General features: G+C 43.7%; 2 protein-coding genes across 3 annotated transcripts; both read right to left on the bottom strand.

Annotated features, from left to right (window-relative positions):
- Positions 1-22,939: 22,939 nt before the first annotated feature.
- On the bottom strand, positions 22,940-39,511 carry Pttg1ip2 (PTTG1IP family member 2). Its single transcript, XM_050139768.1, has 6 exons — positions 39,367-39,511; positions 37,481-37,527; positions 29,359-29,452; positions 27,987-28,080; positions 24,283-24,347; positions 22,940-23,142 (listed from the first exon to the last, which is right to left on the bottom strand). The coding sequence occupies exons 1-6, from the start codon at positions 39,509-39,511 to the stop codon at positions 22,940-22,942; spliced, it is 648 nt and encodes a 215-aa protein (XP_049995725.1).
- An 18,728-nt stretch (positions 39,512-58,239) lies between these two features.
- Cldn12 (claudin 12) lies at positions 58,240-68,280 on the bottom strand. 2 transcript variants are annotated; one of them, XM_050139823.1, is made up of 4 exons: positions 68,138-68,280; positions 66,406-66,480; positions 64,186-64,236; positions 58,240-61,569 (listed from the first exon to the last, which is right to left on the bottom strand). In XM_050139823.1, exon 4 carries the CDS (start codon positions 61,538-61,540, stop codon positions 60,806-60,808), a length of 735 nt encoding a protein of 244 aa, XP_049995780.1. In that variant the 5' UTR covers positions 61,541-61,569; positions 64,186-64,236; positions 66,406-66,480; positions 68,138-68,280; the 3' UTR covers positions 58,240-60,805. The 2 variants fall into 2 exon arrangements, with proteins under 2 accessions (XP_049995780.1, XP_049995779.1); XM_050139822.1 differs by having other exon boundaries at positions 68,002-68,149.
- Positions 68,281-72,089: the final 3,809 nt, after the last annotated feature.

Here is a 72,089-nt window from a genome sequence, read left to right as displayed (position 1 = left end):
GTCTGTCTATCGTTTTTCTCCATATGAACACTGAATTGCTTCAGCTCGGGCTGATGAAAAGGTTTTGTTCTAGTTTCACTTCAGTAAATTGTGTCAAGAAACAGGAAACTTTCGAAATGTTACAAAGGGAAACTGGAGTGAAATGAGTACTTGACTCATGCCTGAGTCATTCTTGGAACTAAGACAGCAAACGGGCTTGAGCCTTTTTTTTTTTTTTTTTTTTTTTTTTTTTTTTAAAAGCCAGCCGTTACACATAGGGATTTCTGACAGGAAGATCAATTTTCTGAATGAACAAAACTATTTGATGTGGGGGGGGGGGGCTCCATCTGCTGATAATTGGTTTTATGGAGAGGGGACTCTATCTACTGATAATTGGTTTTATGGGGGGTGGGCTCTATCTGCTGATAATTGGTTTTATGGAGAGGGGGCTCTATCTACTGATAATTGGTTTTATGGGGGGTGGGCTCTATCTACTGATAATTGGTTTTATGGAGAGAGGGCTCTATCTGCTGATAATTGGTTTTAACTTGCAGCATTTTTCTCTGTAACTGAATCCCTTTAAACAAGAAAGATGTACTTAAAGAGACATGGGCTGGGTGGAAATCTCCAGGGGACCGTTCAGTTATGCAAAGATCAAGCCAACTTTCTTTTAGACGGAGAGTTTTGAGCTCTTCAAAGAGTTAAGGACGAACGCTGATGCACACTGGGCCGGCAGGCTGTGCCCACTGCTCTCAGAGGGAGAGCTAAACATTTTCGGAATTTTTCTGCTGAGATGGTTTGCGTTCTGGGTAGGCAAGAATGTGGCGGGAAGGAATAGGGTCAAAGGTGGACAGATGGGCTGCATTTTTCTAACCTATCAAGGAATAAAGACAAAGGTCAGAACCTTCTTGGAAAGCTATGGCTTTGAACTCTTTTTTTGTCCACATTTCTAGTCCGTGGAACCTAAGCCTTCAGCAAGGCAGAAACAGGACTTGGTTTGCTAATTAAGAGGGACAGGGAACCATACATCAGTTTGTGGTGAAACAGGAGGAATGAAGAAGGCAACTTTTAAAATTTAGCCTTCAAAAGCTTAAACAATAAACTGGAAAAACTGCAAGCAAAATGTATGACAGAGAATATCAGTGTGTTTTAAGGTTATGATCTGATTTATAGGAAGCATTATGTATTTATTAGGATTTCCGTTTCCAAGAAGCTTAGGCTCCATGACATGATTTGACTCTTTCAAAAACCATCTTGAAGCACAGAAGCTAAAAATAAATGCACCAATTGTTTTATAGAAGAAAAAATAAAAAAGCTGTACGAATGAGGGTTATATGGGCTTGCCGGACTGCTAAAGAAATCATTTCAGTGTTCCTCAGACTTTAATGTTCACCCGAATACACAGAAGAATTTGTTAAAATGTAGATTCTGATCTGTTAAGTGAGGTAGGCCCAAGTTCTCTCTCTCTCTCTCCATATATATTATATATGGGTACATGTGGTGTAGTGTGTGTGTATGTGTGTGTGTGTGTGTGTGTGTGTGAGAGAGAGAGAGAGAGAGAGAGAGAGAGAGAGAGAGAGATTAACTTGTCACAGCATGTGCCTATGGAAGGCATAACTCTCTACTGTATTTGTTTGTTTTGGGGACAGGGCTTCACCATGCAGTCCTGGCTGACTCAGAACTCAGTATATAGACCAGGCTAGCCTTGAACCCAATGAGATCCACTTGCCNATTTGTTCCTTTTTTTTTTTTTTTTTTTTTTTTTTTTTTTTTTTTTTTTTTTTTTTTTTTTTTTTTTTTTTTTTTTTTTTTTTGGATTTTCGAGACAGGGTTTCTCTGTAGCTTTTGGTTCCTGTTCTGGAACTAGCTCTTGTAGACCAGGCTGGCCTCGAACTCACAGAGATCCGCCTTCCTCTGCCTCCCGAGTGCTGGGATTAAAGGCGTGCGCCACCGCCGCCCGGCTTCTACCTTTCATTCTTAGAGACAGACAGGATCTTTCACTGAGCCTGAAGCTCATCCATTTGACTCGGCTGGCTGACCCAGGAGTTGAAAGGGTTCACTGTCCTCATTCCCTGCGCTGGAGTTACTGGCACACATCACCACATCCAGCTGTGCAACCGGGTTCTGGGATCCAAACTGAGGTCCTCAAGCTTGGGCAGTGAACACTGTAACCATGGAGTCGTCTCCCCAACCCGTGCTATTAAGTAGTCCAGAGCAGTAGTTCTCAGAGTGTGGTCCCTCAACAAGCACCATCGCATCCCACTCGGAACACGTTAGAGCGTAAATCCTGGCTCTACTGCAGAAGCGCCGTATTGGAAACCCCACGAGGAAAGGGGAAGCCTTAGCAATCTGTGGCTTGGGCCCTTCTGGTCATTCTGATGGAATATGAGAGCCACTGCTCAGGATCTGTATGTCAAAGGCCCTCATCACAGGTGCCATTTACCTTAAATCTGTGTAAGTTAACACATATAGAAATCCATTTCTAAACTAGTCACGTTTATTTTTCCTTCTCAACTTTTATTGATTCTCTGTGGATTTTACACCAATCACCCTGTACCTCCCCACCCCCTCACTTCTACCCTCTGCCCATGCAACCCCACCAAAACAAAACAAAATATTAAAGAAAAACCAAAAAACCACCCCCACCCCCCAAAGGATCTCATCGTGAATGCTGTAGTGTGGCCCATTGAGTCACACAGTTTACCCTTTACTCCATTCGTCTTTACTTGGAAGAGTTTGTTGCCAAGAGTCATCATCGGTCTGGTTCAAGGCCTCTGCTTTCTGCTAAGCCACTGAATGAGCTCGCTTGGATATCCTGTGTCACGGAGATCCCGCAGTTTTGGATCTGCAGGTTTGTTCCCTTCACATGCTCCAGTAGTTCACAGAAGCAATGGATGTAGGGGCGGGCAAACTCATACCCTGGTCTGGGCCTGCGTGGTAGCTGGGTTGGTCAGCCTGCCAGCTTTCCCTCATCATCGCTACCCAGACGAGCTCTCCAGCGCCACCTCAGCTAAGTCACTCGGCCTGCAGCAAGGAGCAGGGTCCTCAGATCCAGGTCACCCACATTCACATCGCCAGGGCCAGCTCTACTTTTCTCGTGCCCTCGGGTCTGGCATACCTGTACACCCAAACACACAATGGAGTCAGCTCTAGTGTGCTGCCCAGAAGTGGCCCAGAGCCCACTCTCCTTTGCACAGCAGCTGGTGAGGGGCGGGGCTAGTTCTCCCACTTTTGTGACCCCAGGACCAGCTCCACAAGTGGCAGTAGGTGAGCGAGGGAGAGGGCATCTTTCTCTCTCCCCTGCCACCACATGGCAGATGAGGGGGCGCTGGGTCAGCTCTCTTCTCAGGCCCTCAGAGTGGGTTCACCTGCATCCTGGAACACAGGGTCAGCTCAAATGTGCCGAGTTGCACACCTGTGGAGGTGAGGGTGGGGCCATTTTTCCCAAGTGCAGGTGGTGGGGGAGGCAACTCTCTCCCAAGAGGTGGGGCCAGCTCTCCTGCCTCAGTATCCATAAATAGGCAGGGTCATCCATCCCAGGGCCAGCGAAGGTTGGGACTGGCTCAGTGCAGTTCTCAGATTTCCCAAGGTGGTTTCTATGACCCACTTTGCTAACACCAGCTATGAACATCATTGCATACCCCAGCTGCAATAGGGCCACGGATGACCCACACATGACCTTCAGAGGCAGCCATTGGTCATTAATATTCCTTAATATAAATGGACTCGACTCACCTATAAAAAGACACAGGCTAACAGATTGGATACCAAAACAGAATCCATCCTTCTGCTGCATACAAGAAAGATACCTCAACCTCAAAGACAGACTAAAGGGCTGGGAAAAAATTTTCTAATCAAATGGACCTAAGAAACAAACTGGTGTAGCTGTCCTCTTATCTGACCAAATAGAGTTCAAACTAAAGTCAATCAAAAGAGACAAAGAAGGACATTTCATATTTGTCGCAGGAGAAATACATCAGGAGGAAATCTCAGTATCGAACATATATGACCTAAATACAAGGGCACCCTCATGTATAAAAGAAATACTACTAAAGCTTAAATCACACATTAAACCACACACACTCTCAACAATGGACAGGTCAACCAGACAAAAAAATTAACAGAGAAATAAAGGAACTAACAGATGTTGTGGCTCAAATGGACTTGACAGATATCTATAGAACATTCCATCCAAACATAAAATAATATACTTCTTCTTAGCATTTCATGGAACCTTCTCAAAAAATTGACCACATACTAGGTAACAAAGCAAACCTCAACAAATACAAAAAAAGTTAGAATAACCCCATGTATCTTATTGGATCACCATGGCTTAAATTCAACAGCAACACTAATTTCAGAAAGCCCACACACACATGGAAATTAAACAATACTCACCTGAATCACCAATGGATCAAGGAAGAAGAAATTAAAGACTTCCTAAAATTCAATGAAATGACCACACAATATATCCAAATATATGGGAGACAATGAAAGTAGTGTTAAGAGGAAAGTTTATAGCACAAATGCCTACATAAAGAAGCTAAAAAAAAAAAACCATATTAATGAACTAACATAACACCTCAAAACTCTAAAAACAAAACAAAGAAAACTCACTCAGGATGACTAGACAGCAGGAAATGATCAAACTGAGAGCTGAAATCAGTAAAATAGAAACAAAGAAAAGAATACAAAGAATTAATGAGACAAAGAGTTGGTTCTTGAAGAAAATCAAAAAATTATCCAAACTAACCAAAACGCAGAAAAAGAACATCCAAATTAACAAAATCAGAAATGAAAAGGGGGACATAACAACAGACAGGGAGAAAACCATCAAAGTAACACTTTGAAAACCTATAGTCCACAAAATTGGAAAACTTAAAGGAAATGGACAACTTTCTTGGTAAATATCACTTACCAAAATTAAATCAAGAACAGGTAAGCAAATTAAATAGATCTATAACTGAGAAAGAAATATAAACAGTCATCAAAAGTCTTCCAACCAAAGAAGCCCAGGACCAGACGGTTTCAATGCAGAATTCTACAAGATTTTCAAAGAACTAATACCAATACTCCTCAAATTGTTCCACACAATAGAAACAGAAGGAACATTGCCAAACTCCTTTTATGAAGACACAATTACCCTGGTACCCAAACCACACAAAGACATTACTAAGAAAGAGGGTTGGAGAGATGGCTCAGAGGTTAGGAGCATTGTCTGCTCTTCCAAAGGTCCTGAGTTCAATTCCTAGCAACCACATGGTGGCTCACAATCATTTGTAATGAGGTCTGGTGCCCTCTTCTGGCCTGCAGGCATACACACAGACAGAATATTGTATACATAATAAATAAATAAAATAAAATATTTNCTGGCCTGCAGGCATACACACAGACAGAATATTGTATACATAATAAATAAATAAAATAAAATATTTTTTTTAAAAAGAAAGAGAATTACAGACCAATCTCACTCATCAACATTGATGCAAAAATACTCAATAAAATGCTGGCAAATCCAAGAACACATCACAAAAATCATCCACCATGATCAAGTAGGCTTTATCCTAGAGACGCAAGGCAAGGATGGTTCAACGCACAAAAATCTGTCAATGTAACTGAAAAAAAACCCACATGATCATCTCATCGACAAAATGCAGTATGATAAAAGTTTTAGAGAGAGCAAAGACACAAGGAACATACCTAAACATAATACAGCAAGCCAGCAGTCCACATCAAACTAAATGGAGAGAGACTCAAAGCAATCCCACTTGAAATCAGGAACAAGACAAAGTTGCCATTTTCTCCATATCTATTCAATATAGTACTTGAGGTTCTAGCTAGAGCAATAAGACAACGAAAGGAGATCCCAAGTACTGGGATTAAAGGCTTGTGCCCCATGTCTGGCTCCATTTCGTATTCTTTATGGCAATTTGAAATGTTATAGTTTATCTTTACCAACATTTTTACCACATCTTTACCAACAATTGATACAGTCAGTGTTTTCAGTGTTCACTTCCTGGTGAATATAGTAGTTTGGCTATGGGTTCCATTTTCCTAATGAGTAATAGTGGTGAAGATGCATTGACTTGTAACTGTGGCTTTACCTATCAACAAGCATAAACTGAGATATTCTTGGGCAAAGCAGAATAAAAGAGAGTGAAGGGAGGGTAAGGTCTTGTCTTACTGGGTTAGAATGCTGTGTGTGACATTTTGTTAGCATGAGGTTACATAATATCTTTTCCTTGCTACCGTATAAACTAAAAACTCTAATGTAAATTGACTTGTTTTACCCTCAGAAGGAAAAAAATAGGAAAGGGATCTGAGGGTTAACATTTTTGTAAAAGGTGGCAGAATACATTTAAAATTAATATACGTGAAATACATTTGTCTTTAAAATGGTGTATACTACAAAGCTTCAAAAAGTATACATGAAAGAGCACAACGCTGTAACTGTTTGATAACGTATTCAATATGTCTCAGTTTTAGAGAAATTGAAAGTGGTTCCACTATCTAGGCAACCCTAGCCTTCATTTTTCTCTCACTGCACGGATGAGAACGTGTAAGGTCACAGACCGCTGTGGGCTCTTTTGGAGATGCTGTGCCAGGCCTGTGAGGAGTCAGAGGATGAGACACCTGACTGAGCATTGGGAACCACAGATGTTTGTCCTTCTGCTCTATTTTCATAAAAGGGGACCCTGTCAATCAGAGATGTTTATGGGGAGCCCGTGGGTCCTTTTCTATTTTCACTATCTTTTAAAGTCAGACAGCGCCAGTCTGTCTCCTGCAGGCTAGAGCAGCAAATAGAACAGGGTTGGGAGGAAACTCTGCCTTCTCTGAGTCAGTCTGGGTGTCTAGAGAACACAATGTCCACTGGAATGTTACAATATTTTATGTGCAATGTATATTGCAATTGATCTCAGCAGCACAATGTTTTATACACAATATAGCCATTTTTAGGATTAAACATCAGACACAAAGTCTCCTACAAGCGGAACTGGAGTCTCCAGGGCTTTAGCACCTGACTAGAAGTTAATCTTTAAAATAATCAACTATGTTCACTGGATTTTCTGTGATGAACAATATAAGCATTTGCTCTGCCAACCACTGGAAGAATTTGAGCCCAACAAAAGACTAATATGAGATAAAAGTCTCCTTAACTTTCATAACAAGCATAGATTTTTCCTGTTAACCAGACACAGTTGTGGTAGAAGCATTTGTTTCACTGACATGGGAGCCTTTTCTATCAGGATAATTTTCTAGAATGATTCTTTTTCAAATTTAAAAGAAATTTTGGGCACTTAGCTCACAAAGTGACAGGGGAAAATAAAACTGTGTGATCCTAGCTCCACATCTTAACTATATGACCTTGGGCAATTCATATTGTCTTCACTGGCTTGAGTCTTTAAAATTCTGTGCAGAACAGAAGCTCTGAATGATTCATTTAGGAAATGAGAAAGCCACCATTTTCTCAAAGTCGTTTGTCAAGATCACCAATAAATTTGTCATTGCTGAACCAGGGTGAAGCCTAATATGTCAGCCCCTTGATTTTCTATTTCTGCTGTTAGCCTCTTGAGTTGAGCCGTGAAATGTGGAGTTGGTATGTAGCTTCAGCCAGCGGCCGGGATTAAATGGGCAGTTTTGATCCCTCACCAGACTGTATCTTCCTACCATGAAAACTGTCCAGACTTCCAGTTCATCTGAAGCTGGGCGCCATCTTGGTGGAGTATTATCTATGTAGCACAGGGATGCACAACAGGTCAACAAAGCCACGCTGTCTCCCCTCACAGAATCAGCAAAGTGAGGCCGACCCTTTGGGAGAAACCGGAGCTAAGCGGATGGCAGGGGCTTAGGAAAAACTAATCAGATTCAGGTTCAATTTACTGTAAGTCCCAACGTGGATTCGTTTACTGGACGTGGAAACAGAATGAACGTTTATAAAATCTCAGTGTTTCGTGGGCTGTCAGGAGATAACTGCCGCTGTAAAATCCTCACTTTTCCCACAGTCGCTGAGGCCATTCGGATTTCTCTTTGCCAGCTGCTGTCATAGAGTTCTCTTCCATTTCCTCCTCGCCATTCATTCCAATTTTCCTCTCACAAACACGTGACTTAGCCCAACTCAACCAAAAATGGATTATCTGAAACAACCACTTTACCTGTTCATGTTTTACGGTTCTAAATGCCTTTCCACACACTTCAAAAGCAAACCCTTCACCCTTGTTTCTCAGCCATGCATGCGGACTGATGACTCACGCTGCGGAATAGTTACAGGCTGTGAGTGTCCCTCAGGTTGCTAAGGGCATTCCAAAGGGAGCCAGCTGAAGACATTTCAGAGATCAGTAGCAATGAAATAAGTGGAGAATTCCCAACAGTGAATGCTCTCAGGGAAGAACATCATTTGGATACTTCCTCTTAAAATGTTTGTTAAATGGTGAGTCAGGTTAAGCTAGACAGCTGTCTTTCGGATGTGCAGATGCTCGGTGTATGTGCTTGGGCGTTTACAGTCTCAAGGTCTCTTGCACATCTTAAAAGGAAAGCTCAAATTAAAAGAGAAAGGCAGATAAAAATTAGCATGTAAAATGCTATGGGAAGAAGCACGTGCTGGGAAAATATAGAGAAATTTGACAGGTTTCCTAACACAGAAACATCAATTTCCAGTAAAGAAAATGTTGTGAAAAGGTGGTTATATTTCAGTATTTCTAAAGCATGAAAAGGCACAGCGAGAAGTCACACGTCAGGAATCTGATCACTTTAAGAGGTCTTTTGTCTTATAATCTCAAAATATATTTTATAATAATTTTAGTTTGCAGGAAATTTAGGGTTCAGTTTCAACTTTATCAACTTTAAACTTTATGTCTTGTGAAATAGGCCTAAAACTACACTTATGCCCCATCTGGACGCTTTATTTTGCTGTATGTCACTGAAAATTCAGGAATCATAAATGCACCAGCCTTTTGTCCTGCAGCGTAAGGGCAGGCACTCTTTAATAATTCAGTGGCCTTCTGGAATGATGAAGTCATTCCGATGAGTTCAACAGAAAACATTCAAACACCAAGCCAAACCTAAAGAGACTGGTAAGCATAACAGAGCAATAAAAATAAATTCTAACTGCTCAAAATGTTTTTGCTTTTTCTTACATTTATGCATATTTCTTAAATCATGGTGACAGCTTTTCGTTTCTTTGTTGCAATACATGACAGCTAGTCATATTCTGGAGCAGGTGCAAGACATAAATGCTTTCGTATTCAAGTCGAGACTATCAGTATTCCATGTGCGGTGATGGGCAGGCCTCCATCAGTTTGCATAAGTTATCTCCTGGGACAGCTATCGCCATATCCTGTGACTGTACTATCAATTTATCCTCACCTCAAGCAGATACTCCTCAAAGGCCGTGGTAAAAGGCACTTCACTCTTTAGATGCTCTGATAAGGAATAAAAGAAAAAAAAGTCCCAACATAACAGAGAACAAAGTCACTGGTAAGCTTAACATAAAAAATAAAATCTAATACTTTTGAAATGGTATTTTGTACTTCTGAATAATGATAAATTGATAAATATGACTATGTAGAAGAACTCATTGAAAAGCTGGAGAGATAAAAAAGAAAAGCTGGAGAGAGAGTAACAAGTGCTTTTCACAAATTAATAGGTATGGCAGATTATAAACTGTATTACGATGAGACATAGAGAGGTTCATTCCAAAACCTATACTATAATCAGAATAAAATAAAAGTTCCCACTGTGGTTTCATATCATTTATTTCTCTTGCTGTTTTGTTTCTCAGATAATAATGAATCAAAGTCATGTTCGGGGTGCATAATTAGAGAACAATTCTGACAGTTTATTGACGGTGGCATGAATTACAGCACAGTTGTTTTGAACCGAGATACTTGGAATTTTTTTTAAAATGAAAGGACAAAAACCATTAAATTTCTCCAAAGACATCAATTACTGAGACTTTCAAAGGAGTGTGAAATGGCCATTATGTAGAGAATCACTCTTAGCAATTGGCTGTTAGCATTCTCGCCGCTAACAGAGTTTGTGATAAGAGTTCTTTAAAAACAACATATTCAAACCTGGCAATTATAATCTTATAAGTGGTCAAAGCTGAATATCCTTTCAGTTATTCTTGTTTTCTACATTAAATAATCTTGCCATTGCCTAGGATTTTGAGAATAAAGCATTCATGTGTGGCAAATTGTATGATTCACTGGATTCCAGTTATGATATTTCCTAATGAGGAATGAGGCCAATTGATTTATACAGCTGGTGTAAACCCCCAAGAGAATTCCTACTAAGAGAATCCCCCCACTGACACTAAAAAGACTAACCAAGAACCCTATAACATCCTTCTCTGCTGGTGGGGTTTGGGACTCACTCTGTGACTTCAGACACCAGAACACGACTCAAGTCTGAGAAAGTGAGGCAATAGAGAAATGGCCTTTGCTGACTAGATGGCTTCCTCTTCAAAAGGACAGAGAAAGTCCCAGGGTTCTGGTTGAACAAACAAGATGACTAATTTCCAAATGACTGTTTCAGTCCATCAACTAATGTTCAAGTTTCTGCCTGTGAGCACTATAACTTGGATCTTGAATATTTCCCAAAGACACTTGTTGTGGAATATTAGTTAAAGATGTGTTACATTCTCTTTATGCTGTGGAATATTTGTTCAATAATGCAAAGATGTGTTGTGTTCTTTTATGTTGCGTTTATTTCACTCTGTGAAGCTTTGATTCCTGCCTATCTAAAACACCTGATTGGTCTGATAAAGAGTTGAACGGCCAATAGCTAGTTAGGAGAGGGAATAGGCAGGGCTGCCAGGCAGAAAGAATAAACAGAAGGAGAAAAAGAGAAGAGGAAGGAGAGAGATAAGGAAGACGCCAGAGGCCAGTCACCCAGTCACACAGCCAGACATGGCGTAAGAGGGAAAGAAGAGACATTTATAAAAAGAGAAAGGTCGAGGTCTCTCAGCTTCCCGAATGCTGGGGGACCCTGTCATGACAGAATTAATAAAATCCTCATGCTTTTGCATCAGCAAAAAATAAATAAATAAATAAATAAATAAAATAAAAAATAAAAAATAAAAAGAGAAAGTTAAAAGCCCAGAGGATAATATAAGAAAAGCTGGCTAGAAACAAGCCAAGCTAAGGCCGGGTAAGAATAAGTCTCCGTGTATTTATCTGGGAACTAGGTGGCAGGCCCCCAAATAGCAAGAGTTAAAAACAACCAACTCCGGACATTAGTGTGTTCAAAGGTGGGGGTCACCAGACTGTATAGCAACTGGGAGGCGGTGGAGTCTGCAGAAGGTGGTCTTTATAGGACTCTATAGAAGTATCTTCTGAGCTATTGGGACATCGCACCTTATCCAGTGGGATGTGAGCAGCTTTCCTCTGACACAAATTTCCACCTTGATGTCCCAAAAGCAAAGGAGTCAAGTGACCCTTGGCTAATGGCTTCAAACTGTGCACTAAAGTAAACCTTTTCTACATTTAAGTCAGTTTGTATTTGAGGTAACTTGCGACAGCAACAATGTTGATGCAAAAGGAAGTTGGTAAAGCCATGCTGGTGGCACACACCTTTATTCCCAGCCCCTGGGAGGCAGAGACGGGAGGATCTCTGTGAGTTTGAGACCAGTCTGTTCTACGCAGTGAGTTTCAGGACAGCCAGGGCTACTTAGAAAAACCCTGTCTCTGAAAAAAAAAACAAAAACCAACCAAACAACCAAACAAGCAAAAAAACAAAAAAGAAAAAAGAAAAAAGGAAAAGAAATTCCTAAAAGAATGACGCATGATAAAAAGATCAGTTTTGATCCATTGCAAGACACGTCCTGTTTCGCACGCACATATCCAGGTTTTCCTAGCTTAAAAAGTCTGGCTTTGTCATGTTGGATCAAAACTTTAAATATATACAGAATCAAGCTTCATTTAACCATCTTCTACAGTAGATACTTTTTCAATTCTTGATGCTGCATTCTCTTGATCCTGGAGCTGAAGACTGTGAGAATTTTATATTGAAGCAATACTGCTGCTAGCAGAAAGAATTTTAAATCTTTGCACATTTTGCCTAACAAGTGGAAATTTTAAAAACCACAAGAACAGTTGTTACTTTTAGTCACAGATTTGCTCTTCTTGTCACAGGCATCCAGGGCCCGAAGGATAATCTGTCACCGGGGGCTGTGGAAATTTTGGCAGCAGAATGTTAGCTATCAGGGTATGAGCGTATGGGGTGTTGTGAAGACTGGAAGCTACACTTTCCCCAGTTAGGTCCGTGTCATTGCTACCTTGCACTTTTGCTGACAATATGGTGTGTGTCAGCATCTATCTGCCAAGAGGAAGGCCCTGAGGACAAAGAGAGGACCTCCGGAAGCAGCTTATCAAGACACGAGAGCTTCATGTAGATAACAGGGCCTCCATGACTAGCGGTAGTTGTGGGAACAGCTGTGTTCTTTGAGGGACTCACTGTCCAGCTGGGATCCAGGAGGCTCGAGCCACACACAGTGACAAAGGGTGGGTGGCCATGCAGATCAAAGGGATGTACCATGTGGTCAGCTACATCTCAGATTCTCTGCCCAGAGGAATTCAGGGGAGGATTCAGGGAAGTTGCTCATTCAACTGTTACTTCACAAAACTCAGTGCATTTCCTGGAAACCATCATGTCAAATATCACCAGTCAACGGGGAACAGTTCATAAAACAATTGTGAATAGATTTAACTTATTATTATCAAATGTTAATGAAGAAACTATTTAGCATTGACACTAATGTAGTTTGTTTTTATTATATTAAAATCATCTAATATGCTGAACTGTAAGAGCCTTCATATTTTGTATTTTGGGAAAAGAAATATGTACATGTATTTTAAACCTATCATTGATTTGATCAAAATTTCATCAAATTCTAATAATATTAATCATTTCAAATTTAATACTGGAGTGAAACTTTGAATAGAGCTCTTTTATAAAAATGAATGTGAATAAAATTATGAATAAAATATTTATTGTCATTGCCACAATGGGAAAATAGTATCTGACATGATCATAAGGTAAGCCAATAAAGCTGAGTATGGATATTGATGTGTCAAATGCATCAATATGTAATATCTATAACACTTTGTGCCCAAAAGCAAGAGTAAAAAGGTTATCAAAGTAGTTCGGATGAATATTACTCAAAATTTAAAAACAAACGAAAAAGAAAACCCAAATCTTAACTAATAACAAAATTTTTTTCAACCCCCTACAATCTCAAATTAGTAGACAAGTCTAAGTAATAAAATACTCTACAAAAATGTTCAATAGAATTAAAAACTTTTAACTTAAAGGAATTTTGATGTTCAATCAATCTCAAAGAGTCCGTAGACATCAATAAAATCCCAATGGAGGCCTGAAAGAAAAAGGATATGATAATTACTGGATGTTAACTCTTACACTGCATGTTCTGACTAGAAGTCTTAAAAGTTCAAGGTAACACATCACTCGCAGTGTTTGTAGAAAGGCAATATTTTCCAAGCCAGAGGTCGTTACTTGAAAACCTTGTATATGGTCACAATGATTATAAACTCAAACAGTCCTTCACCCTGGAGTGAACTGAATGGAAGGTTCTACAACTACCCAAGTGAACACCGGTGATTTGTCTTCCTTCTGCTGACAGGAAAGAGAACAAGCTGAGCGATCGTGAGGATGGCGTTTCCCAAGCCCGCACTGAAGTCTGAGTGCACACCCACTGTAAAGATTCTGGAGAAAAAAATATCTCTAGAATGTGGCAGAAGAGAAACCTTGTACTCTGAGTGGACGCGATGAGAAAATTCAGGAATGAGCAGGCAACAGTGAAGCAGCCATGGCGGCCACTGGGCACAGGGCCCCCCATTCCAGGTGCAGCTCCTCAGCTCCCTGTCACTGCTCTAAACCACAACCCTCTGACTTCCCCTTTCCACCTGAAATGTCTGCTTCCAAATAGTCCTCAGTGCAAGTCCAGCTGAAAAAAATTCACTCCCCCTGTAATGTGTAGGGCAACCTTTGTTTTTTTTTATTATTATTATTTAATTAGTGCTTTTTCATTTATTTTATATACTGGCCACATTTTCCCCTCCCTCCTCTCCTCCAGTTCCCTCCCCTTCACTTCCCCCCTTCCAGCCTCCCATCTACCCACTTCCCCATCCACCACCCTCAGTCTCCACGCAGAAAGGGACAGGCCTCCCATGGACTTGAACAAAGCCAGGCACATCAAGACCCGGCAAGGTAATCCAGATGAAGAACACACCTTTGCTTCTCATAGTGACCTGTAAACCCCTACCCATTCAGATGGCTGTCTGCCCGGGGTACACACCCTCTGGGCATCGTCTTCCCAACTCCTCTCCTGGATGACTCTCATATCACAGTTATGGGTATTTTTATTGTTGTTATACATAACAATACATTTAGTTACGAGATTTTTTTCATACACATATCCAACACCCTTTGATCACATTTTCCCCATTCTTTGTCCTCTCCTCTCTCCCACTGTTCCCCAAGAAGTCCCATTTCTACTCTGATACCTTTCTAAAAGTCTAGACTCTGTACCTGTGAGGAAATGCAAGGGGTATGGTATTTTGGGCTCTGATTAAGTCTCACCCCTTCAGGGATGCCATTCTATTTATCCCAACCAGGCCACCTTCCCGGAGTCCCTGCTTTCTGTTCCTTTCGATCTTCCGGTGGTGCCGCAGTTTTCAGGTATTTTTCTTTGCACCTTACTCTTTTTGTAGCCACGCTAGAAAATATCTGCTCCCTACAGTTAGAGAGCTCTGCCTGTCTTGTCTAAGTTGCGTTCCCAGTGCTTGGCACACAGAAAAAAAAATCAATAAAATATTCAATCAGTTCCCTCCCACTCTGATCTAGCCCACTCCAGCTCCCTTTAGTCTTATCAATTCCACAGCGAGAGAAACTCACTATCTACTCCGTTTTCTCATTGTCAATCCAATCGACATGCAGAGCCCACAGGGCAGGGTCTGTGAGGTGCTGTGTCGCAGCTACTGTGTGCTCCGAGCCTCTGGTGTGCGCGGTAGTTATCAGATAACACCTCAACCATGTGGACATAGAACCATCCTAATCCCGATCTCACAGGCAAGGGAGGAGGTATAGAAAGGCTAATACTGTCTCCAAGACATCACAAGCGGTGAGGGTTCCACACTCCACAGGGTAAAGTGAAGTATCTGCCCTACAGTAAGTACGAGGAGAGAGGGGACAATAACATGAGCTGGGTATTCAAGAGGGAAAAAATACATACATACATACATACATACATACATACGTACGTACGTATGTACGTACGTACGTACATGGGTTAGGTCAGGGGTTAAGGTTAGGGTTAGGGTGTGTATGTATGTATGTATGTTTGTATGTATGTATGTATGTTTCAGGGAGGCCAGGATCATCGTATGAAGATGAACATTGAGTAAAACTTTGAGGGTAAAAACATTGGGGTTTTTAATGAATGAACACCAAGAACCAGTGTAAGAGCCCTTATCAGAAAGTGAATAGCGAGAATAAACCTACAGAGGAAGAAATACTAAAAGAGAACAAGAAATTTAAAAAATAAAGAAAAATGAATAAAAATTGAATTAAGGTTTGAAGATTATTGTGATGATTACTGTAGGCCCTTTTTCTAATAATACTACTGGCTTTATTATCTGCTTCTGGTGACTACTTCAGCGATTTTAGATTTTCTGATGATAGGCATGACCAAAGTCTTACACTGTCATAAGCAACACTGTGAAAGAGATCTCTGACAATGTCAGCAGGCAGGGAGAAAGAGCAGCCAAGGAGACACAGAGAGGCCAGGCAGGGACCAGTCCTCTGTGGACTATAGAGATAGAACACTATCCCTTGCCTGCAAGGGGCTTATATCCGGACACAGAGATGATGACCACTGTACACTCCCGCAGTGGAGTAAATACAAAAGCTTACAGCTCCCAAATTCTACAGAACAGAATTATTTTAAAAAGATATTACTGGGGCTGCGAAGATGGCTCGGCTGGTTATATTGCTTGCTGTTCATGAATGAAGAACTGGTGCTGGTGGTGGAGGGCATGGAGACAGATCCTCAAGGCTCCAAAGGCCAGCACTCCAGCTGAAATGGTGAGCTCCAGGTTCACCGGGAAACCCTGTGCAAAGCTAATGTAGTAAACAACAGAGGAAGTCGCCCAGCTGATGTGGGAGTCCCCTCTGTATGCTGTGGTTACCACTAATGAATAAAGATACTACTTTGGTCCTATAGCAGGACAGAACTTAGGTAGGTGGGGAAAGCTAAACTGAATGCTGGGAGAAAGGAGGCAGAGTCAGGGAGAAGCTATGGAGCCGCCACTGGAGACAGATGTGCTGAAACTTTGCTGGTAGGCCACGACCTTGTGATTAATGAAGCTGGGTTAAATTAAGATGTAAGAGTTAGCCAGTAAGAAGCTAGAGCTAATGGGCCAAGCAGTGATTTAAATAATATAGTTTCTGTGTGATTATTTTGGGGGTCTGGGCAGCTGGGAAACAAACAAGTGGCCTCCTTACTACAACACCCAACATTGACCTCTAAATATGACACACAGGCAAGTACACACATGTTCATACAGCACACACACACACACACACACACACACACACACACATACACACACAGTGTTTAAAATAAAAATTCAGGACTGAAAGGATGGCTCAGCCATTAAAGGGTAGACTCAATTAGTTTCAATAGTTATTTAATTCAGACGTATTTATGCAGAAATGTCGATACTAAAACAGGTACATTCTATGATAGATGAAAATAAAATAAAAAATAAAAGCTGCATGTACTTATTTATAACATCTCCTTCTGAACCTGTTCCCCCAGTAAATCTTCTAACGCTGCTCTCGCCTTCTCTGGCCCCTGCCTGCGGTTGATTAATGGATTTTCTTGAGCTGAAAGAACACTTCTCCTCCTCCTCTTTCAGTAGGAAACAATTACCTTAATTCTCCTTCCACATCCCTACCATCTTCCTGTAGAGTATTTCCCTCACTTCTGAAATAACTAAAGGAGCGCAGAGAGAGGAGAGAGAGAGAGAGAGAGAGAGAGAGAGAGAGAGAGAGAGAGAGAGAGAGAGATTCAGAAGAGACCCCAGTGTGCAGTTTTCCTGTGTTTACCCAGCCAGACACAACGGTTTTCCCCGGTACTTTAGGAAGCTCGCCATCACCCTGTTTATGGGAAATGAGCCCTGGAAAACTTCGCTCCTGTGAAATTAGGGAGACTTGTCTGCTGCTCTCCCTCTGTCTCCTTGTGTGGCTGTCTGTCCCCCCCCCTAATAATCATACAACTGTGGAGAGCTAACAGTGCCGTGGGAAACATCAAAGGGTGGAGGGCTCCCCTTTCTACCACCCTTGGGCAGAAGATGCCAGACCACAGTATTCTTTCCCATAGAGCCTAGGCGTTGCTTAGAATCCCTTACTCTCTGCCCGATGCTTCACGTGGCCAATGTCTTTTTAGATAAAACATTTATTGTGTATGACTGACCATTCTCTTAGTGCACAGAATGCATCCTGTAACTCAAGACACTCCGGGAGAAACTACAGTCTATTTTCAGCTGCCGTAGAACCTATTATTTGGCAAAGTGCTTCTTAGTAGCTTGAAACACTAATAGTTTAAAAGCATTATTGTAGTTTACAGAAAAGAGTGTATAGACAGCTTTAGCCTGTGCCGTCCACTCCCTTGCTCTTCAGCGCTGTGCTCACTCGCTCTAGGAACCCCCCTCCCAGGCCCTCAGAGAACTTCACAGCCTCTCTCTGCGCTTGTAGATTGGGGACCCTGAACTATGCGCTCCCATCCCCTGTTCTCTCTGTAGTCCGCAAGCATCCCTACCTCCATCCAGGGCTTCACGCGCTGTTTCCTCACTTTGGGCCACAGACCAAACATCCCCGGTTCCAGCCCCACCCCTCTGGCTCCTCGTTGGTGCTCTTCGTTCTGTTATCACAGCTTCAATGTAAGAATTTTATTCTTTTGTCTTTTTCGCCGGGACCGCCACCACGGGCGGGGGACTGTGAAGAAAACAGTTTGGGTCACCCTCCAGAAGTAGTACACGTGCAGGGTGTGTGTGTGTGTGTGTGTGTGTGTGTGTGCGCGTGTGCAGGGGATAGCAGGCTATGTCACGACTGAGGACACAGACCTAGGGAGATCCTGCCGCTGGTATTTCTTTCAACTTGCAGGAAGAGGAAAGAGGCGAGATAGTTATGTCCCTGAGGTCTCAGTCCCAGCTCCCTGAGGTAGACCGCGACGCAGCCAAGGAAATGCTGAGGCCTCTGGACTAACACAGTCTCTCCAACCTACATGTCACTCAGCTGGGATGGATTTCAAACCACCAGCGGCAGCCTTTTGAATCTGTCCTGTAGTATTTTTAATAAGCCTGGGGACAATTCAGAAAATCCACTCTTTTCATGGAAACGTCCTCATCATCCCTGACTTTTCTTCGTATTCACAGCATCCTTATCTTCCAGCAGGCAAGCTAGAAGCGTTTCTCCATAGCTCCCTTGATCAACCCTTGCTACTCCATGACTGATCAAGTGGGCTTGCCTCTTCTGACCCCAAACGTAATCACATCTTTCTTATTTGGGCTTTATTTCTTATTCACACCCTTATCTGGGCCTTCTCCGGTGCTCATTTTAACGGCTGGCAGGCTCCTTTTAATTATTCTTTCTGCCTCAACCTCTCCTCTTTACTCCTAACCTAAAACCCCTAACCCTTCCGGAACACCCTCAAAGTGCACTCACTTACAAATGTGGTTGCTTCCTCTTACCCACTGAAACTTCACATTCCCTCACATTCAAGATTGTGTATGGCCGTCACCTATGAAACAATGCTTAAGTCCCTAGGTGTAGATTTCGAGGTTTACTGCAGATCAGGACCAAGTGCCTTTCTCAAACCACAGTACCATGAATGACAGCTCAGGTCCCGGGAAGCAATGTGTGTGGCAATGAGCAGGGCCCCGTGCCCACAGGTATTGGCGGAGGTGTCCTTTCTGCCTGAGAGGTAGGCATCTAGAAGCAGGTCCCTGAGTCACGTCCATGCTGAATCCCGATTAGCTGGGCTGCCATGGTTACCTGCTCTAAGCGGTACCCAACCCCACTTGCATACATTCTCTACCCTTTAACCCAACCCTTGGGCACCTATAAACCTCGTCATGGAACTTTACCAGAATGCAGTTGGTATTGTATGAGCTTGTCTTAAAGTTTTATGTTCCTTGAAGGATTGAAGTGTCTTTTAATGTTTCTTCTAAATGTTCTCCCAGAATTACAGTGGCATAATAGGCTCACATAGCTAAAATAGCGTCATTTATAGAGTACCCGATGTATCAGTTCCAAACGGTAGTTTACACATAGTATTTATTCCTCAGACAACTTTCTCAACATTGTCTCCTCTAATTCAGGGAGAATTCAATGGTGTGCTAAATTCTCCTAAACGGCAAAACAGACAGAAAAAAAAAAAAACTAACTGAAGCAAAGATAACCCGAGTTCTTCCCAGCTCAGACTACGTCCTTCCCTGACCGGAGCCACCCTTTACTGCTTGTGAGTTAGAGTCGAGGGCCGTTTCCTTTAACGTTACTCCCCACTTTCCTAGCGAAGTTGTTCTTCTACCTTCCCCGCAGGTAAGAACTCAAGATCCAGCAATCAGAACAATCGCCTTAGATGTCTCAGAATTAGTAAATTCCACGTAACACTAAGAAACCTGATTCTAGAGCAGCGCCATCCACCCCTCACCCCTCCCTCCTCAGACAGCGCTTGTCACTCAAAGCTATTCATAAAGTCTGCCTATGCGATTTCATTTCATTCACTTAGGAGCTGTTTCTACAGGACTAATATTTACATTTATATAAAAATTTATTCCTATCCAATATTTGATTAACTTTGGTCTTTATACGGAATAAAATAAGAAGTGATTCCAATTACTTCAATATAAATAATGTGGCCAGTTGCTGTTTCTCACAAGAATTTGATGCGGGCTTGGAGAGATGGCTCAGAGGTTAAGAATGCTTATTGCTCTTGCAGAGAACCAAGTGGTTTCCAACACCAGCACACACACACACACTAAATATATAAATAAATAAAAATAAATCCAAAATATGCATCTCTTTCAAGAAAGAAAAGAATTTGAAGGATTTTTGCATGAAAATAAGCTTAACGTTAATGTTTATATAAATAAGTTGTTATATAAACAATTGACCAAGAACATATGAGGGATTTGCAGTTAATGTTTATCATTATTAACTTCATTAAATCATTAAGTTTTATTTTATCCTCTATTGTATTCAAATGACTTGGAAGAGTCAGGACAAAATGCAACCCACAGAAATAAGTAGGCACCAGTCTGATCCCCCAAAGGAATCTTGAACTAAACATTATTCACAAAGAACAGAGGGGAGAAAGGAAGCTACAGAGTCAGAACTAACCGCCAGGTTTTAATTTAGTATAAGAATATAATTTCAGGGACTGGAGAGATGGCTCAGAGGTTAAGAGCATAGCCTGCTTTTCCAAAGGTCCTGAGTTCAATTCCCAGCAACCACATGGTGGCTCACAACCATCTGTAATGGGGTCTGGTGCCCTCTTCTGGCCTGCAGGTATACAGACAGAATATTGTGTACGTGATAAATAAATATTAAAAAGGTTTTTTTTTAAAAAAAAAAAAGAATATAATTTCAGAAAAGTGGAAAACTGGGGAAAGTTTTAACGAAAATAAGTATGGCTAACATATATGTATGTTAGGAGCTACTGAGACAATGAAAAAGTCCTTAAAATACACATCATTTTACCTGACATGACTTGATCAAAACTGCTATTCAGTTTTGCCAGTGTCTATTACTTGATTAGATAAGTTCTACTGCTTTTTAAGATTGTGTGTGTATGTATGTATGTATATATATATATGAATTCCAAATAAATTACCCCAAAAATCGCACTGCTGGTTAAGACAGTGCTGGTTTCCAGAGCTCCCCAGTGAGGAGAGCCAGCCTGCGATGCGTTATAAATGGGTAACTAACATCCACGTGGAGGAAGAACGCTGGGGAGTGAAGGAAGGGCGAACCGTTTCATCACAGCTACCATAATGCCAGCATTTCAGACAATGATAATCGAATTTGCGGAGTCCTGTTAACGAAGCTATTGTCATTCTGCGGCTCACCCAGTGTCTTTAACTGGTACCAACTACCAGAGCAAACAAGAGCTTGGGTCGCTCTTCGTGATTTCCAACCACAGTGTGTTCATTAGGCTCAGGCATGCTCAGTGTATAATTCCACAGCATCCGTTTATCTACGGACAGCCAAGGCCTGGACAAGTTTCTCTTTAATTCTACTTTTCAGTGAAAATATCGTTATAAGATTACATTGAAATGATCATTTTTGATCATCTGAACAATGTGTCCACACATCGTGGCTCATGCACCAAAAGCATGCACTCGGTTGGAACACGGACTCGTATTTCCATCTCTGATTGTGTGTGGATGCTTTCTCAGTACGATCAGAAAGCTCCCACAGGCTGATGCAAAGTTTGCCGATTCTCTCTTGTTTTTCTAGGTGAAAACTTCACCTTCTGGGCTTCATCTTCTCTTCTCCATTCTGAGCCACCACATCCGCTTTCAATCTTTTCCCAAAATATCCCAGCTGAAAATTTTTGCTTCCTGGTAAATCCCCCATCTTATATTGCTGCATAAATTTACTTTTCAGTAACTACCCCAATAACTCCATTCTACAATGTACTAAACTTCAATATTACAAAGGTCAAATGTGGCCCAGCTTGTGCATGGAATCAATTCAAAGAAAAATCAACTCAATAATGACAAAAAAAAAAAAATTGGAAGATGGGGCTGGAGAGATGGCTCAGTGGTTAAGAGCATTGCCTGCTCTTCCAAAGGTCCTGAGTTCAATTCCCGGCAACCACATGGTGGCTCACAACTGGTGCCCTCTTCTGGCCTGCAGACAGACAGACAGACAGAATATTGTATACATAATAAATAAATAAATATTTTTAAAAAATTGGAAGAAATTTAAAGCTTTACTTAGTGTCTTAACTAGGGTTTTTATACTGGGATGAAACACCATGACCAAAACAACTTGGGAGGAAAGGGTTTATTCGGCTCACACTTCCACAGCATTGTTCATCGTTGAAGGAAGTATGGACAAGAACTCAAGCAGGGCAGGAACCTGGAGGCACATGCTTAGTAATGGAGGAGTACTGCTCACTGGCTTGCTCCCCTTGGCTTGCTCAGCCACCAGCCCAGAGTGGCCCACCCACAATGCACTGGGTCCTCCCCCATCAATCACGAAGTAAGAAAATAGATCTTATGGGGCATTTTCTCAATTGAGAATCCCTCCTCTCCAGTGACTCTAGCTTATGCCAAGCTGATCAAAAACTAGTCAGCACACTTAGGCTTTAAAGAAAATACTGAAAGGGGAAGGAAGCGTGTGCCTTCATGGATGGTACAAAAGCACTACCATCACGCCCTCACCCTTCCTAATGCTGCGACCCTTCAATACAGTTCCTTATGTGGTGGTGACCCCCAACCACAAAATTGTTTTTGTTGCTACTTCATAACTCTAATTTTGCTATTGTTGTGAATCATAATGTAAATCTCTTGTGTTTTCTGATGATCCTTGGCCATCCTGGAAAGGGGTAGCGACCTACAGGATGAGGACCTCTGGCCTAGATCAATGCCAGCTGCTGCGGTGCGGACCCCCGCACACCACTCCTGTGTCTTCCTTCTCCAGGGACAAGGCGTTCATTCTTCCAGACGCCAGGTCCTTTTTGCAAACTGACCTCATTTGTGCTTTGCATCGGGCATCTAATGATTGACACCGCTGTCTCTCCATGGGCCAGGTCAGTCCCCGAAGGCCTGGCTGGTTCCAGAGCTCCTTCTACGATTTGCTGTGCTCTCTCTCCGGCGTCTCTGTGTCAGTTCGACTCTTGCCTCCGCCCAAGACTGTTTCTGCCTGCCCCTTACACGCGGGACTCCTGCCAACGCCGCTGCTGAAATCCAGCAGGCCTGTGGGCCTCTTTCAGGGAGCGGCACCCCACGTGGCTGTTCTCCTTCTCTTTTCCTGTTCCTCTGGACCTGGACTCTTTACCTCCTGTTTCTGCCATTGCTAGATCAATGCTTTGTTTTTCCTCAATAGCGTTTATTGTCTTTCCTTTAAATTTATCTACAAATATAAAAAGAGACTCGCATAGCTCCTTCTTCCCTTGCCTTGGGGTTTAATGCCCTTCAATGCGGGGACTGAAATTTGTCTATGGAACTCACAGAGTCAGTGTTCCTTTCTCGATAATTCTAATGATGCATTCCTGAAAAGCTGTTTCCTACAAATGGGCCAGGTAAAGACATTCTCTGCAGTATTGCTAAGAAGCTTACCATTGAAGAACGTTCACCTTCTCTCTCCGAAAGAGCTGTCTGTTCAGTTATTTATTCTTAATATGCTATGGAAAAGGAAATAAATTTACCTTCTCAAAGATCTTTAACAAAATCCAGAAACGGTTTTAATCTTTAAATACATCAACCATAAAACGTCCATGGACGCCATAAACACTACTGTGATCTTAATGCTACTGCTATTGAATATTTAGGAGTCAAGGAACATAGGGTAGCATTAGCCTGGTGAGAATCTGACAAAGCGGGAAAAGGCCAAGGGTTTGAGGAAACCACCGGACTCGTTGTCCTCAGTGACAGAAAATCAGTGGTGCTCAGTGACTCCCTAAGCCAGGAAATCATCCAGATACATTTTCCAAGAACTCAGTGTGGGCCAGGACTGCTCTTTCTCCCCCACGCTTTGTTAAATAACATTGTATAAACCCCATGTTTTCTTACTCCTCAGACCTGTTTATTCTCTGCCTTGTGTAGATGAAGGTGACCAGCCAGAGGAAGCCACACTTGAGGGAGGAGCTAAGGGAAGTTTGAAGAACCCAGAAAAGAGTTGCACAATGGGTAACCTGGAGGACTGGGTGAGAGGAAGGGGGAAATCCCCAAGAATTCCTGAAGACAAAGGTCTCCTTGGGTTTCCTCAGTTAAGTGGTAAAGAAGGGAAAGGGGAAGTAATTAAATCCCCAAATAGTTTAAAATTTTTAGCACTCCCCTGCCAGTACTCTGATGGTCATTTCTATTACTATTTTGCAAATCCTAGTCTAACTATTGAATTATTAATATGTTTTTCAAAATGAGGATAATGACATCTGTTGTCACGTTTCCCACAAGGACCTTAGCTCTGTGGGTCTACAGTAAGAGCCTGACTTCTGGCTGTCAGCCACTGAAAAAGTCTGGGGTAGCCTATCAAATGGAAGAAAGCACTTGCCAATAGCATTCCCGTCGCCGTAACCAGGAACTGGTCCATTTCTTGCATAATAAAAGGCCTGCCGCCTGTTCAAAAATGGTGGTGAATTTAAAGTTTAAGATTGGTTACAGTCGAAATTATCTTAAGTCATGGTATAGAGTATAGTTAGAGTTGCTTTCTTAACATGAAATATTCTCTTATCTCTTAAAATGCATCGGGAGAACCAGTGCATATTAAGAAAAATACAAGTGATTTAAATGGAACATCACATAAAAATCAATTGACAATAAAACCAACCATTGCTTCTCTACTCCTCTCTGTCCCACACGCAGGCAAAGTATGGGTCTTTCCCGCGCAATGTCTCTAGTGACATGGATACTGAGTGCGTATCACATAATAACTACTTTGATAAAGAACAATCATTTGAGAAAACAAGTATATCAAATATCTATGTGTTATTAACATTTAAAACTTTAATGTTTTGTTTTATTTTTTGAGAGAGGGTTTTTCTGTAGCTTTGGAGCCTGTCCTGGAACTCGCTTTGTAAACCAAGCTGGCCTTGAACTCACTGAGATCAGCCTTACTCTTCCTTTTAAGTGATGAGATTAAGAGTGTGTGCCACCACCACCCGAGAGAGCAAGCATTTTTGAGGTAAAGACCGATGTTTCTGTTAGAACCTCTGTTCAGTGCTGAGACTTGAACCCAAGGCCCTCTGCATGCTAGGCAAGCGCTCTACTGCTGAGCCACATCGCCTCTAGAATCCAGCTGGGATGGCTGGATGATCAAGAACAACTTCTTTTTATAGAATACTCTCTCATGAACGCTCTGCCCACTCAACTAGCAAAGGTAGAGAATGTCTGTAAAAGAAATTTAAACTGGGGATGGACAGCAAAGTTAAACCAGAACCAAATCAGTTGTCAGATCGCATTTCCAAATTTTTTTTTTTTTTTTTGATTTTTCGAGACAGGGTTTCTCCGTAGCTTTTGGTCCCTGTCCTGGAACTAGCTCTTGTAGACCAGACTGGCCTCGAACTCACAGAGATCCGCCTGCCTCTGCCTCCCGAGTGCTGGGATTAAAGGCGTGCGCCACCATCGCCCGGCTTCCAAATCATTTTTTAAAATGGAAATAAAAGAAGCTTCAGCAATGGGCGCTTGCTATGGCCTCTGTTCCTATGCATGTTGTCTGTTATTGTGTTCGTAAGCACTACACAAAAAGGTAATGCTATAATACACCATAATCTTTTAAAGAAAATACAAAAAAAGAGCCTCTTGCTAAGCATGTACTGTGTCCCATCATTCTCCTCATAATTATTCTTTTGCTTTTGAGAGGAAAGGGATATGGCCATCTTACTTTGTCTTCTACTGACAAAGTGTTATATGTTAATAAGGGAAGGACACAAACCCCGACATCAGGAAAATATAATTTCCTAGACAAAATGGGGGTGCTGAACAAACAAACTGTATTTTGGGCAACCTTTTATATATGTGTGTGTGTGTGTGTGTGTGTACACATAGACACATAAATCGCTTTACATGCAGATAAGGCTATTTGTATGCATCTATTTTTAGTTGTTTCTACCTGTCTTATCTTCCTATCTTATCTTATAAAAGGCATATAATCTGACAAAAAAAACCATGCCAAGCTATAAAAGAGTGGAGAAAGAGAAATTGGGAAGGAACTATGAGCTGTATGAATATTTTCCAGCTCTGCAAAGCCACTTTGGAAAAAGACACTCTATTCTCCAGGAGAAGAAACAAAAGGAAAAGACTCGAAACAGAGGAAGACAGGGAACCAAAATATTCTACTTTAGTTGTGAAAAGAAAGTAGTTTTTGTGAATTAGAACAGAATGTTCTTGCAAACACAGTGGAGGTCTATTGGATGGGTGGGGGGGGGGGGGGAGAAAGAGCCAGGTAAGGGAAACAGAGGAAGACACTGGGGGAGAGTAAGGACAAAGTATAATAACATATACTTATGAAAAATGTCATAGGAAAATTATTATTGTGTATGCCAACTTAATTAAAAACTCACTCAGGAGAGCTTCAGAAGAATAACTATAGGAAAAATACTTTGTCAAATGTAAAGATAAGTGATTATTATTAGAACAAATATTATTATTATTAGACTAAGGATATTTTTTGTTTGTTGGTTGGTTCTTTGAGATAGAGTCAGTTTCTCTCCTGGCTATCCTGGAGCTTGCTCTGCAGATCAGGCCGACCTTAGTACCCTAATTCACCTGCGCCTCCCGAGTGCCAGGATCAAAGGCGTGTTGGCACCAGGCCTGGCTTCATGTTTGATGACTAGAAATAGTGAAGCTATCTCAAAACTCCACGGGAAAAAAAGTAAAACTCCTAGAAAAACAGGGGCAAACTAAGAAAGATACAGAACATATATGAAGCGAGGCGTGGTTTTAAGACGGAGAGTAATTTTAAGAAAGAAAATTTAAGAAAGAGAATTCCATCGGCTTGGACACTGCTGCTTCTCCCTCAAGCGATGTGGATTGGTGGTGTGGAACTGTACTTGCTCTTCCGTTTTTGAGTTTGCACGCTATGTTTACTCACTCGTGTGTGAATTATCCAGTCGCTTGAACAGTTAAAATTTCAGACTTGAAATGGGAGCCTTCTGAGGTGGAAAATTACAATTACAGTCGCAAAATGGAAAGTAACTTCTCCATAAAGCCAAATGAGTGTGAAAGCTTACAGAACCGGGGCTCAAGGGAAGAGAGGATAAACGATAAGGAATGCGGGGAGTCAAAAAATACGTTTCCGAGACAAGGTCTAACAATGTAGGCCAGGCTGTATTCTAATTCAGAGAAGCCCTGCCTGTCTTCCTCAGTACTAAGATTAAAGGAGAATTGCAGGACACGGTAGCACACACTTTTAATCCCAGCATTTGGGAGGTAGAGGCCAGCCTGGTCTACAGAGCTAGTTCCAGGACAGCCTGGTCTACAGAGCTAGTTCCAGGACAGCCAGGGCTACAGAGAAACTAAACTCTTCCTTGGGAAGCAACAATAAAAGATTAAAGGAGAACATTACCACTCCTGGCCCTCAAATTTTCTTATCTTATTATAAAAACAGAGGATTAAATGGACTAAGTAAATTCCAAAAGATAAGCAATATATAAATACTGTAACCTTTAGGTTACTAAAAACAAGAAAAAATTGCTAAAAATCTCAAAATAGCACATAAAATAGCAAAATAATAACAGCGATTATCGGGCTAGCACAAGATGAAATATTCAGATTTCCTGATGGGGTGCTAAGTGTAATAGTGTGTGACGTCAGTGCAGTATGAAACATTCAGCCATGTAATTCAGCGAATGAAGGTAATCAGCAGGACCACAAACAGTCACACTGCAGGATGGCTTCAGCAGGGGCATGCTGGCTTCAGCAGGGGCATGCTGGCTTCAGCAGAGGCATGCTGGCTTCAGCAGAGGCATGCTGGCTTCAGCAGGGGCATGCTGGCTTCAGCAGGGGCATGCTTGCTTCAGCAGAGGCATGCTGGCTTCAGCAGAGGCATAGAGCCATGCTGGCTTCAGCAGAGGCATGCTGGGGGTGGAGGTGGGACAGGAAACTTGGTTAGTCTTTCTTTTCATCTTATAACAGTGTATATACCTTTCAGTATTTTCATTAAGCATTTAGCTAAACACTTCCTGTTAACTGTCTTAGTATTTTTTTTTCAGTGCTACCATCCCAAAGCGGACTCTTAGGAAGGGTAAAACGACATACTCCTGCATGTATAAGTGGTAGGCGAGGCAATACCACAAGAATCCTACTGCTAATAATGCAACCAGTATCAGCATCGTGATTCCAAACAGGTCAACTGAAATTGATGAAAAGAGACATATTTTAAAAACAGATCAAGAAATTCATATGTTTTTAACTCTTCTAGTACCATGCAATCTGAATTCCTGATACACATTCTCAGATCTCTGTTGGAATGAGGCTACAAGAGCATGCCCTGCGTGTCCTAAGGCCACCATTAATATGACAGTCACTGCTGAAACCCACATTGGAAAGAGCTTAGCAGCCGACTGCACCAGTTCCCCTGTATTTGGCCTCTGTTTCATTTCTGGTACTTTCTCAGCAGGTAAGACAGTAAATGCCCAGACTGCCATTTCTGGGAAGGTGCCTGTAGACACCAGGGACTGGGCTGTTGCCGAAGCACCAGTGTTCTGTTATCAGAGACAGCCCACACTGGCTGGAGGAGCAGATGTCTACTCTGGTGAACCTTCCCCTCCTTCAGACCACACAGCTTACTAGCCTGAGACGCAGTGAGATGAACTAGAAGGGAAAACACAAAATAGGAGACCAGAGTTTCTCTTCCTAGTGAACGCAAGGTGTTTGTCTTTGTAAGGTCCAAATACAGTTGATTTAAAAGACCCAGAGAACCTGAAGCAAGCAGAGACTTAGGCAGTCTATTTTCATTTCAGTTAAGAAAAACATCAGACAACTTGTTGATAGAGGGGCTTTTCTTACCAAAGTCGTGCTCACTTGGAAAATCACCTGTTTTAGCTTTTCTAGAAATTTCATTGAAAAATATTAGTACTTTTTTTTTTCCTGCTTTGGTAACTACCATATAGCATGTCCAAATTTGACATTACAAATAGAAAGATACTTTTTTGGTAAATGAGATTTGCTATCTGAAGGAGTCACCATTCTCCAGACAGACTCCATTCGCCGAGGAAGTGTGTTACAGTAAAACCACTCGGCTCAGAACATCTGCAGTACTAACATGTACATATATGTACATACATACACATACATACAATCACATGTGCACACCACACACACACAGAGTCAAGAGTTTCTACAGCATCACAACATAAACATCCCTTAACTAGGTTATGAACGTCCCACAATAGAGATTTTTACAAATGAAACCTAACTGCCGGGTATTACGGCAAGGGTCCCGTCTGACTCACTTTGAATCAATCCCACCCAGAACAACCAACGAGGGCAACACTGAAGAGCAGCCCTGGACTAGAAAATTTTTACTAATGCAAATGCAATCGTTTTGAATCCCTCAAATGTAGCATATCTCTACTATTTGCAAGTCAGATGCAATGAAGTCACAAAAATTGAAATGAGGACCACGTACCTCTGCAGTTCGCCCAGAATATGGAGTTGAATTTGCAGTCAGAGTATGGGAAGCAGTACTTTTTGCAGACTCTTTCTTCTCGGCACCAAATGCACTGTGTGTAGAAGGCGGAGATAAAGCGGTGTCAGAGTAGGTAACAAGTAAGGTCAGAAGTAATGCAGCTCCTCTCAGAGCCAGACGCCTCAGAGAGGCATGCTCCGCTCTCCCGGGCAGATGCCTGCAATGAAGCTCCTCCGACCCAGGATGGACGTAGGCTAGAATCTTCCCGGTAAGCGCACCTTGGGGTGCTTACACAGATGATTAGAAATGGGCTAGTCCAGGTACGAGAGTTAGCCGAGAAGAGGCTAGATATAACGGGCAAGCAGTGTTTAAATGAATACAGTTTGTGTGTTGTTATTTCGGGCACGAGCTAGCAGGCGGCCGGGGTGCTGGGGACGCAGCCCCACAGGTTTGCAGAACTAGCACAAGGGAGTGGTGGCACACACCTTTAATCCCAGGACTCAGGATCTTTGTGAGTTCAAGGCTACCCTGGACCACACAAGGTCGATCCAGAAACAGACCCAGGTGGTGGTGGCTCACACCTTTAACCCCTGTGTTTAGGAGCTACACATCTTTAATCCCAGCACTAGGGAAGTGCAGACGAGAGTGGTGTGACTGGGTGGAGAGAGGAATATAAAGAGAAAGAGACTCACGGAGTGTGGAGTCTGAGGATTTGCGGGGAGAGGATCTTGCCCTTTTGGTCTAAAGATTTGATAGAGGTCTCTCTAGTGGTTGGCTCGTTTGTTTTTCTGATCTTCATTTTTTGAATCCCAATGTATTTTTTTTTAATAAATCTCAACCATTCGCAACACTGTTAAGGAATTAGTAGTAGAAGTCATTGGAGGCTGTGAAGGGCCTTTTTTCTTTTTCTTTTTCTTTTTTCTTTTTCTTTCTCCAGACCTGTGTTCTCAAACAACAGAAGCAGTGCATACTGGCTGCCAGGGGTTCACAAGTTCCTTTTGGGAATATCTACCCTTGGGGACCACCTTGCCTCTGAGATTCCTATCCTCATGGACTGACTGATACAGAGCTTCAAACAGTGTCCCAGTGAACATCTTTGCTTTTAGCTAAAAGACTACTCTGCTACGTGCTTTTCTTTTTTTTTTTTTTTTTTTTTTTTTTTTTTTTTTTTTTTTTTACCACAGGTGATCCATAGGTCAGGGCAAATGCACATGCTGAGCTCTTATCTTTTCTTGCCTCTCGTCCCTTCTCTTAGGCTCCTGGGAATCCTTCGTGGAATTTTCACTACTACTCAGTCACACAGATGTCACGCACACTTAAATCCCTTTCTCCGATGCTGCATTTTTGAGGATTCAACCCAAAACCTGTGTCAGGAAGCAGTGTTGAGAAGCGCATGAGGTAGTGTTTGAAACTGCGGCAATTACTCTCCTGGGGGGGGTGGAGCCTGTCTCTCTTACGATGGTATTGGTCGTGCTGGCTGTCAATCAGCCTCGCGTCAGTTCCCGCCACCATCTGCTCAGTGATGATCAGACGGTCCTGTGGAAACAGGAAGTCTGAACGCAAACCCTTGTCAGCATCAGGTGCAGAAAAGGCCAGTGATGAGAACAACTGTGTGAGCAAAGACCAGACCCTGGAAGAAGACAAAAATGCCAGGAGTGGAGCTGCAGAGATTGCTCGACCGTTAAAGGGACTTGCTACTCTTTCAGAAGATCTGGGTTTCAGTTCCCAGTACTCAGCTGGCTTACAACCACCGGTAACTGCAGGTCTAGGGGATCTAACTCCCTCTTCTGGCCTATGAGGGCTTCAGGCAAGCATGTGGTACACGTGAGCAAACGAACACAGAAGATAAACATGAATCCTTTCTGCAGATGTTCAGACTGATAAACGGCTGCCACGCAGGACTTAGCCCGTGACAGGCACTGTTCTAAGTCTTCCATAGGAATTAACTCATTTCACTCTAGCTTCTACACAGACGGGGACAATAAAGCACAGAACGGGCCAATGACTTGCATAATAGGACTGCACAGCCAGTAAAGATGGCAGCCCGGTTCTGAACTTGTAAACCGTTGTGGGAGAGTGAGTCTAGATACACTCACATCACGCCTTGCTGCAGCCACCCCAAAACTATGGAAGTGAAGAATCACAGAGAAGCTTTTCTTCCATACTTGCCAAGATCAAAGGTCAGATCAAGTTGTTAAAGAAAACCCGAGAATGGTGTCCCTTGGGTCGACAGACCTGTTACCTTAGGCTATGGCCTAAAGACTGGAACTGCAAAGGCAGGGCCTAGACTCAACGCTAAGGGCCTGCAGCTAGCCTTAGCTCTTAGTTCTCGGAGCTCCTAAGAGTCAAGCTCATGGTGTACAGCAGTTTGAGGAGAAATTGCTAGGATGGATGTGAATCTAGCAGAGATGAACTTGTTATTCAAGTGCTATGCTGGTTGACAGGACCCAGTAGCCATCACAGGTCCACAGTATCCTCTAAAGTATCTCCCTCTGGAAAATGGAGATCTTTAGGATGCGGTACTTGGATGTACGTGTTGGCCGAAGAGCTCACTGCTCGGCCTGGGAAACTCAAGATGAGCACATAGCATAGACTCCGTTACAATACTGCTAATGACTGTCCTCTTTTCTGAATGGCCACTTTTACTATTGTTACCTTGATTTTCCTTTTCTGTTGATTCTGGGGAGTTGTTTAATTCGTTGTGTAGCTGACTTGATGGGAGCGTGGCTCATGGGTACTCATTTCCAAATACAGGATTTGTTCGTGTCTGTGTGAGACTGTAGACTCAACTGGGAGCAGAACTCACAGTGACTGTGATTAAATGTCACTTTTAGTGAGGCTGAGAGCGTTATTTTGCCTGAGGCATTTTTAAAATGACACGTATGTCCTCAGCAGGCAGAGGTTGAAATGGGGCAAAGGGAAGCAGTTCGATTTGTCTAGTGTTGACACATCTTGTGTTTCCACTTCTGATAATTATACCCTCTGTCCTTGTGGGTGTCTTCACTCAATGCTGTGTGGCTCTGAAGCTGTCAATCAGCTCTTCTCTGTTCCTTTCTTGCATATAGAGCAGTTGCAGTTATTTGACCCAGGCAGTGACACTCAAGGTAGTTCATCCCTCTGGCCAGTCTACAGTGTTGGTTTGACCTGAAGAAGAGCAATTAGTACTCTCTTTGGAGCCACAGACGTTGTGTGAGCTGTAGCAGTGATCGTTCTCCTTGCTGGTTTGGAGAAGACCCAGGCTGTGTGGGAGAAAGTGAGGTCACTCTCCAGGGAAGAGGAGAAACGGGAGTGTGGCAGCCTTTGGGAGTCAGCTGAACATGAGGCCACGCCCGCTCGGTTTTATGAAGGCGTGAATTCTCTCTTCTATTAAATCAGCTTGAGATGAGTTTCTACCACTTAACCACAAAAAGATACCTTAACTACTGTAACTATGTCCAAAAAGTCTTCAAAGCACAGAACTTCATATTCATTGCCCAGGGTAACGGTATAATATACTGAGTGTCCCAAATTGGTAATGTATAATTTAAAACTAATATAACATGAGGTTTTCCTTGTAGCTAAGGAGGGTGAACCGTGTAACTAGGAGAGCTTTACAACCTCATCTTCTTATATGACAGCTGAGAGTCCAGCTAAGGGCTTTGGAGTGATGGTTACTATTGCTCCACGGGACAGCTGGAATATTCATTTTGGAGCAGAACCTATTTTAACAACTTTATGCACATATGGCAACCGCTATTTTATATGGAAACATTATTAAAATGTAAAATACAGGAAGGGCAGAGGTACATGATGACGATAAGTGCTGGGTTAATATTGTGCTTAAAAGGGTGTAATATTACACTATAAACAGAAATTGAGTGTTAGGATGCAAAGAACAAAAGGAAGTTCACACCAGGTGCAGCAGAGATCGGACAGATGAACAAAGCATTGTTTCTGCTTCCTGGAAGGTGGAGTGTGCACACTTTAGACAAACAAATTCACATCTCTGAAGGCAAGAATATTATAATTTCAAAATGATCAGCCTTTAAAATGTGATAACAGGAAAAAGTATCCCTTCTATTCAGAACGACCAGACAAGGTTTCTTCCCAGCAATATGAAGGATGTAGCATGAGTCTTGAGGAACAAGCAGATGTGCACAGGGAAGGGGAGAGATGCAGGAGATGCCGCAGAACACTAATAGAAGGACCGTGGTGGCAAAGTGAAAATCTGTACTGGTGGGTCTTTGTAAAGTCATTCAGAAAAATAGATGTCTCTTGCATTGTGATGGGCTTTGACTGTCCAACTAAGGGGTTCATATATTGTGTTTTACTTAACAATAGAGACTGAATTGGATTATTTGGGAGGTAAAGGTGACTTAATTAAAAATCTAATTATAATGACTAAGGCTTGAGAAGAGACTGGAAGGTCAGGGGTATGCAAATGAGGGATAGAGTAGCAGTATACAATGTCTAGGATTGCTCCATTGGAAAGAAAAGAATAGACATGTTTTCTGGAAGGCAAAGAAGTCAAAGATTTTTAAAATTAGAATTCTTGAGGAATGATGCCAGGAATAAAGAAGACAAAATGATCAATTTAGTTAAAGGCATTTTAAGTTTGAAGTGAGGAAAACAAATACCAAGAAAGAAATGTTAATCTAGCAGCCGTGAGCATCACTCTTAGAGATCTGGTAGGCATAAGGGTCTCCGGTAAGAGAGCACAGGACGAGCATCCATCGTAACAATGTTCTCCTTGCAGTGGATGGTAATAAACACAGAGACTCACAACCGGACAATAGGAGAGGGTGGGGGGTGGGGAGGGGGCTTTAGACTGCTCAGTCCTGAATGGGATGTAGTTACCATATCCCTCCCTCAAGCCGAAGACAGCACCCTGATTCTACACTGACCATGCATAGCTACCCTTTCATTAATCCTAGGAGAGGGTGGGAATCGCTCTCAGATCACCCTGAAATACACCCATATCCAGATGTGTCATAAAGGTTTGTGTGTAGAAATGTTTCAAGATAAAACTCTCTACCTTGTTACATTAGAGAGTGTATGGAATGCAGTGTAGGCGTCTTCTAATAGCTCAATAGTTATTCAATGCTTTCCACTCGATCACTGCAAGTGTGTGAGGTGTGTTGACGCAAAGGTGGCGAAAACCCTGCCTTTGTCCTAGGGAACTGAGAATAGGAAATATGACAGCAAAAGAACAACACAATATATATCATATGAAAGAAAATGTAACGACGCATGTAAGTCCTATGAAGTATAGCAGGTATTATCCTTTATGGAAAAATGATAAGCATATGTAATTCTGAATAAAACTGAATAATAATTCAGTGATTGAAGCTAATACCCAGAGTCTCTGTCTTTGTCTTTAAAATTAAAAGATCAAGTCACCTTTTGAGATTGAGATGTGAGGGGTGTGGATGATATTGGCATTTTAAGGATGGTTGCAATGTTCTAGAACTACTACTGTGGGCGTTCTTAGGAAATGTTGCTAACCAAAAGAGCAAATAATAATTAGCACCTGGGACAGGTGACCTTAGCAGCTGTACTAACGAGGGCTGTGTTGTAGTGTGTCTGTGCAGTAATCGGCAAATAATGCATCGCACTGGAGCATAGGAGGATCAGAGACCAATCAGAGCTGGGCAATGTGAGTGACCAACAGGAAGGCAAGTTTGTTAACAATATAGGAGAACATCATTTACTGCTGACATCACCAAAGGCTACACCACAGTCCTATCCGTCTTCTAATGTGTCTTCAGCATTGGTATTACCACCAAAAGCACCTACAGAATGTGTTCAGTCCTTTCTGTCTAGTTACTAACCTTATCAAAACAGGGAAAGAGAAACAATAACAATAAAGTCATCTTAGTAATGTGGACGTGACCAGCAAAGCCCAGCCTAGAGGAAGCTCAGCAGGACAACAATCTATTCTGTAACAAATAATTTGCAATAAAAGAAAAGGAGAATAGAAAGAATGAATAGACTCAGAGAGACTTAAGGTATGTCTCAACCAATTACAGCATGTGGATCTGATTAAACAAACAAATATGAAACAAAAAAAGTAACTGGGTACTTAGTTGTTAATTTTCAGATGTGATTATAAATGTAATACTTCAATTTTTATTGAAGACATACATAGAGGGTCAAATATTTACAAATAAAATGATATTCATATAATTATTGACTTCAAATAATCTACTTGGAAAGATGGGACATTCATGAGACAAAGTTACCCAAGATGACCCTTAGTGCTATAAAGTTTTATTATACTGTCTCCTATATTGTTTTTTAAATACGGGGTTCCTTGTAGTCGCCTAGGCTAGCCTTCAACTCCTGGACTCAAGTGATGCCCCTACCTCAGTTTCCTAGCGAAGGACAAGGAGCTCATGCCATAGTCCACAGGTATGCTTCCTCTACTTTTATATGCTTGAAATTTTGCATGGCAAAACAATGAACAACGAAAAGGTGGGAGGATTAATTTAGGTGAATGGTATTAAAATTCACAAGAAGGAAGGGAGCCTGGTGAGGTCAGGGGCAAGCACCTGAAGGAAACTGAGGGGACTAAAGGGCTGAGTGGGAGGGTGGGTAGATAGACTTATCTTGTTGAGGCATAAGCATAGGTACAGTGCCAGGAAAGGAGAAAATGGCGGGCACCATAGGCAGTTCAGGGCTCAGAGAGTTATCCCTGTTATTCAGTCCGCAGAGTTAAGGAAGTGAACATGGAGACAGTGTGTGCCTGAGGAAATCTGGTAACATGGTGGGAACAGAGTGGAGAATTCAATGAGCCAGAAACTCAGGTCCTCACTGAAGCACAAGAGTGACCTGGAAGAAGAGCAGAGGCCAATGATACTTATCTAGATCACGGTGGCAGAAACCATCACCAGAATGTGTCCCTTGTCTGTGGTGTGGTCAGTTCTCCAAGAGAGTAGACCTGAATGACTTTTCAAGTGTTACCACACAGCTGTGTGGTGTGGGATGTCCTTCTGTCTATGTATTGTTGCCTTTATTGGTTAATGAATGAAGAATTTGTCTTGGCCTGTGATAGGGTAGAATAGAGCTAGGCAGTGGAACTAAACTGAATGCTGGGAGAAAGAAGGTGGAGTCAAGGAGATGCCATGGAGCCACCAGAGGAGAAAAACACAAGTCACCAGTTAGAACGTTGCCGGTAGGCCACCAGTCTTGTGGTAAAATATAAAATTATGGAAATGGGTTAAATTAAGATGTAAGAGCTAGCCAATAAGAAGCTAGAGCTAATAGGCCAAGCAGTGATTTAATTAATACAGTTTCTGTGTGATTATTTCTGGAGTCTGGGCAGCTGGGACATGAACAATCATCTCCTATTGGACACTATCTGTACACTATTGGACACTATCTGCTTCATCGCTGTTGGGATTTTGTTTTTTTACTTATTTGTTGTTTTCTTCAAAGCTGGAAATAAAAAATAATTATACAAAAAAAAAATCATCTGAGAAGGGGACCTTATTACGCTGAGGTTATGGATCATGTGCCATTCTTTCTAGCCTTTAGAGGTTATAATGAAAATATTGCCATATTTCAAAAGCTATAGCTTTGTTTGTTTACAAAAATTCTTCCAACAACTCAAGAACAATGGCAATGGGTTTTTGATCCTACTGCATGAACTGGCTTTGTGGGAGCCTAGGCAGTTTGGATGCTCACCTTACTAGACCTGGATGGAGGTGGGTGGTCCTGGGACTTCCCACAGGGCAGGGAAACTTGATTGCTCTTTGGGCTAACGAGGGAGGGGGACTTGATTGGGGAAGGGAGAGGAAAATGGGAGGCGGTGGCAGGGAAGAGTCAGAAATCTTTAATAAATAAATAAAAAAATTCTTCCAACATTTTGGTATGATTTCATTTTTCAAGCAAAACCTTGCTTTCTTTTTGATGTATTATTTTCCAGATGGAAGTACAAGTCTATACTGAAGTATTTCCGTTATTTTTTTTAGACCCACAAAGGATGGTTTACAGTAAAGGGACATATCTTCATAGTTGTCATTATTTGTTTCAGCTGTCAAAGTGTAGGAAACAAAACTTAGCACATCTTCCAGGTGACAACTGTAAGCATGTGAATTCATAACATTCCCAGGACAATTTATTCATAAGAAAATTAACTTACTCTCTTGTCTCGGGTACACGATGGACAAGTTTGCTTTTGAGCACAGTCTACAAAAAATAAATAAAAAGCATAAAAATTAAAACCAAAGCGAATTTATTGCTCAATTTGTTCCTGTTTTCAAGCTCTATTCATCCTATTCAAACAGCTTGCTTTTTTATTTGCTTACATACACCTAGATGCTGTCCTCACGTGGTGGTGTAGAATATATAGAAATAATTTAAAACACAAGTCATTTTTCAGCTCCCCCAAAGAACTTTGAGACCCTGGCCCTGAAGGCAGATTTGAGGCAAGAGAATGGGACGGACAATGAGATTTGGGGGCCTCCACAGAGGCTGCAAAATTAGCATATGAAAAGAGCAAGTTGGCAAAAATGAAGGCCAGAACACTCACTGGCACTCACCCTCACCCCCACCCAGAGACTAGGGCCAACTAGAGCGCAGAGGTGGCCCTCTAGGGTGTCTAGTTCCTCACAGTAGAGAACCCAGTCCCCGGTGGGGACTTAAGAAGCCGATGACAGGAAGCGCGCGAGGTCAGGCCCAGAGCTGCATCATGCTATGCGCCTGACACCCAAACATGTGCAGGCTGGCACAAACACCAGCTCTTTGGAGCGCTAAGTGCATCTTGCCTTAATAAACTAACTGTCCCTGCTTCTGCTGGAAAAAACTCTTCTTGACCCCAATCCTCTCTGCTTTACCTGTCGATTTCTCACACAAACGTGTAATTTGTTGAATATTATTTTTTTAAAAATATATCTTTTGCTGTACAGTTTAATATATATATATATTTTAGGCAAATAAAAGTTTATTAAGATGTCATGTTTTTTTATTGTACTGTGTGTAAAAATAAAACGGCACCAGCTCCTCTGTTTGATTTTTCATTTGAAATTTCTCTTATTTAATATTAATATTGGTACATTTGCCTTCTTTAATAGCATTTGCAAAGCATTTAGGCTCAAGAACTATTTTATTCATGTTTAAAAGGAAAAGAGAAAATAAAACAAAACTCAAGGCAGGCAAGCTATAAATCTCAGTAGCTATCAAAAGGGCGATGAAGAACAGAACAACAACAACAAAGGAAAAAAAAAAAAACCCAAGCTGTGTGAGTCAGCCTGGAGGTCAGACACACGGAGAACAGACAGCTTCACCGTGAGAAAGGGCCCGAGGTGTTGGGGGGAACCCACGGTGTTAGAGCAAGCGTGTTCAGAAAAGAGAAAGCGGAGACCAAGTTAAATAGGTGCTCAGACTTGAGCTTCATGGTCGCAGCTGGGTGAGCTCCTGCGCTGGGGGCACGGATTCTGGAGGGGCAAATAGAAAAGACTAAGCAATCCACCTGTCTCTAGCTCGTCTTCCTAGGGTTGGCCCCTTGGCATGGTGGTTGATCCCTTCGGATGGATTGCTAGCCCTGCACCCAAGCCCGGAATTCCAGTCTCTTGACCAGAAGGAGTTTTATCTTAGCCCCATCATCCCTGCTTCTCTGACACGTCTCCCTCTGAAGAGCTAACCCTAAAATCATGTAAGAGCCAGATCAGGCATGAGAGCCCCCACGAGAGTCTGCTTCTGGCATCTCTGGCCCCATGGCAATGAGGGGGACTGCCAAGAAACAGAAAGCGGCCCCTTTTCTTTGGCGTCTTTCTATACTAAACTGCATAGCCGGCTTCTTCTTCAGGTTCTCATCGATAGAATTTAGGCAGTGGGAACAATCGGAGTTCAGTTGTCACTAGATTCCCTCACAACATAAAGAACCTTTTTTAAAAAAATGTCTCCCCACCCCCCACCACCACCACACGACCAGTATTGAAACGAACAATTGAGGCCGCTAGGATGCCCCAACCGAGAAGCCCGTGGGGCACCGCCACAGCACCCTGCCTGGCGTGACAGGCCACTCACCCATTTCTACGTGCTTTGCTTCTAACTGCCGGTTCCAGAGTTGGAGGGTTTTCGTACTTTTATGGTCGGAGATAAACAGCTGGATGAGAGCTAGCGAGAGGAACAAGGGCAGGAGAAGGTGGCTCCAGACCCTCAGCCAGCGCATGGCTTGGGTCGGCCTCTGCACACAGGACACTGGACTCTATAGGAAGATCCTGCGCAGGGACCCCACTCAGGGGCCCCACCCAGCCCTGGGCCCCAGGCCGTCCTGTTCTGACCCCTGCACGCCAGCATCATCAGCAGAACCTTGGAGTGTTACGGCTGGAATGAGAACGTTGAGACCGCCCTCCTGGTGCGCACCGGACTCAAGCCCTGAGAGCCGCAGGCCTGCTGTCCGCTGGAGCTGAGGAAAGTCTCCTTCTCGGCCCCCGAAGCCTACTGCCTTTTCCACTATGCTGCTGATTTTTGATGAGAGGAGTACGTTTTAATTTCCAGTGTCCGTCGCATATAAAGTAATTGGCCCTTCTGGAGAGACGTAAATGAATCCCCGTTCTCTCGTACCTCTCAGGAGGGTACACGGCAGGCCACGAAACACATGGTCTGAAAACTTCCAGTCTGGGCCTTGACTTTGCTGGGAACAGGTGATTACTCCGATACAGTTGCTCAAGGCGTGTGTTTTACATGATACAAAGATGAACCTCTCAGCCGGGCGATGGTGGCGCACGCCTTTAATCCCAGCACTCGGGAGGCAGAGGCAGGCGGATCTCTGTGAGTTCAAGACCAACCTGGTCTACAGAGCTAGTTCCAGGACAGGCTCCAAAGCTACAGAGAAACCCTGTCTCGAAAAACCANAAAAAAAAAAAAAAAAAAAAAAAAAAAAAAAAAAAAAAAAAAAAAAAAAAAAAGGATGAACCTCTCTTATTTTCATAATCATTTGTTTAGTAGTCACAATATAGAATAGCAACAATGTAAACTTGCCTTTTAAAGCAAATATCTTTAAAAACTCAACTTTCGGAAATACAATAGCTGTACACAAAGGATATGGGCAAGAGTTGGACAGGTGGGACCAGAATGCTGAACCCTGAGCGCTACTGACCTGAGTGACTGCAGAGAACCGGAGGTGGACGCCAGAGAGATGGAAAAGTCCCTTAAGTAAAGACCATTTTGGTTTGGTTTTAAAGATCGTTTCCATATTCCTAGCATACTGATCTATACTGTGACTTGCCAGTGAAGTATCTAATACTGGCCATAAATGCAGAAGACGGAGAGACACGCTCGAAAGCCTGTTGGTTAGGCTGACAGCAAACAGAGGACTATTTGTTGTAACATGAAAAGTGCTTTTACAAACAAGAGAAGCACAAAACTAAATGGGAAAATGAGCAGAGATAGGAGGAGCCCATTTAAAGAAAAGAAAGTCTAAGAAAAAAAAGATTGCCGCTAGTACGAGACAACTGTGAGTCACTGTAATAAACCACACGAGCTCTCATGGCGGACCAGACCAATGAAGCAGCCGGCGTTCATAAAGGAAACTAACCCAGCTGGTGAGGATGTGGGGAGAGTTACCTTTGGCACAGCTCTGAATTGCTCCTGCCTTTGGAAAGCACCCTGGGAAGCTACAGGAAATAAGAAATACTTAAAAATAAGTGTGTTCTGGGGATATAGAATATATAATCTCAGTAAATGTGTTTCTTGATACCCATTAGTTCTTATGATACAACTCAGCATCGAAGGGAAGCCTGAAATATTAGACTGGAAAAAAGCAAGGCATGGGATTTTTCCTGGCTCAGGGGTGGGCAATCCCTGAGCCAGGAATTGTATCCATTCCAAGACCCTCTCAGAGCTTTTACAGAGGCTTGGGGCAAGGATGTGTGTTTCCTCTGGTTTCAGACTTGGAAGGATTCGGTCTCCATGGCTGCTAACGCCAGCTTGAGGTAGAGTATGGCTGAGAAAAGCCCGGATCAGAGCTCGAGTGACGGATGGCTCCAGCTGTTGGGGCCCAGACTCCTCGACATTTTCATCCCAGCGCTATGATTCCTGCGAATTGTTCAGTCAAGACTAAACATGGTGAGTCACCAAGATGGAAAGCCTTCGGCGGGAGATTTTGGATAACAGACTCCCCGGAACTGTGCAGTGCTCTGAACCACGGTCAACCAACACTTCTTTCTCCTCCCTTCACAGATTAGAACTGTATGAGTGCTCAAAGATTCTCACTTTCTGGAGCTTTCTTCCCTTTATCATCCCTTGTCCCACCTTTCCCCAACAAATATCTTGTACATATAATCCTTATGTACTCTCTCAGATGAATCTCAAAAGACCCAAACCAACGCAAACACTAAAGGAAAGTTCTGGGAAATGGTGTTTAGCCTCACTCTGGATGCTGGTTGCTTGGTGACTGGAGGCTTCAAGGAGAACTATAGGAGAATACCACAAATCGTTGACTTGAACCACAGACTTTGTTGCCCTTCCGGAGGGGCTGGGAAGGACGGCCTCTCTGGAGGCTTCTCTTTAAACTATGTGCGCAGCGCCTTCTGGCTTTGGTCTCACATCGTGTCTGCTTCTCTCTGTGCCCACAAAGCCCTAGCATCTCTTCTCCCGTGAGGACTGAGAACTCAAAGCTCAGCACCCTGCTTTATGACTTCATATATCTTTAATTAGCTCCTCGGAGTCCCTGTTTCTAAACTGTCATCCGGGGGGGCCAGGACTTCATCACACAAATCTGGAGGGAACACAATCCACACCATAATAGTGGTGAACTAATTTGAAGGATTTCTCTGTTATCATCCAGCTTTCCATTTTGTTTCCTGTACTCTTTGTCTTTCAAAATTATTCCTGGTCCCCACCCCGCAATGTACAAATCTTCTCTCTTTCCCTGCTTCTTACACAATCTCTGTTCTCGCCTCAGTCATAAGCAAATGTGTGTTCATTGAAATAGTTTCCAAGCCCTTTCTTAGACATTTGCATTTAACAGGTACAGAGTTGATATCCAAACAATTTCAAAAGATGGAACTAGTCGACAAACTGAAGAAATCCTGCCCATAAATGTCTAGGTGTGACTACTGGCGCCACCTGTTGGTGAAAACAACAACGGCATGACTTCTAGTTTAAACAGTTTGTTCTGGTCCACGGAGGGGATGAGCTCAAAGCGTAAAGGTGAAGCAGCGTCTCTGTTACTCTTTGCTCTTTCTTACCCCCCTGCATCAGTGAAAACACAGAGGTTTGGCAGGAGTTACAAGAACAGGCTAGTGACACACTTACAGGTAACAAACAGTGAAGGAAGATGCCGCCAGAGACCATCAGCAGGGACTGGCCGGGAGGCTGCTCCTAAAGCGGCAGAGATTAGCATGTCTGATAGAGTAGGGGAATCGCATAGCATGACTTCTCTGTCTCTCTCCTCCCGTTAAAGGCGGAGGGGCGGAGAAACTCGGGCAGCACAGCCGGCAAAGGGTAAGGCGGAGCAGAGAGGATGAAGGGTGGACTTGGACGCTTCCCCAGGGATTCACCAGCATACCCAGAGCGGCATCCCCTCCTACACATTCACAAAACCACTTTGTGTTTGTATTATGTGCATTTACTTTACATGCTTGGTGCGTATATTAACCGAAGATTAAGTTATCAATGTCTCGTCTATGACGATAAAACTCCCATACCCCATGATAGGAGGAACTCATAAGTAAGCACTTTTAAGGAAATGAAACATGAACGCATCTGATTTTCTATCTTCACAGTTTAATACCTTGCTGGAGGAAAAGGGTTGATGTGACCCATTTCATGACGTGTCTTAATGCTCAGTGAGCTTCTATCCCACGTTCAACGGGTTGAACTCCAGTTTTGAACAATACTTACATCAGCAAAATGAATAAGATAGATTCTCTGGGTCTCTGATTGTTAATGTGTAAGGAGCAAATGTGAACACCATTTTCTAGGACTGCTCCCCTAGCTGTTTGACTTTTAAACAAAATATAAGCATATTTAAAAAAAATAAGCCTACTATATTGATCTCTGGTTTGGCTATAAGTCCTTACAAAGGCTTTAAATGGAAGTGGAGGGTCACCTTTATCTGTAAAAGCAGCGCTAAGGTCAACCCTAAAGGCATTCAAATGTAGCCTGACGACTGAACTCGTAGATAGACAGCCTGTCGAAGGTCAACAGATGGAGAGGTCCCCTCTGCTGCAGGTTAATAGGGGAGTACTGCTCCAGCCAGTGCCTCCATCCCTTCTGAAGACACACGGAAACCATGCTTGTAGTAACTGATGTCCTTCCCTCCACTCTGACCATTGTGAAAGGACCCAGCAAGCTGCAGAAGGAGCCCGATGAGACATTTAAGACAAACAGACAAGTGTTCTCATCGTAGCTGTCTAATTACTGCGTTGACAGAATGACAGGGTCTCACATCAATATTTTAGTAGCGCTATCAATCTCTAAGCCTCGGAGCAGCTAGTTCTTCAAACATCACAGTCCCTATACATTCCTCACAAGGGAGCGGGAAGCATAATGGAAATTGTTGGTATTCCGCTGTTCCAGAACAAGGAGTGTTTATAATCTGCATGACATTTCTGAGGGCACATACAGAGCAATGGAAAACACATACGTTCTGGCTGGTGAGTGTTGCTAAGTGCGCCATTCAGCAAATGTTCCACTGTATTGGGTTTCAGGCATCGGCTGAATTATATTATGGCGAGAGTCGTGATTAAGGTATGCTAACTCAAAACGACACGCCAAGGGCGTTTAAAGCCTGCGTCGCAATGAGAGCTGGCAGCCCAGGGACAGCTGCCTTAAGCCCGCTCCTCTAATATTTCAAAGGAGAGCATCAGCGGGTTTCTGATAGCATATGTACCAACTGCAGAAATTCTAGACCAGCGTGAGAGACCGCGGGTGAAAGGTCACACTGCCTCCTACAGATGGCCTGTTTAATTATTAAAGAACAATTGCCAACATCTAATCATGTCGGGCTTGAAATAAAAGGTCTTCTTGGGTATCCCGAAGTTTGTGGCAACCTAAACTCCACTAGCCAACTTGTATGAAGCCAGTAAGCAGCATATGCTATTCAATCCCTAACTTGATTTGCATTCTCACGTGAGCTGGATTTGTTTTTCAGGCAGGCTCTAAAAGACCTTTCATGGGGAAAAAATGAAGGTCATATCTTTGGCAGGGGATTTTTAAATTAAATCAAAATCTTTGCTTTAGTCTTAAATCTGGCTCAAATTCTCCAGGAGAATGGAATCTCCTTCCATCAGTACTGCTTATACTTCTGCTAGACAATTTCTCATCTAGCTTCAAAAATGTTCTGAAAAATATTTTTAAAAAGTGTGATGAAAAAAAATACCCTGACAAAAGCAACTTCAAAAGGAAAAGTCAATGCTGGTTCCCAGTTCGAAGTTGTTACAGTCCATCACCCTGGGGGAGTCACAGCAGGGGTGTGAGGCGGTGTCAGGCATCCCCAGGAAGCAGAGGATAAAGGAAGCTCATGGTCACCTCCTCTCTTCTTACACAGTGCAGGACAGGGAATGGTGTCACCCACAGTGGGCGGCTCTTTCCCCCTCAGTTAACCCAATGAAGATAATCTAGCCCAGGCTAGCCCAGAGGTCCATCGCCCAAGTGATCCTAGATCTCATCACCTTGACAACGGAGATTAACTATCTCACATCCAGCAAGTGCTAGGTCCTCTTCTCATCGATGCATTCACACGTTTGCACGCATGTGTTGGGTTTCACACCGATGCAATTTAAGAAGGAACAGGTAGAATAAGTGTGTGTGTGTGTGTGTGTGTGTATAATCAAAATCCAACAGGCAATGTCTGCCATGTAAGACAGGTCCAGAAAACATTCCTAAAAGACAATGGCAGCTCCTCCTGGAAGACTGAGCAACACTGAACTTACAGTATTAACCCCTCACCGTCCCATGAAATGAAAGATCAATCAGTACACTTTGTGAAAATCTGACTGATGTCCTGTTTCTGGTAAGGTGTGGGAACAGTGACTGTACAGTCACTCACATTTAAAGCCCAGAATTGTTACCAGTACTTGGGCCGAAGACCACCAGGGTCTGAGCTGTCGTTGAACGGTAGGGTTTGTTCCTTGCTACAGAGGGAAAGAATTCACAGCATGGGAAAATGGAGGCTGTCTCCGTAAGAAGGTGTTGGAAGAGTCTATCACAGAATTTAGACGTGCGTTAGAGATGAGAGAGAAGTCTTAAGGAACCAGAACTTTCTCCTGAATTGATTTCTAACAGGGAATTGGTTCATCTTACCTAGGAGGAAGCCTAAAGAGTGTCTGACCCTGCATGTGACAAGCAGCAGTCACTCTTACTAGCTGGAATAGGACAGATACTATCGACCAGACACGAGGTAGACGAGGTAGGATTTGAACTGGGAGCCCAACCAGCACTTGCCCATTGACCTGTTTTCCAGACACTGGCCACAGAAGCAGAAAACAGTAGGAAAGGTTCCAAGAAGCCTCAGTTTCACAGTCAAGCACAGGAGGAAAGTTGGATCTCAGTGAATAGATTCCCATCAAGTCTGCAATGTCTTTGCTATGGAATACATGCCCGAGACAAGGTGATTTAGTGGGGACCGACATCTGCCATGCTAGCCAGATTCCTCTTCCGACTTTGCTTTTACTATGGCCATCTCCTTCATGGCTCCTAGATCTTTTTGGTACTCTGTGGGAAGGCTCTGTCAGGAGAGGATTGAATTAATTCTTGATTAAAAAGCACACCTGGAGGGGTGAACCCAGTCTGTGCCCTCAACAGTGGGTCTCTCTGCTCCTGAACATGAAAGCCCTGGGCTCTCCTGGACTAGCTTGCCTTTCTCCGCTACACACCTTCCCGGAGGATGCGAAGGTGGAGGTGTCTTCCCAGCTTCCTTCCTGGCACAAGTCGGCAAGCCAAGTGGTGTGTGGTGTCATAGCATCGAGGAGGTGGAGACAAGAGGGTCAGTTCAACGTCGTCGTGGTTACAGACTAAGTTCAAGGCCCACTGCGCCACATGAGACTCTGTCTCAAAGAGTCACACACACTTCTATTGGGGAAGAAAGTGTCCTCCTACCCGGAGCCTGTGTGAAGTGACAGCTGAGGTGTTAGAGTGGCAGAGGCTGTTCTCTGAGGAGACTCTCCCTTCCCTTCACCAAGAGCCCTAGAGCTTGCTTTCTTGAGGTCTCATTGCTCAGTGTGTTTTCTGAGTCTTTGGTTTGCATCCAAAGAACCCTACTTGACACAGATTTATTTGGCAATGTTTTCTATTCCGCAGAGTTTGGGGGCAATGTCCTCTATGTCACCTCATCATAATGAGAAAGGACACACTGGAAGCTGTGACTTTCCCGCTCTTAGGGAAACTGGACAACATTCTCTCAGGGTCTCCTGACTTACAACATTATGGGGCTGCTTCCCCAGCACTGAGAGGTGGTCAGAATGACCACCACAGAGACAATGGGTCTTTGACCTTGATGTTTTCCTGTTACTCTTTTCAATGGGAGCAAATGCAGTTGAACTCACCAGAGTTCTGATCCAGCTTGTGTCTCTGACGAACGAGGAGAAGGCCTCTATTTCCATCTATTTATTCAGAAATCTGAAGAAAAGCCTTCTCATTCTGAAAAGCTCTCTCCAAAAGCTCACTGGTATATGAAACTAGAGCTATTCCCATGTGACATAACATGTTTTTCTTTTTTAAAAAAAAATTATTTTAATGTGCATTTGTGTGTAGTAGGTGCTGTGGGCTGCGTTCCTACCACCTGACTCTAGGCTGCCTGGCTAGCTTATGCCCCGAAATAATTACATGGAAACTGTATTCTTTTAAACACTGCCTGGCCCAACTAGTTCCAGCCTCTTATTGGCTAGCTCTTACATATTAATCTAACCCATTTCTAATATTCTGTGTAACACCACGAGCTGGCTTACCAGGGAGGATCTTAACCTGCGTCTGTCTGGAGTGGGAAAACCATGGCGACTCCTCGACTAAGCTTCTTTCTCCCAGCATTCTCTTCTGTTTACTCCACCCACCTAAAGGTTGGCCTATCAAGGGGCCTAGGCAGTTTCTTTATTAATAAGAAATCACTCCCACATCAAGTTCCAGCCTCTTTTTTGGCTAATTCTCACATCTTGCTTTAACCCATATTTAATGAGTGTAGCACCACGAGGTGGTGGCTTACCGGGAGGGATCTTAACCTGCGTCCATCTTGGAGAGGAGAGCTATTGCGTCTGTCTCACCGCCTTCTTCCTCCCAGCATTCTGTTCTGTCTTCCCTGCCTACCTATGTTCTGAGCTATCGGGCCAAGCAGTTTTCTTTATTAATTAACCAATGAAACAACAGATAGATAGATAGAAGACCCACCTACATCATTTGCGTTTTGCCATGAGTGCCAGGTACCCTGGAACTAGAATTATAGACAGTTCTGAGCTCCCATATAGGTGCTGGGAATTGAACCCAGATCCTCTGGAAGAACAGTCAGTGTTCTTAACCACCGAGCCATCCCTCCAGCCCCCCAGGATGTTTTTCTGAAAACAAGGTCAAGCATGTGCTCCCAGTTCTGTGGCTTTATGATGGGCATTTGAAGCTGCACCAAGCAGCCCGTGGGAAATGAACCTTTGGATGACAGGCACGGGTGGGGAAAGACACACTCCAGCTATATCCTTTAAGGAAAACTTCAGGATGGGAAAGAATGAATCTGTATTGGAAGATAAACACTGGAGAGCAGTTTTAGCTTAGAAATCAGGGGTCCAGGGGCTTTTCATCCTGCAAAGCCAAAGTCGTGATGAGAGAGACAGCCATTCTGAGAACACTCGCCTGATGTTTCCAGATGGTTGCCCACATAGCCAATCCAAGGAAAGCGGCCAGCATTTCAGACTAATCAGAGAGCTCAGAAAGAGTCCTGTGTGTTAGCCATAGTGATCAGAAAATGTGGTTGGGACAGAATCCTATTTGTAGTATCACAGAAGCCTGTTGTTTACAGCGCAAATCTCAACACAAGTGGACGGAACATAGATGCAGAAATGATACATTTGTCATTTAGAATAAGTGCGAATTCTTTCCTTTATGTGCAGGTGTGTGTGTGTGTGTGTGTGTGTGTGTGTGTGTGTGTGTGTGGCACGCACATAGAGAGGAGACAATCTGCTGGATTTAGTTCTCTCCTTCCACCACGTGGGTTACAGGGACCAAACTCAGGTGCCAGATCTGGTGGCAACTGCCTTTACCCTCTGAGCCATCTTACCTCCCAGGGCCAAAAAAATTGTATTTTTAAGAATGCTAAATTCAAAGGTATTATGTAAATACTGATGGATTAATTTACAAAATGCAGATTGTTAGGTATCTCTGGCCAATGCAATAGGATTTGAGACACAAATGTAGGAATTTTATGGCTTAGGAAAATATAAAAATTTATGGGAACATGTTAAGGTGTATTGTAGTAAATAAATAATTTTCCTGCATAAGTGGAATTAATATTGTTCTCACTTATATTGGTTTGTTTCCCATCACAGTATATGGGCACACATCATAATCTTTCTTCACAGCTGTATTTAGATTTGTGAATCATCTTTACATTGCTAGGAAAAAAATAATGTTTTATCTTTCTATTGTTAAAATATCAGGATAAAAGGTTTAATGAATAAAAATACTTGATTGTACACAGCATGTTACCTAGGTAAACATAAATGATTTTTTTTTGTCTTATTCTCTGTGTGGTGGTTTGAAACAAAATGACTCCCAAAGTGAGTGGCACTATTAGGAGGTGTGGCTTTGCTGGAGTAGGCGTGGCCTTGTTGGAGGAAGTGTGTCACTGCGGGGCTGGGCTCTGAGATCTCCTATGCACAAACTACTCTTAGTGTCCCAGTGTACTTCCTGTTGCCTTCTGATCAAGATGCAGCCAGCACCGTGTCTGCCTGGATGCCAGCAGGCCGCCGGCCATGATAATGGGCTGAACCTCCCAACTGTAAGCTGCCACCTCTGCTAAGTGTTTCCTTTATAAGAATTTCTTATATGGTGTATCTTTACAGCAATAGATACCATAACTAAGATGCTCTGAGAGGAGAGGCAGTTGTTTTATATGCGACATCAAAGTAAATTTCCTTTATAGTTATAAAGGAAAGTGTCATTATACCTTATTTCATGAAAAAAATCACAACCACATAAAGCAGAGTGTGCCCCAGTAGTGACACCTGCCTGTCGTGCACAACACCCCAGAGTCTACCTGTCACAACATGAACTATAATGCACACTTGTAGTTTTACACTGGGGGGGGGGGGGGTTGTGCAGTTAGGAGTCTAAAGTCATCTGAAGACTGGCCTGGCCTGGAGATCTTGTCTCAAACAAAAAAAGCATCCCCAGGTTTAGTGCACCCTGACTTCTCCTCACCCTGTACAGATGGCCCTTAACAAGAATTTAGTAAAGAAAAACAGCGCAGGAAAATTCCTTGTAATTACGGAAGTTTTCCACTAGATGTCAGGGTTGTTCCACACACAGAAGACGTCGGGCACGCAGGTCTCATCTAAGCCGCTTGAGGCGGGTGTTAAAATGTGCCGCTGTGTAAAATGTAGCTCTGTCACACCGCACTTTGAAAAACCACATTTTTAAAAAAGTGTCTTCGTCTAAAGAAATTTCCTCTAAAGCCGGGTAGATTTCCACAGTATTAATTTGGTGGCTTTTAAAGCGCCGCGGAGTTTTATAAAAGTCCCCCAGTGAACGAACCTAGGACAGCTGAGGGGAGAGCATATGAGGTCGACCTGACTGGTAGCCGGGGCTTCAGGGGTCTTCCAAGCTGAATGTTTTGTAAATGCCGTCATTCAGAGTCGTACTACCACTGGCAAGTCCGAATATCTCAGGAGGCCACAGGCCCCAGCTGATACGCACCTTACCACAATCCATAGAGTCAGGCGTATCATACCTAACTCATGAATACATACGCATGCTTTATGCCGATCTAAAATAAACAGGCACAAATGCACACGGACTAGATATCACTCGTTTCAGTATTAATAGACCGATCACTACAGCAAATACTGAGATCGGCTGCTGGTGAAGGAGGCTCCACACATGAGTTTCTTGTACACATGAGGCTAATTATAAAGCTGGCCAACAAGAACTTCTTTCAGGACAGAAACAGAGATTAGACAGGGCTACAGAAGCCGTGCCTACTGAGTACACGGTCATATCTTAAAGATCCTCTACCATCCCTTACTCAGCCTCCACATGGCATGGCTGGGCTTGCCCCTGCCTCAGCTTGGTACCCAGACTTTGCTGACTCCCCCTGGCAACTGCACTGGGAGAAGGAAGATGACTATTACTGGTCCCACAGAAGAGAAGACCAAGGAATACCAACAGGGAGTTTCAGATGCCAACCCAAAGCCACCCTGCCGTCAGGACAGAGGCTAGCATCAGAGAGTTCTCCCCACATCATAGGTTCCCTGCTCTGTCCTCTCCAAAATAAAAGAGAGATGGTTCAATGTCACAGAGATGGGAATTTAGTTTTGAGACAGGGTGCTCCTGTGGATCCCAAGTTGGGCTTCAACTAGTAATCCTCCTGCATCAGGCTCCCGAGTGTTGGGGTTACAGGAACAAGTCAATGTGCTGCCATGCCCGGCTTACATGCATCTTATACAACAGTAAGTTCATTTTCTGCTCTAGTCCAAGGCCTTGGAACTGTTGCCTCTCAACCGCATTCCCCACTGATCTTTACTCTCCCAGATCCCGTATTTATGAGTTAGACCTCTTACAAAAATCCGTTTATGACCCGAGTCAATGCGCACTGTGCTTTCATAGCTGAGATCAGACATCTGCAGAGTTTGAAAACATTTCTGTGGGTGCCAAACCCTTGATCCCGTGGGGGGACCAACAAACAAGCTCTGCCTTTCTATCTCAGCTCTCACACTGAGAACAAACATCTTTTCTGTGGTATGCTTAGTGCTGTGCTTCCATGATTTTGTGTGGTGTGTATACGAGTGTCTGGTTGTGTGTGCTGTGTGGAGGGAGTGTGTGGTGTGAATGTGTGGTATGGTGTGGTGTGGGGGGGATGTGTGTCTTTGGTATGGTGTGGTATGTGTGTGATGTTTCTGGTATGCAGAGGGTGGGTGTGTGACTGCGTGGTCTGTGTGTGTGGTGTGTGAGGGGTTGGGGGTGAGGGAGGTGTGTGTGTAGTATGTGTGGAGGGTTGCTGCATAGGTGTGTTTGTGTGAGTGTGTGTGTGTGTGTGTGGATTTTGCTAAGAGTCCTGTCTCCAGGATAATGTGGGATTGCTGCGCAGTGTTCACAAGCAGAAGAGTGTGTATGCATGAAGGGAAAATGAATGTATTATGTAACTTTGCTCTTTTATTGACTCATAGTACTGCCGACCATGAGCTGTGTTCGTAAGTCAACACTGCTCATACATAAGATATTTTTAAACAGACGCACACCTACAACAGTCTGAACGGATCAACTGATTAAAATTTAACCAGAGGTTCCCAGGCATCTCCTGAGTGCAATGGTTCAGTGTTTGCTAATTTGGCATTGTGGTGACCACATAACATTAACGGCCACAAAATAATGAAAACAGGCTATTTAGGCAGAATCTCCTAAGTTGGCTTGGGGTACGTGATCTAAGTGTATGTAATGTTGGGGGTCTGTATTGGCTCCCTGCCCTCTTCTGCGGGGGACTCTGCACAACTGATCACAGTAACACTGAAGATTTGGTGTTTGTGTAGTTTGTCAACTTGACACAAGCTAGAGTCATCAGACAGGAGGGACCCTCAGCTGAGAAAACGCCTCCATAAGACTGGGCTGTAGGCACGCCTGCAGATCATGTTCTTAACTAGTAATTAATTGATGGGGACAGCCCGCTGGGGGTGGTGCCATTGTTGGGATGGTGGGCTTGAGTTCTGGGAGAAAGCAGGCTGAGCAAGCCATGGAGAACAAGCCAGGCAGAGCACTCCTTCATGGCCTCTGCCTCGGTTTCTGCCTCCAGGTTCCTACCCTGCTTGAGTTCCCATCCTGACTTTCTTTGATGATGAATTGTGATATAGAAGCATAAGCCAAATAAACCCTTTCCTCCCCAACTTACCTTTTGGTCATGGTGTTATACGGCAGCAATAGAAGCCAAAGGACACCTTCTATTTGGTAAGTTGGTGCCTCAATATCATTCTTTGAAACTGATGAGCAATGAAGGCATAGTTCTTAATGAGAAGGAACCTGTGGTTTTGATCATGGAAACGGGAGAAATCCTCCATCGTAGCTACAAGGGAACACGAACACACACACACACTTGAATCTCGTGTTCTATTCACTTCATTTCCACTGACTTGTTTGTCTAATAGAATCAGTAAAATGACTACATTCTAGGCAATAGCTAACATTAAGGGGACTGCTTACTGTCCTCATCTCCACTGCCGCTGATGGTATAGTCATTAGGAGCTACGAAGAGCCTAGTGATGGCAAGATGGTATAGGCCGCAGCTTCCTGTAAAGATATGTGTTTTTGTGACGAGCACTGATCTCAACGGGGGCTGACTACACAGATTTGCTTGTCTGAGTTATCATCATAATTACAGCACTCTCCTGCGCCCCGGTGATGCCTAACCTTCATAACTGCGCCAGTAGGTGGCTGAGATTGCACTGGCTGAAGCTGAGAGCATGGTTGCTGTGGGACATGTAGCCTTTGCGCTGCACAGTATGTGTGGGAAGCAGTTTGGACAGAATCCCAGATCTGCCCGGCTCCAAAGCTTGTGTGTTGCTCTGCCCAGAATGTCTTCACATAAATTTATGTATCCCTGTTCAAAATGAAAATTCAGGGGCTCTTCTGAGATAAGTATTTTAGGGCAGTAATCAGAATATTGCAACAAGGTTCCCTGCTGCAGGTTGTGTGACTGCACAGGTTTTTATTACATTTTAAAAAGACTTTTGATAATCTTACATACGAGTACTGTGTGTACACCATTTCCACCCTCCCTCTGCCTCCTTTTTGCCCCCCAAAGGCATCACTTCTTTTTCTTTTTTTATAATTTATTTTTATCTTATGTGCATTGTGTTTTTACCTGCATACATGTCTGTGAGGATGCCAGCTCCCCTGGAGCTGGAGTTACAGACAATTGTGAACCATCATGTGGTTGCTGGGAATTGAACTAAGGACCTCTGGAAGAGAAGCTAGTGCTCTTAACCGCTGAGCCATCTCTCCAGCCTCCCTCTTTTTCTTTTTTAAATGGGATTATAATATAATAAGATGAAACAAAAACTAACACATCAGAACTGAACAAAATAAACAAACATGAAGAACCCAAGAAAAGACACAAGAGAGAGACCTTCTCATTTACACATTCAGGAATCTTGTAAAAACAGTAAACTGGAATCCATAACATTTACACAAAGGACCTGAAGGGTAAAAAGAGAGAAGAAAAAAAATACATATAATAAAAAGTAATAGGATAAAAATAGAAGAGCTCAAGGCCAGCCTGGTCTACAAGAGCTAGTTTCAGGACAGGAACCAAAAAGCTACGGAGAAACCCTGTCTCGAAAATTTAAAAAAAAAAAAACCCTGACATGATGCGGCAAGGAACCTCTAAAGATGTCATTGAGTTCATTTTCTATTGGCCATTTATGGTTAAGCATGCAGTCTATGTGAAACTTGCTTGAACAAAATTAAATTCTCACTTGCAACTGGTTATCAGTTAGAGATCACTTCTGAATTAGGGACGGGGCTGTGTCCACTTCTTCCAACTCTAAAACCCCATCTGGTGCAGACCTGTGCAGGCTCCATGTGTGCTGTCTCAGCCTTTGTGAGTTCAAATGTGCACTGATCACGTGGATTAGAGGCGTTATTTCCTTGGTGTCCTCCAGCCCCCCTGGCTCATACTCTTTCTGCCTATTTTGCAGGGTCCACCGAGACCTGAGAGGAGGGTTTGAAGAAGCTTCTTCGACGATGGCTGAACAAGGTACTGTTTATTAGGAGTCATTTCATTGCTTTTTTTTTTTTTTTAAATAGTATTTGGTTTTACCCTAGGTCCCTGGTCTCAAGTTCTTGGTCATCCAAGCAATGTCAGGTATGAATTCCTTCTCATGGTGTGGGCCTTAAATCAAATCAGATATTAGTTGATTTCTCCCACAAACTTTGTGCCCCCCAGGATATCTTGCAGACAGGACAGCACTGTAGATCAAAGAAAGGGTTTGTGACTGGGTTGGTGTCTAGGTTTCTCCTTAGGTAGCCTGCAGAGTACCTGTACCAAAGACGTTAGAATACAGAGGTGAAGGTTCTACGTAGGCAACGGCTTGATAACAACCACCGTGTTCAGTGAATTGCGTAGCTGCTGTCCTCAGTAATGGGGTCTTGCAATCAGTTTGTGGAGAGCAACCTACAGTCTTGACAACAGCCTTGGTTGTGGGCAAAGTTCCCATGGGACCCCTTTGACTGACGACTTAATTAGATGTAACCCGACCCTGGTTTTGGAAGCTTCATTTGGTGACAAGAAGACTCTGTCTCCTCAGTATTTGGTGATTTCACTTGGCTCACTGTCACACGTATATATTTTAGGAAACCTCTATTTAATTATGTCTCCATAGTACCCCTCACATGGCCCTTAAATTTCAGCTCTCTCTGTATGCCCTCCCTCATCCTCCTCTCCCCCCCTTCCCATCTGACCCTCCTCTTCCAGTCTGCTTTTCCCCATCCATCCAAACTACCTTTTTCCTTTTCCCTAAGAGTTCTATCTGCTCCACCCTCCCCTCCCCACCCAGTCCCTTACTCTATACCTAACCTCTCTGTTCTGTAGCTTGGTTATCACTAGTGTAGCTAATATCCATACATAAGCAAATACCATGTTTGTTTTTCTGTGCCTGGGTTACCTCACTCAGGATGACTTTTTATAATTCCATCCATTTCCCTGTGACTTTCATGAGATTTCATTTATCGTTGTTTGGTTTCTCAAGAGAGGGTTTCTCTATAGCCCTGGCTGTCCTGGTACTCACTCTATAGATCAGGCTGGCCTCGAATTCAGTTGATCCACCTGTCTCTGCCTCCTGAGTGCTGGGATTAAAGGCATGCGTCCACAGCTGAATAAAACATTGTGTAAATTTACATTTTCTTTATTCATCCATCTGTTGAGGGACATCTAGGTTGTTTCCAATTTCTGGCCATTTCGAATAGAGCAGCAATGAACATGGTTGAGCAAGTGCCTCTGAGGTAGGATGAAGCATCTTTTGTGTATATGTACAAGAGTGGATCTTAAGGTAGGCTGATCTCCATCTTCAGAAAAACTGCCATATTGACATCTATAGTGGTTGTCCAAGTTTGCAGTCCTACCAGCAATGGATGAATGTTTCCGTTACTCCACATCCTTGCCAGTATGAGCTGTCACTTTTTTTAAAATTGATCCTAGGCATTCGGATGGGTGTAGGATGAAATCTCAAAGTGGTTTTGACTTGCATTTCCCTGATGGCTAAGGTGGTGAACATTCAAGTGTTCTTCAGAGATACCTGCTTGGCCATACTCGTTGCTGCTACATTCACAATAGCTAGAAAGTAGAAACAACCAAAAAGTCCTTAAACTGTGATTCCACAATGCTCAGGAAGCCCTCATGTCACAAAGCCCCCAAAGAGAACGCCAGCAGAGCTGGGGACGTGTGTAGTAGCGCTTCTATTTGGCACTGGCATTATTCATGCCTGTGCCATTCACTGTTAATTTTCTTTGGCAGTCTGAGTGCTTTTGTTTCTAAAATAGATTGCAGAGGCATCTGTCAAAACGAAAAAAAGCATTTCAACATAGAAACACAGGCTGCCAGACTTGTAACACGTAACTGATGATGGTGGGGCTTTTACCAAAAAAACAAAACAAACAAAAATAATACACTTCAAAATCAAATAACCAAAAAACCAGTCAGGACAACTTTGTTCTTTGCCATGTAAATGTATTTATACTTACCTGCTTTTAACTCTTTGAATAAGTGGAATTTGCATCCATCAATCACTTCTGGGTGCAGATTTCCTTTGAGCTGAGCTATAGAGAATTCTCCCTTACCACAAGGTGTCAGGAATGATTTCTTCTGTTCTTGGTCCAAGCCTATTTTACCTAGCTAACACCATTGGCCCTGTGATTCTTCCACTAATCTCATCCTCTCCTACCAAGGGCGCTCTGTGTCCTCTCTGGGGACTGCGAAACCCTCTGTTAGGAAAGTAATGAGATTAAATGTTGTGTACTAAAGTCAGGATGTCTCTGCTTCCTTCTTCACCGCCTTAGCTCTTTTATCGTAAGAAAGCTAGTCAACCCAACCGCTAGTAAGTTCTAGAATAAACTATTTTCGTCTTCCAGCTGAGAAAATACCCGTGGTACTTTCAAATGAGTGACTGCAGATACAGGTGTTTAGATAAAAAGTTATGTATTTTAAAAATAAGAATTGCACCGGGTAGTGGTGGTGCACACCTTTAATCCCAGCATTCAGGAGGCAGAGGCAGGTGGATCTCTGTGAGTTCGAGGCCAGCCTGGTCTACAAGAGCTAGTTCCAGGACAGGCATCAAAAACTACAGAGAAACTCTGTCTTGGGGGGAAAAAAATTGCTTCCCGCTCCTGTAGCGGCACAGTGTAGCTGGCCACAAACATGGGTGCCAGGGGATGGCTGGTATAATGCTGAGTAGCAGAGACCACCTAAATTTTATTATTTCCTTATTAACTCATCTGAAACTCAGCAATTTAATCTCTTCTGGGCAGGAGTATGCAGGTAAACGTGCAATAATCAGAGGAAAGGATACTGACTTGCAGCACTTGGTAATTTCAGAGGCACAAATGCTCCCTCCGTGACCAATTTCAAGCCACCAACTTGTCACTCTTCAGTGTATTGGGAAGCAACGCACAGCAAGTCGGTTTTCAGGGACCACTACCTGGCACCAGCATTCCACTGCTTACCTTTGAGCTCTTAAAGCAGCCAGAGCCTGGTGTGGTGGCACCCCTGAATCCCAACACCCAGGGGGCAGAAGTAGGCAGGTCTCTGAGTTCAAGCCTGGTTTGTGTGGTCAGAGGTGACAAAGGACAAGGTGAGCCTTCCAGGCACCTGCTTATCCCAGAGGAGGGCTGCCAGGTCTCGGGGCAACCTTTTGGCCTTTCCACTCCACAGGTTTATTTTCTAGAAATACAGGCAAGAAAAAGCATATGGCAGGGGCTGGGCTGGTGGTTCAGCAGTTAAGAATACTGATTGTTTTTTCAGAGGACCCTTGTTGGATTCCCAACATCCACGTGGCAGCTCCCAAGTGTCAGTAACTCCTGTTTCAGGGGATCTGATGTCTTCTTTTGGCCTCTGAAGGCTCCAGGCACGCAAGACATTCTCTATATACATAAAAAGCATTGGGGAAGAAAACCCCACTTAAAAGATGTTGGTGCCAGATCTTGATTTATCAATGATTTTTTATACCTTTCTTTTTAACTGTAAGAAGTAACTTCTTGCCATTTCTATCGGTGTGATCATATAGCTGACTCTACTCAGTGGGCCACAAACTCCTGACTATTATTCACTGTGAAGCTCAGGGTTTCAGATTTGCCTAGTGGGAGCTCCTCGACTTGGCTGCTATGTAACTAAATGCACCCTCAGGGCGCTCACAGCAGGTGTGCTGGGCTCCTTCTGCATTTTTCTAGCCTCAACACTGAAATAGCTGTTTTTCAAGAGACCCTAGCACATCCTGATAACAGATGCAATGATGTGTATTCTTACTTCTGGCTAAAACCCAGACTCCTGTGATCTGGTTAGCATAAAATGCTCTCTAGCACTTGCTCACCTTGGGCGAGTCTGTGGAACTGAGTGCAGATTAGTACGTTTTAGTATCACTAGCCGGGATGCTCGTGACTCCCTACTTCTAGATCCTAGTCCACAGTCTTTAGGAGGCCTTAATTTCACTGACATATACTGGAAAAACATTTCTCAAAATGTTTTACCTTAAAACTGAGAAAAGAACAGAGACAAACTTGTAAAAATACATCTTTTAATAACCATGAGGCAGCACACCACGCCCACTGAGGTTTTTACCGTGTGGTTTACAGCACACACTAGCCATCACAGGGCACATAGACGAGCAGAGTGAATTGATTCTTTTCTGAAGCTGGACAACACAAGCCGGGTGTCCCATCTCACATTTGAGGCTGTGGACCAAGCTGGCTCCTTAGAAGGCCTTTAAAATGAACAGCTTTTAAACAACGAAAGAAGTTATCCACCCTATCTCACATGGCCCCAGGAGTGCTCAAGGGGCTGGAAGGACTGTGAGTGCATGCTTTCCTTTGATGGCTTTACAAAATAGCTATTTATGCCAAACCTGCCGCACCAAAATGACAATAGAAACAGCTGTTTCTCTTCCTGAGTGAATTCATAACAAATACTAATTGGAGGCTATAGATAATGATGCCAGAGACTCTGCTAAGAAAGCTTCACGTTTGCAGTGCAACCCTGGGAGCCGCAAATGTGTTCTCACTGCTGAGTGAGTCAGTCCGCTTGCTTTCTTTTCCTCTTTTTTAAGTTTTTTGAGACAGTGTCTCACTGTATACCTCAGACCAGCTTGGAACTTGCTATGGAGACCAGGATGTCCAGAGAGATGCACCTGTCTCTGCCTCCTGAGTACTGGAATTAATGTCAAAAGCCACCATGCCTGGCCCTACTTTTAACTCTTTATACTACAACCAAGGGATGGTGGAATTCTTGGCCCTTTTGAACAACAGTTTAGTGAGAGAAAAACTAAGACTAACTAACAAAGGAGAAAAACTAATACGAATCTCGAAATTGAGCTGCCATTGTCTTGGAATGATCAATACTTAGCTATATCTATGAATGAGAAGAACCAGAGGTGATAAAGATTCAAAGCGATAATTTAAAAAACCATAGATGTGCATGCTTTGTAATGACAGCATTTAGAAATTATACAATCGGCTTTACTTGCCTACATGAAGTAGTGCTGGACTTAGGGAAAACTACTACACATCTCTATAGAAACACTCAGATTTGCAAAAGAGGCGTCATGAACTGTTTATCACAAAATCAGCCGCTTGTAAAAATCTGCAAGTATAATATACCACAATCCTTACACAGTGCTAGTACACTGAAAGTATACCAGTTGAGCAGCTCAAACCGCCAAGAGTTAAGACCAACAACTCTTAATGTCACTTAGTGTTACTTCAGTATCAATGTGCTTTCTTCCACTTGATAGCACATCAGGAGACATTTTTACAACCCGTCTCTCTCTAATGCATCATCTTAATCTCCGAGGTAGAAAGGGCACCGTTTAATCTCTCCACTGCCTTCCCGTTCTCCTTATCTGAAACTGTTATCACAGCTGTCAATCTGTGTCCAGGACATTGCTGCTGGTGTGCCATAGGCTGGCTGTGCCAGGAAGGCACGGCTCAGCTGAAATATTTTCCTGGATCAACGCTTGAGAAGTCCACCAGCTGCCAGGAAGAGCAGCCTTTCGGCTGGTTGTCAGTTATCAGTCTGATCTGTATTAGATTGGAATTTCCACAGATGTAGCTACATCCTCCTTTGTGGGTCCTCTAGCGCACTACCCCAGCGCGAGGCAGACTAAAGGCCGGCTGGGAGAAAGGGAGCAGGAGCTGAGCGGTCCAGCTGCCACCACGCACATCACTCATTGACACAGGAGCCACCACGTGACTCTTATGCCGTCACAAAGAACTGGCTCCTGAGCCCGGCCATGTAGGTCTCAAAGGCAACCATTTGGCTTCAACAACCTTTTGCTCACTTGTCTTAGCCGCTAAGCTTGTACAGGGCATGAGGACTACCTGACTGATGGGAATCTGGAAAGGATTTTATCTTTCCTGTCACTTGGCACATTTCAACTCCAACAATATAACTCTAACTAAAAATTCTGGTGCGCTAGATATGGGTGGGCATGCCTGCAGTCATTGCTCAGGAGGCAGACAAGAGGACGGTGAAAAGTCTGAGGGCAGCCTGGTCTAGAGAGAGCAAGAGTCTGTCTGAAAGCCAAAAAGAAGTCAAATGTTAACCTCACTCTGACATCATTTAAAATGCATATCACTTTCCACTGACACGAGGTAGAAGATAGTAATCTTCAGTATACTGGCGCCTATGCAATTAGTCCTAAGAGAGAACAAAATTATACCCTCGAGCTGGCAGAGTCCTGGAGACAACTGCAATCCTCTCCTGACTGAAATTCCTTGTACTTAACTGCTCTTCTCGGTTTAAGTCATCAGAGACAAACAGGATCTGAAATACCGCAAGGATCAAGCACAACAGCACTGTGTCTCACCGTGCTGTTCCGTCACAGACATCAACGGGAGGCTAAATCCCCTTCTAGGACTAGAAGCAAGATAGAAGGAATGTTTCACATTTAGAAGAACGTAATACAGACCTCATAAAATCTAGCAGCATTTCATTCTACCAAGATATATAAATTTGGCTCCACTGACTAGTCAAGAACAAAGGAAAAAAGTATACAGGTCCAAAAAGGCTCCTTACGCTAGAGGACTGTGAGGCCACGACAGGGACTTGTGACGGTTAACACTATCTCTGTTAAGTGCTATGTGAAACTACTGGGATGTCGATTTCTATGGCGGAGAGGCGGGAGCGCGATGAGTAGGGCTGAGAGTAAGTGTGCATACTGGGAGGATGGGAGTACAGCGGCTGCCAGAAGGGCGAGGACAGAGATTTGCACGCGCAGTACCAAATGAACAGAAGAAGAGCCGTCATAAACAGACCCCCCGAGCTAGCAATAGTGACAAACACCGCATAGTCAAAGGCAAAGACCGGCTCAAACTTCCTGTTGAGATGAGTGTTATAAAAGATGGCCCAGATGGATGGGGAGAGGCTCACGGTGCCGGCCAGGAAAAACAGGAGTCCAGACACCAGATGGCAGCCTGCACTATTGACCAGACACTTGGCCAGTTTGATGTTAGGCACCGAGGAGTTGAAGGCCGTGTTACACATTCCAATCAGACAGAGCAGCAAGGCACCCATTGCGATCAGGATGCTGAGAGGCAGGGCAAACTGGAGGACACGCAGGTCCAGCTGGTCCACAGAGAGGTACCAGGTGCGGTCATACATCAGGCAGTCACTGCTTCCATCGTACCGGACACACTTCACCCACAGGCCGGTGTACACGGTCAGGTTCTTCTCGTTTCTGTTGAACGTGATGAGTCTCAGTTTCCTCCAGTTGGGAAGCAGAGTCCCCGCGAAGAGGCCTGCCACAGAGGCAATGCCACACAGGAAGGAGAGCACGGTGGCCGCGTGCACATCTCGGCAGCCCATGGCAGGTTGGCGTGAACAGTACGGTCAAACTAGGGGTGACACAGGGGGCAGATCAGACACAGCAGGAGAGAGCAGAGCTACAAGGGCCACCGCCCGGCAGCATCAGTTCTGCAAAGCTTGCCGGCTCCTGCCTCTGATCCAAGTCCTTCTGAGGCAGGAGGACTGCAGTAAGTCTGAGACTAGCCTGGTCTCTATGGTGAGTCCTAAACCAGACCCCACCCCACCCCTCTGAAAAGAAAAAGAGGAAGAAAAGAGGGAGGGAGGGAGGGAGATGTAACTTCATCTCCTCCCTGTACAACAGGAATGCACATCAGTATGTGTCCCAGGTCAGGCGCACGCGCACACACACACATGCGCGCACACACACACACATGCGCGCGCGCACACACACGCACACACACGCACATGCGCGCGCACACACACACACGCACATGCGCGCGCGCACACACACACATGCACGTGCACACACACACGCACATGTGCACCCCCCCACACACACACACACTTTGTCATCACTGTGTCACACAACAACTAAAAGTTTTGGCCACAATCGTTTTTTCTTTCAAAATTAACTTGAGTAACATCACACCTAAAATTTTCTTTGCTGCTAATATCCATTTGGCACACATACATGGGCCAGGCTGCACATGAGGTGTCCAATGACAAAGCAGACATTAAGCACGAAGAAGTCAATTTCAGCAGGAGCTAGAACACTCAACAATCAGCCGGCTACAAGCGCTAGAGACTGAGCGTAAGCGCCCCAGCAGACACACAGCGAGACTCGGGCAGCAGGGGAGGAAGGGGTCTGCAAAGGTACGGAGAAAGCATGGCAGAACAGCAGGCTGTTAAGAGCTGACTCTGGGCCACACAAGATGGACAGACACTCCCTGTGCCTTTAGTCTGCATCCGCAAAATGGGTACGAAAGCAGTGTCCTCACAGGTTCCCCCAGGGATCCGATGTGTTCGTGTAACAGCAAATGCTTAGAAAAGGGGGATGCGGTGTGTGAAGCCTTTGAGTGTGACCGTGCTCAGGACTCGGCACACCCGGAGAGCTTTGAGCAAGGTGTGCTGAGCGAATGCTCAATGAGGGAAAGGATAACACATCTCACTGCTATAATTCGACACGTCAGGAAATTATTACAAGTGGAATGAGCGCATCTCCAGGGAAATCAGGCAAGCAGAACAGGAGAACAAAGTCCTGGGTTCCTGGTCACCCACCTTCTGGCTGATTCAATTTGAACCAAGTGCTTTTCAGGGAAATCTCTAGACTCGGTGGTTACAGAGCTATTAACGTTTGTGGACAATCAGTGGAGATTCTGAAGTAGAACACCTCTCTCTGCTGATGCTATTGTAACAGAAACAACAGCAAGCCTTTTCTTGCTTCTCAAAGTAGTAGGCTGTATTCTTTTCTCAGGTACAATTAACTATATAAACCAGTATCTGATTCAGATTTAATTTTTTTTTTTGAGCGTTTGCAATGTATCTCAAAGCACTACTCAAATATATTTTCCAAGGAGGCCACAGAGCAGACAAATTCTCATGGCTACATTTCCTTTTCTTGTTATTTAAAGCAAGGTGAAGGGGGTGAAGTTGAGAGTAACTTTTATTTCTGATACATTATCATGGTGCTCACAGAATCCATTATCTTTTCCAAAAGCCAATATTCTCTACTGAGATGGCACGAGAACATTCCCAGAAGCCAGGATCAGAAAGATAACCGTGACAAAACGCTAAGAAACTAGGTTAGCACGTGTCTGAGCAAGCAGGTACAACGTTCTTTAGAAAACTATGCTACATGCATAAGTTATAACAGTTTTACTAGCAGAAATTCTATGCCTGTGTATTCAAATAGTAACACATTAAGTGTATAATATGAAAATCGAGTTTGGCCATGGATGGCCTTAACTTAGAGTAAAGAGAGCGGTTCTAAGTTTCTCGGAGTTACTAGCTACTACCTGTGCTGCCTTCTGTCATTTTCAGAATAAAATGACAAATTATAGTTTAGTTTTCATACAGGTTAAAAAAAAAAAACCTCCTCTCTTACTTAATTTTAGCACAAAGGATGAACACTTTGGTGCAGGTTTGAGAATGCTTGCATTAGGAATGCTTACTGCTGCCAAGCTCCAGAATTCGGTTCCAGGAGTGTTTTGCCCTGTTTCCCCCATATACGATGAGTACATGCATAGCGCCAGGCATACAATTCATCCCAGGGTTATATGAATGCACAGTGGGCCCTGTACCCAGACCGTATAAAGTAGTTCACAGATGTGGGCTAGACAAAGAAATGGCTATGACTTGTCAACAAATGTCTTTTGTTGCACGTGACACACACGGAAGACACCCTGCGAAGACACCCAGTCTAGTGTGCTAATAAAATATGCTGCCCCATACAAACTCAAAATACTGACGGTTAATCAACTGCATAATCGCTGTGTATTACGTGAACGTTGTTATATATTAAGCAACATGAGCCAGCAAACCATTTATTAAAAAGTTATTGCCCTGGGTTAGAGAAAGACTGAGCAATAAGAAGGAGGTTATTCCTGTTTCTTCTAAAGCTCCAAGACTCCTTCAGCTACTCCTCTCAAACTCTTCACTCAACCACAGTTCCATCCCTGCCTCCAGAAATGGGAACAAATACTTACAATTTCAAAGTAATCAGTATCTCTCCAAATAGTGTCCTGTGTCACCGATTCCTGCAACCCAAAGGCAACGAGGAACAGGATCAGTATATGCAGTTATTAATCCTCTCCTGTAACCCTCAGCCTACAAACCACACTAATGAAGGTAGGGGGAACAGGATCAGTATATGCAATTATTAATCCTCTCCTGTAACCCCTAGCCTACAAACCACACTAATGAAGATGGGGAACAGGATCAGTATATGCAGTTATTAATTCTCTCCTGTAACCCTCAGCCTACAAACCACACTAAGGAAGATGGCCAGAGCCACATTTACTGCAGTCCTGGCGTACTGAACCACACCCTGCTTCAAGTCAACGTAAGTTTTGCAACAGTTCTCTGAGCTTGCCATGGTGAGACAGCAAGGACTAAAAGTTTTAAACGGAGTCAACGAAGATACCATAAAAAGTGTTTCTGGAGCAGAACATGAGCAATCTCCAGTCTTCAGCCTCAACCCCAGTGCTGAAGTTAATGTCGAGCATCTCACAGCTTCCTTCGGTGGTTTCACTTTTTGTCCTGTTATTGACTCTATGTATCTACAATCTGATGTCTTACTCCACTTGAGATAACATTTTACAGGGCGATGGGAAAAGGATATATTTCGCTTGAAAACTGAAAATACTGCTGCCTTCCAGATTAGGACTCTTCATGTGTGAGAGAGGAGAAAGATTTCTACTCTTGTGCTTTGTCAATCAGCTCAACACCCAGAATACTTTTCCTTGAGACTTAGATCCGACTGTGGCTTCATTTCTTTCCTCTCAGTAGCTTCCGCTTTCCTGAATAATAAAGACGCTGAGTCAAACCTTCCCACAGTGTACACCACCCAGCTTTCACTCCAGTTCTCGGCCTCTCCTAGGCGACTCTCACCTTATGCAATCACAGTCTGTGCAATCACTCTGCCTTTCCGTTCACCTGTCCAAATTCCCCACTTCTGAATTTAATTAAGAGCTTGGCCACATGCTAATCCTCCACACTTTTTAAAAGCTTTATTTTCATTTGCTGTGTATGGATGTTTTGCCTGCATGTATGCCCCACCGGCAAACAGTATCTGCCAAGGCCAGAAGAGGGTGCACCTGGAGTTACAGCTGGTTGTGAGCTGCCGTGTAGGTGCTGGGAACCAAACCAGGTCCTCTCAAGAGCAGCCAGTGCTCTAAACTGCTAAGCCAGCTCTCCAAAGCTCTAAGACCTTGAGTAGTCAGTCCCTGCCTACCCTTTGTTTACCTGATGTCAGTCATCTTGTGAGGGAAACCTACCTAACCCTCTCGCTTTCTGAACTCCAGCCTTCCTCCATCCCTGGATGCAGGATGTGAGCAGCACTCCCTGACTTTCTCTTCAGCAGCGGTGAGAATACCCACCACTCCTGGCTTACATACTCTTCTTTCCTACAGACTACCGAACTTCAGGCCAGAGATCCTGGCTCTGTCCCTGGTGTTTGCTACAGGCACACGGGAGGAAGTCTATTACTCGCTGACTGGAGGAGGAAACGCATAGCTATCCATACGTGTCTAGCTGGGCTACAGGGAAAATGACAGCCTTGGTTTAGTGTAAGTTCCGCTCACTTCACTCGGGACAAGTCACCACACCCTGCTCCCGGAGGCGCTCGGGCTGCTTCTAGAGTGCTTGTTTCCTGCTCCTTAGTGGCCGAAAGTCTCTAATTTTGTAAAATGAAAAACAAAAAACATTTCCCTAGCAATGGTGACAGTTCTGGAGTGGTTACTGACCAAAGAAAATACTCTGTTCCAAAACTACCACTCCACATCTGTCACCCGTGCCAGAGGGACTTTCAGAGAAGGACATCTGGTACACAAATGTTATCAATGATATCACCCGGAATAAAAAATATTTTCAAAAGGATGTTTTCTCTTGCTTTGAAGAGAGTTCAAAGAAGGCTGATGCAAAACAGTGGCTAAGAGCTTTGGGAATTCACGAATCCATTATAATGTTTTTTTCAGGGACAACTGCAAGGAATCACTTCAAAAGAATGTATGTCTCATAGTCACTAAATTCTTGATGTTAACAATGGCCATCCGTTCTATCTATAATTTGGGTTTTCTTGGAAAAACCGGAACCACCCATCCCTGTACCACAAGGGTTCTATACTGCTATTTTGTTGAAGAAAATCACTGCTCCCGGCTGAGACAGCAGAAGGAGGAAGGCGTTATATAAGCAAAGGAAACGCTCACCTGTTAGTGTGCCTGCTCCTCCAGAATCAGATGAAACAGGCGCACAGCTGCACACAAAGCAGAGATAATGTGGGCCTACGGAAACAGGAAAAGCTCCAAATTACTACAGCACTTCTCTAGAAACTAATTCACAGAGCAGTAGAAAAAAAAATAGCAATCATCTAGACTTAATCAAATGCTACATCACTAAAGGCAAGCAATACGTTTTTCAAAAGGAGAGTGTAAGGTTGAGAATGTAGCTCAGTGCTAGGATGCTCGCCCACCATGTAGAAAGCCCTAGGTTCAATCACCAGCGACACTACACAGCAAACAAAAACAACACAGGTGATCGATTCTTATAGCCGCTGTTAGATGTGAGTCCCAAAAGAAAAATAACACTCGCTTTGTGATTTGAAAGTTCAGGATAATTAAGGCTAAAAATAAAAATCACTTTACTGGGTTAGTAATCTATGAAAAAAAATTAATGGCTTTTTTTCCCTAAGATTCAGTTCACAGCTATCATGAAATAATGAGAACGATGAAGAAACTATACAACTGTCTTGGAACGGAAAGAAATGCATCGTTTTTAAAGTGTTTTAAAAAACGGTGCTCACAATAAAACCAGACGAAACGGATCTGCACTGTTCATCGTGAAATTTGCAACCGGAATGTTCTTTTTAGTTTATGCCTTAAGCTATCATCCTTAGCTCAACCTGCCATTTCACTCGGGAGGCAGAGGCAGGCAGATCTCTGTAGGTTCGAGACCAGCCTGGTCTACAAGAGCTAGTTCCAGGACAGGCTCCAAAACCACAGAGAAACCCTGTCTCGGAAAAACAAAAAACAACAACAACAAAAAAAATGGTGCTCACAATAAAACCAGATGAAACGGATCTGCATTGTCCATCGTGAAATTTGCGAACAGAATGTTCTTTTTTAGTTTATGCCTTAAGCTATCATCCTTGGCTCATCCTGCCATTTCAGGAAGTTTCCCTACCTCTAAACAGGAGTGACTTCCTCTTTAAATACTACTTAGCTCAAACAGGTAGGCTGAGTGAAAACTCATAAACGCCCGCCAGCTTCCTGGGTCGAGGCGTTTATCACTGGTCGCATTCCAGTAATTACGCCAGGATGTGGCTGGGTGCTGACTTGGGTCAAGGTTCCCCTCCCCACTCCCGTCTACGATTGTTGAACTGATACCAAGCGTGCAAGCTTGACTGCTCCGCAATCCGAAGGGCCCATCTGACGTCAATGACACCACCGGGACCCCTGGAGACCTCTTCCAGGGCGGTCACCGAGGGTGGCAGGGGTGTGCTGCGGGGACTGTCCCTCCCCTCCCCCGGTGGAGCCGCGTCCTCGGGAGACCCCGAGCGGCCGCGCAGGGAAAGGGGCGGCTGCGCGCAGCCAATGGGGCGAGCCCGCCACACGCGCTCGCGGTGCGTGGGAACCGCCGCGGGTCAGCGTTACACAACCGGGCGCGTCAGCCGCCGCCGCGAAAATAGCAACCGCAGCTCGCGCCTCCACCCCCGCCCCCCCCGCCCCCCGCCTCCCCAGCAGCGCGGCCCCGCATTTCCATGCTCCTCGGAAGGGATGAAAATGTTTTAGCGCTCGACCAAATACCTCCTCAGCCAGTTTCCCCAGCCGCGCGTGTGGGCAGCGTTTAAAATGCCGGCTCGCCGCCACTTGGGCCGTTCCACACGACACCCTCAACAACTTGCACAAGACTCCGAGACGGAGCGTCCCTGACCACACCTACCGGGTCCTCACGGCCCGAGCACCCTGCTCGCCCACTCGGAGCAGCCTCTGGCCGCGCCTCCCTCCGCGGTCGCGGAAGTGCGTCCCGGCGAAGCCGCCCCAGCGGCTTCAGGGAGCCAGTCAGGCTCTTCCCGGGCCCTGCTCAGGAATACCTTGCGGCACGGAACTACAGTTCCCAGCATCCACCGGGCCGCGGGCCGCAGGCCAGATCCCGCGACCACCCCTCCTTCCGGTCCCGCCTCCCTTGCTTCCTCTTGCTCCGTTATGGCCTGGTTTAGGAACTGGCTTATAATGCCGTCATGCACATGCGTGAGAAGCGAAATCGAGAATCGCTTGAGTACTTAATCAAATACAGTAAATGCAAAAGAATAACCACACAAGTTTACAAGGGGCCCTTTGCATGATACTTTTGTGGTTATCTAACAACAGGCAAAAGATAATCTACTGCAATTAGGTAATTAATCTAACGTCACTCTTCTACACATCAACTATCCTCTCCTCTTAAAAATGAGTCCCGTGCAAGTAAACATCTCAAAGAATTTCTGTACACTATTTATCTGATTATTTAAAAAAAAAAGATTAAGAAATGTGATGCCTACGACTTCTAAAGGATACCACACCATGTAAACACACACCGAAAACTTTTTAAATTATGTTTTTCATACATTCCGATTATATTTTTTTCCTCTTCCTCAAGTCTTCCCAGATCCTCCCCACCTCCCTACCTCCCTACCTACCCAGTTTCATTTTATTTCTCAATACAAAAACAAAGCCCAAAAGAATCAAAACAAAATAAAAATCTCAGTAAAAACAAATGTGCCAAACAAGATCATGACGAAAAGCACACAAAACATATGGTGTCCTGCTTTGTGTTAGCCAACTACTCTTGCGGTTGGTGTCATCTGGAGAAAACTGGTCTCTTTCCCAGCCGCTATCAACTGCAAAGAGCCTCTAGGTGAGGGCATCATTTTGACTCTAAGCAAGGATAGGAACGGTTTCTTGTATTAGTCATTTAAAAGTTCTGTAACTTCTCAATTGCAATTTCTCAGAAAGGATGGAAAATGACCCCAGTTGACACTACTGTAGAAAATCTCATCCATTTCTGGTCCGCTCTGCCCTGGTGTGACCTTGGACAAGGAGACCCGTGGGGCCTTATGGTCTCCGTCTGTAGATCAGGGTGTCTACACCAGAAACTCATGAGAATTACATTCATCTAGTCCTGATAAGGAATACATAGGAAGGTACAACAGTATCTGACACACAAGGACTTAGCTATTAATAGCTTCCATTTTGTGTTGCTATAGTAACAATTGAACTGTTACTCAAAGAGAGAGCACGTCTGTTATCTGTCCACTGCTGTCCTTTCCTGTTCAGTGCCATATTGCACAGACCCTGAACAAGTCTACCCAAGGCCAGACACCATCCAGCCTCCCACCAGAACTGGGGGGAATGGGTGCCTCTCACACAGGCCTTGTTACCCCACCCGTTTCTGGCACCAGATTCTCACTCAGGTGCCTCCTGGCCCCTCTGCTCCCATGCCTGTGCCACCGCAATGATCTCAAATGTGAGAATAAACCCTTCCTATGCTCCTCCTGTCAGGGACAAGACAGGTGATACAGCCCATCTTGAGAACGAGCAAAAGCTGGTCAAGGCTCTCACACCACATCTTCGGAAACGGAAACTTCCTCCTTCTTCCATCTTAACATCCTGTGATGACCTGGGCACACCCAGATAAAACAGGATGTCACATTCTGCAGACCTGATTTGTAACTTAAATTTCACCCCAAATCTTAACCCCCCCCATATACACACCTTGCCACGTACCATGACATGTTCAGATTCTGGAGAAGATGTGATCTCCTTTAGGAAATATTCTGCCTATCATAGTCTAAGAACCTCTTCTTCCATGCCGAATCAAAAAATCAGGGATTTCTTTTGTTGTTGTTGCTGTTGCTTTGTTTTTTNTTTTTTTTTTTTTTTTTTTTTTTTTTTTTTTTTTTTTTTTTTTTAGTTTTAATTTGCTCTGCTTTCTTCTTTTACCACTTAAATTTTTTTTCCTTACATTAGAAAATGCTGCACTGCTATTTCTAATCTCTCTAGTTCCTTGCCAACCATTTGCTTTCATTTCCTCCTCAGTCTCTAATATAACTGGTAAGAGGTTTGCTCCTCTTCTCCTCCCTTAGTCAATACACTTCCTTGGAGAGAGGAACAACCTATTTTCTCAAACCCGCATCTTTGGCTCAGACTTGCCATCACTTTAGCGTATAACTGCCAGCCCATCTGCTTGACTACTATTGTTTGAAGTTCAGCATTTGCTAATGCCAATTAACCCCAGAGACAGATATTGGGGTTCAAGATGAAGACCAGAAAAGCAAAGCAGCCAAGCTACTAAAGAGCTCTTACCTCTATGAAATCTTCTGACTGAAATTGAGCAAGTTCCTGTCTCCTTCCATCTTATATTCCTCTCTAGTGTTGGGATTAAAGGCAAGCACCTCCACACCTGGCCTCCATAGCTAACTAGTGTGGCTGCTGGGATTAAAGGTGTGTGCCACCACTGCCTAGCCTCTACGACTGACTAGTGTGGCTAGCCTTGCACTTTGATCTTCAGACACACTCTATTTTTAGTAAAATAACAAATAAAATCTCTACAGCACCCTGTAGTGATGAGGTGAGCAGGCCTGCTTTTCATCCTGCCTGGCTCCCACATGGCTAGCTTTGCCCCGGAAATAACAACACACAAATCGTATTCATTTAAACACTCCTGGCCCATTAGTTTCAGTCTCTTATTGGCTAATTCTCACATCTTGCTTAACCCATCTCTAATAATCTGTGTAGCACCATAAAGTGGTGGCTTACCGGGAAAGTTCAGCATGTCTGACCTGGCGGCTGGCTCCATTGCGTCTGACCCAGAGAGGAGAGGCATGGCGATTGCCTCACTTCCCTCTTCCTCCCAGCATTCTGTTCTGTCTACTCCATCCACCTAAGGGCTGGCCTATCAAATGGCCAAGGCAGTTTCTTTATTTACCAATGAAATCAACACAAAACAGAAGACCCTCCCACAGCAGTACCCGCTGTGGATTCACTGATTCTCTACCATGAGAGTGGTTTCACTTTATTACCCATTTCCAGTGATGTATCCTCTACACTTTACTTAAATTAGGAACCACATCTTGATTCCTCCTTTAATGAACAAAGAAAGCAAGGTTAGACAGTTCTAAATAAGTTAAACAGACAACAATTTTGTTTTGTTTTTGGGTTTTTGAGACAGGCTTTCTCTGAAGCTTTTGGAGCCTGTCCCAGAACTTGTTCTGTAGACCAGGCTGACCTTGAACTCCTGGAGATCCACCAATCTGTCTCCCCGAGAGCTGGGATTAAAGGTGTGTGCCACCACTGCTCAGCTCACTTTGGAACTCCTTAAACACCTAGGAGTGGTGAAACATGCCTATAGCTACTTGGCTGAGGCAGGGGGGTCATTTAGGCGTGGAATTCAAACGCCTGCCCAGGCATTGTAGAGTGTCAATTAAAAAAAAAATACAGCACAGAAAAAGAGAAAAGTTTCTTTTGAAACATTTTCAAAAACTGTTAGGAATCCATAGTATAGTACGAAACAGGAAGTATGAAAGTGCGTTTCATCGTACGTAGGTATGGTACTAGGGACTGAACCTATGGGCTCACAGTGCTGAGCACTCTGCCACTGAACCATATCCCATCTTAAAAAACAAAGCCCAATTGCACTCATTCATTTTCCAGTCAGGATTGTGGGGAGCCCGGGCTGGCCTTGTTGCCCAGCAGCTGGGGTTACAGAGCTGTGTGCCCACACCTGCAGTACGATTCTAATACCGAACAAAGTCATCAGTCACAGACAGGGACAGGGCATGATACAGAGGAACTTGTCTAGATGTGACGCAATGTTTTCTGGTTTTTAAAGCTTTTAGTGTAACCATGACAACCAC

Source organism: Alexandromys fortis, unplaced genomic scaffold, assembly GCF_014885135.2.
Source record: "Alexandromys fortis isolate MF-2015 unplaced genomic scaffold, M_Fortis_MF-2015_v1.1 scaffold_38, whole genome shotgun sequence".
NCBI classification, from domain to species: domain Eukaryota; kingdom Metazoa; phylum Chordata; class Mammalia; order Rodentia; family Cricetidae; genus Alexandromys; species Alexandromys fortis.
Note: the sequence above shows the minus strand (reverse complement) of the source record. Positions and strands in the feature narration are given on the sequence as shown.

Bases quoted from the DNA above. Each gene is read 5' to 3' on its own strand.
- Cldn12 (XM_050139823.1), bottom strand. From the start codon at position 61,540: ATGGGCTGCCGAGATGTGCACGCGGCCACCGTGCTCTCCTTCCTGTGT.
- Pttg1ip2 (XM_050139768.1), bottom strand. From the start codon at position 39,511: ATGCGCTGGCTGAGGGTCTGGAGCCACCTTCTCCTGCCCTTGTTCCTC. The intron at 37,528-39,366 runs GTGAGTGGCCTG...TATTTTTTGTAG, and splicing joins AGCAAAGCACGTAGAAATGG to ACTGTGCTCAAAAGCAAACT. The intron at 29,453-37,480 runs GTAAGTTAATTT...TTCTACACACAG, and splicing joins CGTGTACCCGAGACAAGAGA to TGCATTTGGTGCCGAGAAGA.